A 60948-nucleotide genomic window follows, 5' to 3' on the forward strand; every position below is an offset into this window, starting at 1 on the left:
TGTGTTTCAGTCTGGCGGATTGTTTGTAAAACTGGTTAAGCCTGAAGCTAAACCTAAAAACTACCCTGATGAGGACCTACTTGAACCTGCTTCTGAAACAGAATTTCTTGAAAATAAAAGGAATTATTGAAGTAAGTCTGGTCTAACTAGTAATCTTGCACATTCTTCTGTTGTCTCTGTACCAAAATTTCCGCATTCATTAACGTCACTACAGTGGACAGTTATTCGAAAGCCTATAGCTTGTATATGCATGGATTACAATGGTGTAAAGGAAAAATCATATTTGCTGAATATTATTTGAGGAGATTTTTTTAGCTTCAGGGACATTATCGGGACAGAGCTAAACACTACAATAGAAAGAGCATCCTCAAAATTTGACATACTGTAGTTTTGGTCATTTTTCCATAGACAAGAGCAGTATAGGTTAAAATATGTTAAAAATATTTGTTTTACGCTAATAAAGTGACATTTCATGTTCACAGCTTTCATGTAATGTTTTTTGAGAGAAGTGAGGTTGGGAATGCAAGGTAGCCTGGGAGCCTTGGTGATAACTGATAACTAGGTCAACTACAACATAGATAAAAAAAAGTATGGCTGGATAACTGCTATTAGGCTCAGGGGCATAAACTAGTCCCTCCCACTGTCTGTGCAACGTGTATATATCCAGTCACCTTAAAGTAAAATACAAACTAGTAGGTAGACAGGTTTACTGCCTGCTAACACTTTTGAGTCACGCTACGCTTTAGATTTTTTCTAAAATATAAATACACAGTGATCTTTGAAAAAACAGGTCTTTTAACAACTCTTCCCGCTGTTCTGAAGATATTTCTCGAATCCTAAAACACTCGTCTAACCATGTGGATAAAAAAATATTCTGTCTGCTGCACAATGAAAGATTTTTAACTGATTTCACAAGTTGCGACTGTATTTCCTATCCAGGCAGTCAGAAATTACATGTCCTTTCTCGCACTGCAGCACAAACTTAATGGGGCTCAAGCCCTGAGGCCCAACGACATAAAAGACCCATGAGGCTCGGGGGGGAAAAATTAAATTCACGGGGAAAAAAAAAATCATGCTTGTAGATGCTGCATGTCACTCAATGTCAATCACACGTATGACGTGCCTGTCTTTTTGGTCCAATGAGTTGCTGTTTGAGTGGAATATTACTTCAGCTGCAGGCATGTCAGAAATAAATGTGAAAGTGGAGCTCAAAACTGCAAAAATCAGGCACAGATATTAAGAAAGATCCCAAAGCTGACAGGATATTTCAAAGCTGCAAGCCAGGAGGTTGAGACGACCGAAAACCCTCCATCAGCAGTAGCAGAGCTGACAAGTGAAATGATAACGTCAATGAGGACACCTGCTTCCACAGGTTAGCAGGCTAGATCTTAGGTAGTTAGCTAACTAGCTTGAACGAACAAATAATGAAAGGCCCAAACCAATCAGCATTATCAAGTGCAATTCGAGATAGTTATGACTTTGAACTTTAACATAAGCTAGTGCTAAGCTAACGAATGTTAAGTATAACCATCCCAGGCTCCCAGTCTAGCATTAGATAATGTAGTTAAACTTTATAATAATGGTACAAACTATATACTTAAGTAATGCTACGACTCATGATGATTTAACTTAATGCATGAATTACTGCAGGATGTATCATGGATTCCTGCTGCTCACATTAACAAATGATCAAGTCACTATGGCTTTATGTGATTAGTTCAAACACATTTGCTCAGCCTCTCTGACAAAAAATAGCTTCATGTTTCTATGAGAATATACCCAATGATATTTTTGGCACATTTACAACATAGTGGGTGGAACATGACTTTTTTTTTTTGTTTTGTTTTTTTTGTATTGATGTTGTAAACAGTGTAGTGTAGAGTTTTAATTTAGCCGGTCTAGTGACTGGTCTAATGTGGGCTCTTTTAAATTCAGGAGTGGTACGTGTGTGTGTGTGTGTGTGTGTGTGTGTGTGTGTGTGTGTGTGTGTTGGCGCGCAGGCGGGGGCTTGAAAAAGTTGTAGCCCCAGGGCCCGTGGTACTTTAATGTGGCCTTGCTTGCTCCTTATGTAAAACACATAACAAAATATTGACGAATTTTTGTATAAAACCATAGAATGTTGTTAATTTTTTAGGTGGGCTCATGCGGTAACAATTGAGCAAGGAGGTGCAAGATTGCCTAGATGTGTTCCAGAAAAAACGACAACACCTGAAGGCAACACATGCATCCATGCTCTTTATAAAGCCTTTCCACTCGGTAAAAATGTCCCCGTTCTGTATGTTATGTTCAGGACCCAAAATAATTACAAAGACACCTAAGCCTTAATCTACCTATAATATGCCCACAGCGCCAGATCTGTGGGACTGAAGAGAGTTTCCATCAACCTTATCGAGCTTGGTGATATTTTTCCTCTTTCACATTCTCGGTGTAATGTGACTGTTGGCTTTATTTGTCTGGCGTCCCTCTAATATTCATTACAGCGCCACCGCAGAGCCTTTTCCCCGACGGTACCAACCGTTGCGCAAACATAATATCCCAGACTGACCCGCTCAGAAACGCTGAAATCTTATTCTCGCTCTTTTCAGCAGAGATAACCGTAGATCTGGCAGGTGACAGGCAGACATTAGCAACACACACATACACAATGCGAAGTTGGAGAAAGGACACATACGACGATGAAGCCGGTTTACTTACGTCTCTGCAGAGAAGCCATGGAGACGATGGTGCTGAGGAGGGTCGTCATGACTGGAGTCTGACATCAGCAGTGGATGCTACTGTGTGTGTGTGTACCTCCCCCCTCCTCTCTTGTCATCATTACCGAGAAAGGGAGGGTGAAAGAGATGAGGAAAAGCAGCTGACTTTAGTTCTATTTTCTATTGACTGGTTCTTAAGAAAATTCATAGAGGAACATACTTTCACAAATACTAAGACATCTATTTCAAAATAAATTGCTACATTGTACTGGTGCATTTAGTTTATTATGATTATGATTATAGCCTGTTTGTTGCAGAGCCAGAACCTATTTGCAGACTTACATAAGGGTAAACTGAGTTTGATGGTAAAATAGATCATTACTAACAACTGTTTCATCCAATCAGAAACTGAGATCACTTAGATGTCACTCAGCCTCTTTCTGCGTAGCTGTGTTTCATGCTTGTACACCAAAGAAACCAAAGTCTTTTTTTTTTTTTTTTTTTAAGAAAAACTCAACTTTACTAATTTGAGCAATATATTGTGATGGTTTAAGGATGGGGATGTCAGGCGGTCCACCAGTTTGGTCCATATCTCAACAATTATGGGATGGATTACAATGAAATTTTTGCACACCTATTCATGTTGCCCAGAGGATAAATCCTACTGACTCTGTTGATCCCTGAGTTTTCCTTTAGTTCCACTTAATTAAAAACATAATTATAATTTTAAAACTGTAGATAAAAAATTAGCTCCAACCATCTTGGGGCCCTGGGTAGTTACTGGAGTTCCACGATTCTCTGCATTCAAATGAGTGAGTTTGACTTTTCTGTTACCAGTGATCTATTACTCTACAAATCTCCTGCTGATTCAGATGAAAGAATAAATGATTTATCACGGCCTTTGTCTTTTACAATGATTATGTTTCAGTTGGATTTGTGTTGATTTATAAACAGTACAGCATCACATTGGTTATCACTGAGATACACATACATAGACACACGCACATTTGCTCACTCAAACATGCTCACATGTAATGATGTTAACGTTATAAATTGGTAAATGATGAATGTGGTGAAGTATTTGACTTGCAAAGGGAGCTTAACACACATACACTACAGCACAGACTGAATCTGTGGTGTTGCTGTTAATGAAGATGTGTCTTTTAAGTGGAAGGGTTGTGACAGAGACATATTCTACAGTGAATATTTGTAGTGCATTGAAACCATTTCCAAATTTTTCTTATGAATTATGTTTTTTGATTCTGCATATCATCTGTGAAAGCAAATCATAGTGCTGCTAGTTATACATGCATCAACACATGTAATGTTTCCAGTATGCTTCACATAAGACAGTAGCAATACAACAAGACGTAACTGTATGAAAATAATGCAGTGGAGAAAGTGTCATCGGACAACAGCATGATGTATGAATTCAGTTAGTTAGTTTTAGCACCTGAGGTTTGGTTAAGAACTTTAGATATATTTCTGTGGGGAGGGAGATATTAGATATAATTCTGTGCTGTTTTCATATGTACATACAATATTAATTATTTAAATGAATTTTGTATATGCTTGTGTAAATTTTGTTACAGGAAATTGTGACAAAATATATCTTTGAACAACCTTTTAGTCCATGAGAAAGATGAGATGTTTACGAAAAGCAACTGACTTAATTAAACATTAACTTTGACAAAATCTCCAGACAATATTGTTGATGCAAAAAAGTAAGTAAAATTGAATTTAAAAATTGAACCATAACAAAAAGAGGAAACAAAATTTAATAGACTTTTGTTTTTCAAACAATCATATGATTCAAATCTCTTTCATGTCACACATTTGGCTACACATTTCATCTTCCAGATGAGTCAGCTATAGGAGCTCAGCCAGCGTAGGATGGTGATAGGGAAAGTACACAATGGTGACATTGGAGCTTGGCTGAAAATAAAAAACAAGCCCACATTTGGACCAACTGCAAATATCATGTCAAGGCACGTCAACGCACACTACACAAAACATTAGCGATAAGATGTTTAATAACATTGCGTTACTTTTTAACTTATATTAACTTAAGCCAACTAGGTTCCAAAAGGCAGCACTTTAACCTTATGTAGTACTAGCATCTCACAGCAATGGGACATTGCTTGCAGATGGGGGTTTAGCTGAACTTAAAAGTCAATAGCGTGGCTAGAAAAACTGGATAACCTTTTGCATAAGAGAGGTTTGTTTAAAAATTGTCTTGTCTAAAAGTGTTAGACATGCTCACCATACTAAAACATGCACAATATAATGGCTTCACACATTTGATAGTCAGGTCTTGTTGATTTTGAAGCGTTCCATGCAGCTAAAATGTAGCATTTTATGAGGAATTTCGGTTTTGGACTTGAATAAATATGCTGGGCGGTAGCCAGCTTGCTCGCACTTAGCTTGAGTTGTATGCAAAAATATTACAAATATTTTTTTTTCAAAATGTATGCAAATAGTAGTGTACAAACTATTATAAACCATTATATAAAATAAAAGAGTTTTACTTGACTAAAAGCTGACTAAAAAAAGCTGACTAAAACTAATATGGACTTTTGATTAGGGACTAAGAATGAGACTAAATCTAAAAATAACTGACAAAATGAACACTAGTATGTGCAGACCCATCATTATGTGAAGGCCCCAGAGGGCCAGGCCGCCTGAGCCTGAGTGCTGTCCTGACTTAATAAAGGGTTTAAAAGGCTATCATTTTTGTCAGTTATCTATATTCATTATTTCTTTTCTCTGTGAACAGGGAAGGTGACCGACCGAATGAATTAACTAAAAACCAAGAAAACATGCAGCTCTGCCATATGGAAAAGGAATAAACCTTGGACTTCACTGACATGGAGGATGTTTTAGTGAAGGAGGTGAGGTGTATGGTCATATATGTAGAATATAAATCATGTGTGAAAATAGAGATATGGCTCAGAGGCCATAGGTCAAAGGTCCTCAGAAGGGGTCTTGCAGACCCCAAAGGCAGGTAATGCTTTGTAACTAAAACCATATTTGCCTGACAGTTTTTAGGAAAACAACTGTCCTATTTAAGAGTCGGTGACCAAGGCTGAATTTCAGAGTGGTTCATTGGCTTCACACCCTCTCACAAGCAAATCTGCAGATGCTTGACTTGACGCTGTTCTTCTTTATAATAAACCTTTATATGTAATCAAGACAGTGTCAGCGGAGTCTCCTTCATCCTCTTCACATCATCAACACCATCAAATAAACTACAGAGGAAGAGGAGTGTGATGGAAATCTGTCAGCTGGTCAACACGTGATGAATGAGGTTTCAGGAGACCCAGATGTCTTAAGCAGAATCATATATTGAAGCACGATGCATCACGGAGAATAGAGATAACGCTACAAGTTGAACACTATAATGCCATCCAATTCTGAAGGATTCCTTCCTGGTAAACTGTATTTAAACTGATATACTACTTCATACTTACTACATGCCCACATAAGGCTATTCATCATGGAACCACATCACATCCATACATGTGTGAAGATTCTATTGATTACAAATGGCTAAACATTAAACCACGTTTGACCTAAATCACATTGTATATCCGTCCTACTTAGACAAGACTTGTGTAACTAATTGACCCTTAGAGACAGAGACATAGGCTGCTATTTATTGATGTTTACTCCTTCAACACGTACTCAATCCCAACTTGTCACAAACGTACACTTGATCAGGGCCTTTTGGCATCACTTTTTAACGCATTTGATACCCATTCAGTGTCATTTTTGTACGTGCAGGGTAGTCCGATAGGAAAGCTGTGTCCTAAAAATTACTTTTCTATACAACAAAATGCAACAGTACAATACATTTTGTACGGAGTTTAATTGCAATGGAATTACATTCTTTATTAACATAAGTATATGTTGTTAATTTACATCTTTGGCAAGTCACAAATACGTTGATACTGAACGTTTGTTTTCCACGAAAATATCCTATCTAAAAAGAACAATATCCACTTGTAGTGACTACAGTATTATTAAACTTTTTTGTGGTTACAGCACTTACAGCATTTGGTTAAGGTTAGGGAAAGATTGTAGTCCATTTTAGTACAGAAAAAAGTTCACAGTGACTTCAGAAACAACATGTTTATATTTAACCGAAACCACAATCTTTCCCTAACCTTACCCAAAATGCTATTGTTGCCTAAACCTAACTGCAGACAGGACTGGATGCATACCCCACTCCCTGGTGTGACAATCATGCACTTTGTATGCCTACCATTTAGCCCAACCTCCTGGCGGTTCCACTACAATTAATAAATGTAGTACTTCATTCATGCTGTATTGTGCCCTGAAAATTGAAAAATTATGCTAAAGGGGTACACAGTGTGCTAAAAAGTGATGCCAAAGGGGTTCCAAGCATCCATATGTGACGAGTTGGGAGTGAGAAGGTGTTTCTGGGGCTGTGGTGACTGCATGCTTCAGATCACGAAAGGCTTTGTTCTTATCCTCTGTCCACTGCCCATTGGGAGGAGCAGAGTGCACTCTGGCTGATCACAAGGCGGAGTCCATAGCAGCAAAATCATAAATCCAACATCTGCAGTAATTTGCCATCAACAGAAATGTGAGCATCTCTCTCTTAGGTGGAGGAATGTTGCCCGTGGTGAAAAGAGACACTGTCCACTCTTCAGAACATGTCCCAAGGATGTCACTTCAGGCTGACAAAACTGTAGCTTAGCCAAAGAAGATCTGTGACCACATTCAGCCAGTCTTTGCAGCAGCAAGATAGAGTCAGAATGACAAGATTCCTTTAGTGGAGAAGCTATCAACAAGTCATCAGCATATTGTAGGAGGGTGCTTCCCTTGGCATCTGCAAATCTTCCAGATCACGTTTTACCACTGCTGCATATACTGCAGGACTCTCGATGAATCCCTGCACCAAGTGGGTCCACTGTAGGTACTACAGTGTTATTAATGGCTTGCAAATCTTGAACAAATCGCCATTCATCTAGACAGCCTGGTTTTGGAATAGGTAAAATAAGAGTGTTGCACAGACTGCTAGTTTCAACCAACACACCTTGAATCACACCTTTAAATCCAGGTATTGCTTTCTGAGGCAAGTGGTATTGTTTAATTGTAGTCTGCATAGCATTAGCTTTGAGTATCACTCTGTGAGGCGGAGCAGATTTAACTAATGGTTTTTATGTTTACCCCGCAAAACGGTTGCAACTTCAGAAAGATCAGAAAGGGTCCATACTGTACTGAAAGATGTGGTTGCCGCAGTACAGATGTACTCTGTGGCGGGGAAATTTGTTCACTCAGACGTAACATGTGCAGGTCATCACCAAGGATTGTTATCAATTGCATTTGAGAATTTGATACAGCTTCTCTCAGTGACTGGCTTCTGACCACCATTTCTCCAACATGTTTTGGTCCATAACCAGGTATCACTGCTAAAGTAACTTGTGGACATGAGGTTTGAACAACTGAACAATTTTCTCTGTTTGTCAGACAATTCAATTGGTAAAGCACACCCCTTTGGACCCACAAGCAAAATTTGCTCACACTTGATTCACTCTTGTCTATCCAAAAATGAATCAGCCAATAGCTTGTACTCATCTGAAGGATTAAATGCTGCTGTACAATGACAACACAAGACAAGTCTCATAGCAGACTCATAGCAATGATGCACATGCTGGTGAAGTTTGGCAACATGTTGAATATTTGACACAGTGAAGGTATGTAGCATATCAACATTTGACCATGTCCAGCCAACAAACAGTCAATGGTGGGTTTTAAAAATTGAACTGCCTGTAAAGCCCTTTCATTAGGAATGGTTAGAAAGAATCCATTTGGAGTACAATGAATTTACAATGTAGTTTCCATAACAAATCATGACAAATTGTTTGGGCTTTTCTAAGAGAAGATGAAGGAATGTTGAACCTTTCACTGCTACAGTAGATTTTTACATTGGCTCTGCATTAGGAATGCCTGAGACTCTTACAGTAGTAACAAAATTAGAAATTGGTGTACACTCTTGCTCATTAGCTTTAACTGCTGAAATACTAGCTCCACTATCTACCACAATTTCAGAGTAGTATCATTAACCTCATCTGGCATAGTTGGATCTTCAGAGGGACTTTTGGAAAGCCGAATTGTTGCAGCTTGCAGTTTAGGTTGTTGCTCTGATCCATCTCCTCCATGGCCTCTAAAAAACTGACTGTGAGTCATTTTCCCCTTGAGTGGTGGTGGAGGTGGTGCTGTTGAAGCAGGTGGACAGTCACATGTTGTGCAACCATGATCTGTAGTGCAGAATTTTCAAAAACGTTATGGGTCTCTACTGCCACAGTTGCAGCAGTTTCCTTTACTTTGTTTGTTATTGTTTTTACTGGGGTACTGTCCACCCCCTTTTGAGGCTTGTAGTCAATGTTCACATGCTGCACCATCTGTTTAGGACCTGCAAATCACTGCTTTGGGAGAAAAACCTGGTTTCTCTGTAAAACCATTATTTTATTTATTGTTTTTTCCAAACCAGGGAGTGCCAATCCACCAAATACAATTTGTAAGCATCAGCAATGTGTGACTTTAAAATTTGTAGAAAGGTCAGGCATTGGAGTCCCACACTGGTAAATTTCTGGGTGAAGTAAGGCAAGGATCCTTTACTTCCTTGCACACACTGAATAACCTGTGCGAAATCACTTCGGCTTCGTGCACTGTCTGGGTACACTCTGTATGTTGGTGTTAGAATGTTTCCATCTATCAGATTAGCAAAAACATTTTGGACTCCATTTTCACACAGAAGTCAAATTTCTGATTAAAAAATAAATAAGGTTGAAAGACAAGTAGCTTTTCCTGCAGAAATAAAAACTCTAAATTAATCAGCTCATAGTAAAACAGTAGGTAATTGTGGCTGCAATTATTAAGGGGACGGGGTGAAAAAATATCCACTTATCACTGACCAGGGCAGGTAATGTTAAAATCACCCCATGTCACAGAGAGAAATAAACCTAGTCTGAAATGGGTTTAATAAGTCAGTCACTGGTGTTCATATTGTTGAGCCTGATTTTCCGTTTCCTTGAAACTCCAGTTATGAATTGGCCCATTTTACTGCCATTTTTGGCAGTAAAATGGCCCAAATTTCATTAAGTTGCAGGTATTGATTGCCAGGAGTGTTTTAATGCAGTGTGCTTCTTTGCTTCATGGTATTAAAAAAAATGACTATAATTAAATGAAACACACACAAACACGCTGTGAGAAGCACACCCACAGCATGATGCTGCCATCACCATGCTTCATCGTAGGGATGGTATTACCCAGGTGATGATCAGTGCCTGGTGTTCTTAGGACATATTGTTTGTTTGTAAAGTTTTTGTCTCAGACTAGAGAATCTTTTTCCTCACGTGCTCAGAGTCCCTTAAATGCTGTTTAGCAAACCCCAAGAATGCTGTCATATGCCTTTTACTCAACGTAATACCCGTCTAGCCGCTCTACCTGGCCTGATTAATGGAGTGCTGCTGAGAGGGTTGTCGTACCAGCAGGTTCTCCCATCTCTGCAGAGGACTTTTGAAGTTCTGTTAGAGCGACTATTGGGTTCTTGGTCACCTCCCTGACCAAGGCCCTTCTTGACTCAGTTTGGCCGGACGGCCAACTCTAGGAAGAGTCTTAGTGGTTCCAGATTTCTTCAATTTCAAGATTTATTGAGGTCACTGTGCTCCTAGGAAAAAAAAGCTTTACAAATGGTTTCATACCCTTGCCCTGATCTATGCTTCGACACAGTTCTATCACAAAGGTCTACAGAGCGTTCCCTGCTCTTCATGCCTTGGTTTTTGTCCTGCCATGCAGTGAATTGTGGCACCTTATATATACATGTGTGTGCCTTTCTAAACTATGTCCAATCCATTCACAGATGGCTTCCAATCAAGTTCTAGCCACATCTCAAGGATAATTAAAGCAAACAGGATGCACCTGACCACAATTTGGAGGGCCACAGCACTTTTGTAAACAACAGATTTGAGTTTCTGATTTTTAAGATAGTGAAGATTGATGGGCAATAATGGCAATTTTATCCATTTTCAATTACTGTAGATCTTCAACACAATAAAGTACAAAAGCTTTTCTGAAGCAACATATATATATCATCATCTCTACTGGAGTCAGACTTACATTGTATATGTCTCTCTTTGGCTTCCTAAATATTCTTCTTTTCACACTAGTCACTACAGTATTCTTTTCTTAATCTTCCATTTCACACTGAGCAGACAGCATATACACTAAATGTCTTGTTTCAGCCTTTGACCTGGTAGAGGCTGCCCCAGTTTTATATAATATAGTTGTTGAGAGCTGTGAACCAAAACAAAGAAGCAGATTTGCATCTCAGTGTTATCAGCATTGCTAGCAACCAATCATTTGATTTGTAAGGTGAAATGACTAAAATGCATAATTGATCTATAAAGTTGTTCATTTTAAAGCATGAGTATTGAGACTATGTCTCTGTGATTAGCTGTTTTAAAATGGAAGCATGCCATTTACCTTGTATTGGTGTTCATACAAGGTTTATTGCATCAACAGTTAAATCTGAGCACAGACTCTTTGGTTTGCTGTCTCAATGGTTTTAAGAGAGCTGAATGTCTGCTTGTCAGCGCTGCTGCTAACTGTGTCAACTTCTCAAACATGAGTCACATTGGTTCCACAGGCCTATATTTAGCTGTGATCCCCAAACAGCACTTCTAACTGAAATAAACTGAGCCCAGCATACAGACACAGAGGGGTGTACCCAGGTTGCATTATGTGATGCAACTTGGCTCCTCTGCTTATGTTTTCATCTGCCTGCTTCAAGTGGAAGGAATAATAGACTTTGTTATTCCAAAAACAACAGTCTGCTAAATCAAATCTACCCAACAGCTGCAGAAAGGTAGCTACTTTTTCAAGATGTAAGAATAAAAAAAAACACCTACATGCATTTTTCCTGCAGCCAGCTATGACATTAACAATAACAACAGTCAAGAAGAGCTGCACGACTGTTGAAAGTTAAAAGGACGAAATGCGATATTTTTGCTCACAGAACAACTGGCTCAATATCAAAGCTTGGGTGAAAAATATGTAGCAAAGTCACATTGCTGGCTCCTCAGAAAGAGGAGTGACTGAAGCTGTCAACTGAATGGAGTGAGTGTTTAATTTCTGCCTTTGGTACTGACAAGGCTAGACAACAACATTCATTGCGTAAGAAAATCAAGGAAAACGGAGATTCAAGATGTCACTTAAAAGATGGCATCACATGATAAAATTAACAAGATGGGCCAAAGTCCTACACTTGAGCAAGATGTGCATGGATATTTTTGACCATATTGCAACATATATGAGGAAAAAAGTTGTCGAAGGCATAATCAAAAACAAAAGAAAATTGTACATATTAATTGACAATCCACCACAATCAATGGCAAGTCTGTGTTGGTGGGCTGTTTGATGGCAGCCATTGCCGAAGCACAGCGAGACACAATATTTTTTTAGCTGATCAAGTTGGATGGGATGACAACTAATGGTATTACAGTGACATTACTGGTATGCTTTCACAAACGCGGCTTCAATAATGACTTTTTGGGCGAGTATACTGTGTCCTTTGCCTGTGATGGACTATCAGCAATGCTTGGTAGAAGAGTAGGGGTTGGTACACAGCTTTATGCTAAATACCCAGACTTTTTTGTATGGCGCTGCTCAAATCATCATCTAGAACTGGCAGTTGGGGATGTGCTCAAGTAAATCACTGGACTTAACCATTTCAAGACTTTCTTTGACAAACTGTACACTTTATACCATGCCTCACCCAAAACCCAGAGTGAAATTTGTTCATTGTACATACAGCTCTGCGCAGCCCAACACTGCAGCTGCCGACTCAACAGATTTGTGTCTTCGAGCCAATGGTCTTAACACTTGGCCCCTACACAAAAACTGTTCTTCAAACTGAAACAGAAAAGTATTTCACAGGATAATCAAAGAATTGTGAAAATCACAGCAGGACAGTTTTTTTTTTCTTTTTTATGGCATGGCTGAAAATTTGAAGTACAGGAGGGCTACAACAATTTCCTCTCACACAAGAAAGCTCCTCTGTTAGAGGCAGTAACGAGCTGATGAGGGACAAGGTTCTGCAACCAGACAGTTGCCCTGAGGGACATTTGGACATTCAGCATGCAGAGGCAGAGATGGTATATTGTGTGATACACTAAAAGTAGAGAGCGGAAAAAATCAGAAAGCATCCATGGGTTTTGGGAATTCAAGGAATTAGGGGCATCCTGGATACCAGCTGCCATGAAGCCCTTACTCAAAGCTATCCATAGCATCACTGTCTCTACCATTGAATGTGAGCAAGCCTTCAACAGCATGAACAACATTCTTACAGTCAAAAGGAACTCCCTTGTTGTAAACAGAAAACTGTAAAATTATGTGAGATCATGGCTGGCCGAGGGAAGAAGATCTGCAGATGAAACAGCTTGTGAAGCCCCTGATGATGAAGCAGCTGGGTTCAGGTGTGTGAGTTGGCATGGAAGCACAGGTGATTGAGGATTGAAGACAGGTGAACATACGGACATGGGAAAAAGTCTGGGGACATTTTGTGGACGGATGGAGAATGGCAGGTCTGAAAAGGATGCAGGAAGGAATTGAGGATGGAGACAGTGGGCCAAGGGGAACAGAGGGAGCAGATCATGACACAGTCACCATATATTAGTAACATAAACAGCTGATCCAATGGGGCTTGCCTTTTGAAATTTTAAGCATTAGGATGTTATAGCTCCTGAAAACCTGACTTCCGATCTTTAATATTTCTTACAATATTATAAATTTAAGATTAAAGCAACAATCCCAGTTAAGGTTCGAAAAGCTTGTCTGCTGGAAATGGCTGCCTAAGGTTTAATATGAGGGGCTGATAAGATCTGTGAGACTCAACCATACAGTCCATGTACAGGCAGAGCTACAATAAGAAAATCTAAACAGTAAGCTAAAACAGGCTAAAGTCATTTATTTTCAGTTACTGGCCATATAATTACTGAATAAATGACTCGACAAATGCAGTGTGTTATGAGTACAGCCAAATCAGTCTGATTAGATCCAAGCTTCTCAAAGCTATGGCTCCCAAAAGTAAAGAAATGACTAACTGGCTAAAATAAGGAAAAATGTAGTAGGTGACCATGTAATTTGTATAATACATATATATATAATACAAAGTGTGAGTATTATTTTTTTTATTCTTATTATTATTATTATTTTGAGTGCCCTCCAGGACCCTTCACACAACAGTTATCACACATGTATCGTCTGAGACGATAAAATAACTCATCTAAACATCTAAAAAGTTGCTCAGCTCAGCTGCTAATTGAAAATTAACTGTGCAGTGTGTATATTTTAAAAAATTTAATATGTCAGTGGTTTTAACTCCAACTGTTGTGATAATAAACCATCTCAGACATAGAGGCTTTCCTCAACACTAATCTCTGATATAAAGATTTGGCAGACAGCAAACGTTCCTGTCAGTGTGTGTACTCATATGTGTGTGTGTGTGTGTGTGTGTGTGTGTGTGTGTGTGTGGTCTGCAACATGTGCTTTCAATAGGTGTGCACCTGCATGTCTATGACTTTTCTCTGAATGATTACATCTGTATGTGTATAAGGTGTGCCTGTCGTTCATGTGCAGATCTTATCTGTGTAAAAGGTACTGTTTTAATGTTGTGGCTGAATGGTGTATATATACAGCATATAGATATAAATATAAATAGATATATACACAGCACATATCTACATATATATGCATCTATATCTACCTTTCTATCTATCTATCTATCTATCTATCTATCTATATATGTATCTATCTATATATATATATATGTATGTGAGCATATGTATTATCTAAACAAAGATTTTATAGACTGTAAGAGCAACGCCCAGCAGCACAGTGCTCATCCTGACACTCCATGGTGCTCCACATTTGATCCTGGGGTTATCACCAAGCAGATTTTTTAAAGCAGCAAGTGTGCTGCAGAGGTTTCTGGATATACAGCCAAGCTGCAACACATCTCTGGAGTTTGATGTAGCTGCAAAGGAAGGACAGGAGAAATGAAGGAAAGGATATAACACATATTAGAAATAGAATGACAAGTGCTTGTGTTCAAACTGAGTATGTTACTGTATCGTGATGATAACTAGCATGTTAACTGATATTTAGCTGCAAGGTGCATTTGACTTGCATTGAATTACAGTAACTGCTGGCGTAATATGGAAGCAAATAGTCTGCATAATAAGTTGAATCCTTTTTTTTTAAAGACAATTTTATCTGCATTTCTGCCTTATTGGGAGTCACCAGTGTAGAGAGAGTGACAGGAAACACGGAGCGAAAAGCGGGGTATGACAAGCTGCAAAAGTCCCCGTTTGGGATCAGGGAGTTATGTGGTATGCAATTAGGCTACAAGGCTAGCCCAATGATTTACACATAAAAGCAAGTGAATATCTAACCGTGAAATTGAACAACTACTGAGTACTTACCGATTTCATTAAAATACAGCTGAAATTTCAGCATTGCAGTATTTTACTTTGAAAACCATCAGTCTGAATTTATGTGGTTTGGATTTTCCTCTCGGAAATTTGCAGATGGTTATTTCAAGTAGTTCAATTTCAAAAACGTGACTCTAAGATTTTTTTTAGACTCTTTGTATTTATTTATTCATTTCTGGCTGGATTTATTTTTGTTACAGCTTCAGACAACAAAATTGAAACATGAACACCCGGGCGACTAAGGATTAAGGTCAGGTTACACTGTGACAATCATGTGATCCAAGAAAGAACGGCTCAGATGAGCAACTGGAAACCTCAGACACTCACACTCCAAAAAATTAGTTTTTGAATTTGCACCACTTTAAATGACCTTATGGAAATTGCATAAAGGGAAATTTAGAATTTATGTGGTCTCCTTTGACAAATATTTTAAAGAAGTAAAATGTTTCAGTGCTATAGAGAAAACCTAATTGATGTAACTATGCTAATAACTGATCCAGCCTTAGAACAGAGCCTTTTTCAATAGTATGTTGTGTGGCTCACTTCTTATGATAGGACATAATTTTTTTTCTCTTAAAAATGAACTAAATTTGTTGTTTGTCTTATATCTATATTTCTGGCAGCCTTTAACGAACATCATTTCCCATCAGCCCTCGATGTGTCGGTAAAAGCTCAACATAAGAGGTGAATCTGTGAGTTTCTAGAGAGTAGATATTACAACTATGAAGCAGAAACAATTACTCTAAAAGAGAACGTTTGTGAGTTTTATGGAAATGGGTAAAAACCAAGTTACGTTGACATAAGTACCTAGGCAACGAGCTTGTAAATTTTCGTGGGAGCTGTAGCTTCTTCTGTGCTCACAAAGTAATCCTTGTTTAACTTTGTTAAAATCACAAGTGTTTCCATTTCTAATAGAAACTACTGTAGTGGAGCTGATTTGTCTTAGAATATGGAAAGAAAACCAGAGGAACACGCTTCATTTTTTCAGAACTACTAATGAAATAAATTCTTAATGAAAGACTGCATTGAGTTATCGAAGCTGGTGGAACAGAGGCTAACCCAGACGTGACTTTGGCTCTCAGTGGCATTCAAATTTCAAGTATTCAGTGGTGGTTCCATTTCACAATTGGGTATTTAGGTGCTATAAAATTGTAATCATTATGGATTTTCTTTTCTTACAAACTTTTTCTGTCGTTACAGAACACATCAGAAAAAGTTTGTTAATCCCACACAGATACAGTGTAAATGAATATTCTAAGTTTGTGCATCTGCACTGCATTGCATCAGTTTTACATGATCTATGTAACTGTGACTTTATTGAATAACTGATTAACTAATAAATGAATTTGGGACATTTTCATACATTGTAACGTTAAGGTCCATTTAGACTTTGTATGGTTGATAATCACTGTATAAAACAATAAAAGGCGTGTACAGATTTATTTATTCCATCAATGCACTATTTATAAATTATGGCCAGTCATAAAATTTAAATTTGAATTGGTAATTATTTATATCACTTAGTGTGAAGCACACCAAGTTGCTTGTGTATGAATTGTGTTTCAGCAGTAAAGTTTTCTGTACAAGCATGAACATCAGTAGCCACTGTACACAGGACCAACTTAATCACTGCACAGTCATTTTACTGCAGGAACTCACTGTTGCCACTGAAGCAACTGTCCTCAACTCCCGCACAGGGCAAAGTGGCATTGCAGGTCCCCGCTAAGCTGTCAGCTGAGCTTGCACACGCAGGACAAAACTTCCCATTCGTTAAACGATTGGGAACTGGAAACATATAAGAGAAGGAAACAGAAATTGTGACAGGCTTGTTTGAACTGCCGGTGTTGCTACTGCTGAATGACTCTTGAATACCAGGCCTCAAGCTGAACTAACTTTACTGAAATGTCATTGTCCCAGTAGCTTTTAGCATTGGCGCTCCCCTCACTGGTGACTGAAACCTCCATTGTCATTTCAGCTATAACTGTATGTTACTGGCTAAAAGAATAGATCGACATTTTGGGAAATATGCTTATTTGATTTCTTTTGAAGAGTTAGATGAGAAGGTGGAAGCCACTCACATATCGTAATGGATGAGCATAAAGACTGGAAGCAGGGGGAAATAGGCTCTGTCCAAAGTTAAAAAATACCCCTACCAACAAGGTAGACAAGATACATTTTGTAAATAAGACGGCTTTAGACTGGTTGGTAGGTGTATTTTTGAGCTTTTGAGGGGCAGGATAGCTATTTCCCCCTCCTTACAGTCTTTATGCTAAGCTAGGCTAACCATATCCTGGAAACTCCAGTCAACACACAAGCATAAGATTGGTATCAATCTTCTCTCAGTGTCAGAAAAAAGAAAAAGTGTAATTCTCAACATGCTGAACTCCAGTGAAAATTAGGATTAGGATCAAATGTGACACGTTTAAACTTGCCCTGGGCTTGGAGATGCAAGAACAAAAGGTTTTACAGAAGGTTGCTGACTGCTTAATGTCCCTTGATAAAAGTAGCAGAGAACTTACTGGCCAGTGTCTGAAGGTTGCAGTTGTTGGTAACACAGCAAAGCTGAGTGTGGGATTCCTGTGTGAAACCTCGGTTCACAGACCATTCAGTCTCAATGCTGATAGGAGTGGTGCAGGACAGCAGTGATGAACAGGTTTTATTCACTGTCACACTAACGTGTGTAGTTGTCTGAATCACTGGCAGGAGGGAAAGAAAAAATATGTGAATGACAAAAGAAAGAAGAGATTGATTTACAAATTATTCACTCACTCTTGTTATCTTATGACAAAAACCCACTTTATCCCATCACAAAAGTATGGAATTGTTGATATAGTGTACCTGATATGTCATTAACATGGCTGATGGCATTGAAAAAGCATTGGGTTTACATTATTATAAATTACTGGCAGCCACCTGAAGTGACAGTTCTGCATGCGGTACTCGTGGCAGGACACTGGACTGAGGTTGCGTTGGAACATGTTTCGTTGGCACACGTATAGCAGCATAGCGAATCAGCTGAAAAGGGAACAAAACCATTTACAGCATTCAATTCATTTCTGTTTTATTTCAAGACAGATGGACCACAGCTAAAATAAGATACAGCTCATACCCCAACTTACACACAATGCACAACAGGTAGGTCAGAGTACCAAGATAACATTTGGAACATTTTTCTCCACGACTGGAGGCTACAAATGATGCAGAATGCCAAAATTTAAAAAAAAAGTTCAAAAATAATGGCACTATATCAAAGTCAGTCTCATCAAATAAATATTTATATCTATTCTATTATTTATCTTCTCTGCACATAGTCCTATGACTGTACATTTACACAGTATACATACACTGTCCCCACACAGGTAATATTATAAATATTTATTTTATTTTTTCACCAAGATAACATTTGCATTACATGTACAAACATAGAGTTTGAGTTATCTTTCTTCCCTATGTAACTACTATACAGTATATGTAACAACACACACTGTCCAATGTAAATTGTATATTGTTTTATTGTATGATTTTTTACTGCATGTAATATGTCATTGTATTGATCTTCTGCCCAGGGAATATAACTGACCCTCCTGTTGCATTACAATTCACACCATGCAATGGACAACTTGTGCAGCAGAACAATCACTAAAGTCCACATTTGCAAAAGGCCTGTGTCAAAAAGTTCGATTTTTCATCCTTACTTTACACTCCTCAGAGAAATGCTATGACCAGATAATTTAAGTGGTGCTGTTAATGATTTCACTGCTGATTAATCTATAATCTAGCATCTCAAAAAAATCAGAAAAATTATTGAGTACATTATTACAAACAGCCTAAGGTTACATCATCTATTGGCTTGTTTTGGCTGATCAACTAAACCACCCTAAACCCAACAATATTCAATTTACTATTATATAACACAGAGAAAATCAACAAAATCTCACAATGAAGAAGCTACAATTACTAATTATTTGCATTTTTCCTTAAAAGTTAATGATTCATTTCTGATTAAAAGGTTGTTGATTAATTTTCTTTGGATCAATTAATTGATTAATAGTTCCTGAACTGCAGATCGGGCCTTTAATCATACACATATCAGAATTGCATGTTGTAAAAGTCAAAAGTGCTTTCACTTGCAGCACTGTAGCGTAGTAATATATGTATTTTGATACTTTCTAACATTTAGACACATTTTCATAAATGCTCTCACTTTCTGCATGTTACTGAGTTTAACATAATCTCTAGACATTTGCAATTGGTATGTATTTTTTAAACAGAAAGCAGTGAACTTCACTTTCTAATACAGGATGCAGATTAAAAAAGATGCAGGACTGTGAGCTGCACAAGGCTTCTGCTTTGTGTAAAAAAGAATTCCAGAAACGTAAAATACATTGAATAAATACAGAAAAAGATATGCAGTACTTTTCTATGCTGATACAGAAGTAAGTATCAGACAAATCTATATCCAGAGAAAGGTATTTACCTGTGTACAGCAGAGCCCAGCTCATACAGATAGTCAGCAGCAGGTTCATGTTGGATGGAGGTTGGTAGGTGCAGAAACACCACAACTTTTATACAGTTGTGCAATGCTGTATAACTTCAGCAGGTGGACAAGCCACTTCCTGGTGGGTCGGAAGAAACTGAGGTCCTTATCATTTCTTATAATCCAACAGGCAGTAGGGGTGGACAAAAATGTCACTGTGCAGAACCTGAACACAATTTGATGTCAACTCAGCTGTGGAACCAGTTTAACCACTGTTGGTCTGATCTTTTAGTTTTCTAGTTGTCTTATTTCTCAGGTCCATGAGCTACAGCTATTCCACGTGCCAGTACAGAGGCAGCCAAAATTCCAGTAGTCAGTATGAGGTTGCTATAAAAGAAAGTCAGTGGACAAGCAAGGTGTTTCTGGACAATCTATTAATTTCTTCAGATATTCTTGGTCTTCTTACTGTTGCATTGTGGCCTTTGAGATTGAAGATTGAGATTGATGAAGTTGATGTGATTTAGAGATATTTAGGTAGACTTGTCTGAGGCAGATCTCTCAACAAGGATGCCATGTCTGTTCCCTGCACATACCCATCATGCCTTTGACTGTCATCCCCTGATGCAGGTGAATAATCTCCTAATGAATCTGAGTTTCAGACAGGATTCCTCAGTAAGCTCTCTTTTAACACAATCTTCAAACATGTTGGTGTTCTTCAAACACAGGACACTCATAGAACTGTTTTGATGCAAATTCATATCCATTCCAGATGGCCAAGGCAACTTGGCACAAACGTGTATTTGAGGTTGGTCTAAACATGTCAGCACACAACTGTTTTCTGCTGTTTATGTTGGACAGGGTTGCGGTGGAAGAAGGCTAGGAAAGGGAGCACAAATGTTGCTCTCCCTAACCACATCCTCTCAGTCTTCCTGGATGGTCCCAAGGTGTTCTGAGGCCAAATGGTATATATATATATATATATAATAACTGCTGTTTGTTCTGGCTCTATTCTGGGCTCTCCTCCAAGTGGGACAAGGCTGGAATAACTCCACGGGCATCCTAATCAGATGCCTGAATCAACTGGGTCATTTCAGTGCAATAGAGCAGTTGCTATACTCCACGCTCCTTACCTGGTCCTGAAGGTTGAGCCCAGCCATCCTGCAAAGGTAACTCACTTCTGTTGATTATATCCGTAATCTCTTTCTGTCACTACCCAAAGCTTGTGAACATTGGTGAGGACTGGAAGGCTCAGCTCCTCCCTTGCTACACGCTGGTATGACGGCTTATTTGCTGATGCTTCAGTCAGTCTGTCAATTTTATGCTCCATCTTACCTAACCAGTGACCAAGACCACCTCAGAGATGGCTGCAAAGTGTCCAAGGTCGGGATCTGATGAAAACAATAGATCTACATCATTTGCAAAAAGTGGCGATTGCATCCTGAGATTATTAAACCTGACACCCTCCATCCCTCTACTGCACCCATTATATTCATGACAAAAACAATTGGTGACAAGGTACAAAAAATGAGCCCTGGGTGTGGCAAATGCTTTTTTTTAACCTCATGTACTGTGACACATTTTGAAGCCTTCCAACATCCTTATAAATCCTTTTTTCCTTCTCTTGCTAGATTGACAACTTCTACAACGTGTTTACTGGTGTTGACCCATTGGAGGACACAATGCTCTTCAGTCCACTGTTTAACTAGGGGAGGAAACACTGGAGAGTCCAGATGATCATCTTGTAGAAATGAAAGGACAAGAGACATGCACACTAAGTGCCGAGATAGGACAAGCATATGTAGACACACACACTGAAGATGACTGACAGTATCAGTTATCATTGAATGAGGTGAAGACGAAAAATGATAAAGCAGCGACAGATATGATGCAGCCGGGGGTGAAACTGCATTCCACTGTGGCAATCTCCCTACAGACACGTGTTGCACAGTAACCTTTCAGAGGAGAGTTCATGAATATTTTCAGTGCTTTAAAAAGTAAAAGGACAGTTGGGTGTTGGAGAATTTTACGTTAATTTCTGCTCAGCCAGATCAAGATATACACTGCCTTTCTTATGCCTACTACTTCTCACAATTCATAGATGTTTATTGGATCATGTCTAAGGTTGTCTATTTAGTTAAAGCTTACTCTCTAAGAAATGGGAATGTAACAGAGTCAGACAATGCCACAGAGGTAGGACCAAACAATTAGAAAATGTAGAAAATTGGGGAATATACAAATAACTAGCTGCTTAGAAAGGCCTAAAACCACAATTGCTGTGTTGAGAGAAATATCTTCAAGACAATGGTGAAAACAGATGAATTTCAGCATTTAATATCAGACCCATTTCACCCTTTTTCTGCAAATGTTTTTTTGAAAAATGTATATACTACTTCATGCAATTTAGTGACTATACAGCTAAACTGTGAAGAAAGACTATATTTGACACATGATGCAAATTTAACAGAGCAACGTTTCAATCTAACAGAGATCTTCCTCAAGCACTTCCCCACTTTGCTTTTTGATCCAGCACCTGTTTTTTGGATGTGCATGACTCACAACCTGTTTTTAAGACTTGACTGAAAATTTTGTGCATGTATTGTAACAGTATGTGGGGAACATGACAGGCTGCGTGTCCAGGAGTTACAAAAGGTGATATTTATACAAAGTGGCACCACACTACACGTGAAACCAAAAATACGTACAAAACAAATAAAACAAACAAACAAACAAACTAACTAACTAACACACATTAAAAAAAAATCTAAACAAAACTCATCCCATATTGATGTAACTTAACATTACGTGCACATAGCGACACTCTGATGTAAATAACTGCTTCCATCAGCAAGAACCAATCTAGGTTGTACCATACATGCTATACTATACCTCTCCTGAAAACAAGTAAGTGATAAAGTGACTGACCTCCACGTTTAAACATTTCACTTTACCATATAACATACTTTTACAACTATACATAAACAAATCACAACCAACATACAGTACATAACACTCACTTAACCCTCCTCGCCCAATCTTGGTTTATTCTAGTGACATCGCTGATGATGTCACCCACTGTAAAAAATACAGCAAGTGTTTGGGCACGTCTTCCTTTTCTCCCTGGAACACATGGTGGATATGGTAATTAACAAAGACAGAAAATCGTTAACAGAGAACTGAACCAATAAATAATAACTGGAGATAACAATACTTGCGTTTTACTTTAACCAGCAATGATGATAATATGTGGATTGTAACCAAACATAATGCTAAACACAAATAAACCCAGGATAGTATGTGTCTGCAAGCTACTGATCAATGATTAAACTATGTCTAAACAAAAATTTAACAGACATGGTTAAATTAATAAGTAATGCTGGTGAAAACAGGGACAAATGGCATGTTCTCACCCACTTTGTCACACCACCCTTGCCCTTCAGACCGTTACTCCTCAAGAGTCACGGGAAAGGAAATTAGCATTGACATTCTTGTGTCCTGGTCTGTACTGGTATCAGGATACCTTGTGGCATAATCGCAGACTACCAGTATGTACTTGTGGCCTGCACTACTTCTGTCTAGTGGGCCTACAATGTCCATGGCAATGCAGGAAAAGAGTGTATCAGTGATAGGCATGTTAATGATGGGAGCCCTATCTCCCTTCCTACAAAGAGATAACTCATACTGTGGAAAAGACTGATAATATATTAATGTGTCAGCATACTTCTGGAGCCAATGAAAACGGGGAACCATTCTAGAAAATGTTTTGACCTGTCCTAAGTATCCTGCCCAAGGGTTCGAATGGTAGCTTTGGGGTATCCTACCTTGGCACCCTGAATACAGAAAACATCAGCTGTCTCACCACACAACATGACATCCCTGGCGAGTCTGACTAGGGTGAGATAACTTCCTAAGTCAAGAAGAGCTACACGGGATCTGTCTTCAATTATCGCACCTATTGTAAGCTCCTCACGTGGACATTCAAAGCCATCATCCCTCAAACGTATAGTATTTACTAACATCCTTCTTTTCCTCTTCTTCCTTGCACTCCTACTCTGCTCTGACATTGCAGTCAGCTTGATGTTGCATTATTCATAGCAGAAGACTCTACAGTGCAGCCATGTTTTTCCACTCCTGGGGTTGACCACTTGCTGCCCCCTGCTGGTTATAGACATCTTGGGATGCTTCAGGTACACACTCAGTTGTTTGAAGTTTTTTCTGTCTGGCTGGCTTTTTCTTTCACTGCCTCCTACTGTCCTGGATCCCACTACTGCCACCAAACGTGGGGAACATGACTGGAGTGGCCAGAAGGTTATAGGAGGCAGAATCGAGAAACTGTGTCCAGGTATTACAAATATGATTTATTTACAAAAAGTAAATAAGCACCATGCTACATGTGGAACCAAAAATATGTGCAAAACAAATTAAAAAAAATGCAAACATAATGCAAAACACAGACAAACCCGTGAATCCCTGTTGTTCATTAGCATGTGTAATACTATGCACCATAGACATAAGAAAGTTGGGGAGAAATACATTTTCACCACATCAGAAATAATATAACCAAAGAGCTGGCTACCCACCTAACAAAATCACAAAGCCCCTTAATCTTTTGCCAACACAAGAACAAAAGCGTGACTCTAGAAAGGAAACTGGAAGAACACTAACACAACAAGGTGAAAGTAACAAGAGCATTATTAATACAAACGTCACATTGCCCTGTCCTCCCTAACCATTTCATCTTTTTTGTTTGGATCTTTCACATTCTCATAGGAGGTCAAGACTATAACTCTGTGTGGTATTTACATTCATTGTTTGCCATTTGAACAAGAAAACACTGCAAGGAAATAAGTGAAAATCAAACAGAAAAAAAAGAGGAAAAACTAGGGTAATCAAAAATTTTAGATTGTTGATGTGAATGAAACATTTACCATGTTTGGATTGAGTTTCGTTTGTGAGAAATAGAGAATACAGGAGCAATTACATAACATTCCTTAACACTGTTGATAAACACAATTTCGTACTGGCCTAAATGGGCTGATTTCTTTCCACCTGCATCACCAATCTTAAGCCTAATAGCTACAACAAATGTGGATTTTAATTTTGTTTCAATGGGAAAATAACTAGCAACCAACATATTCTTGTAATGCACAGGATATTCCAGTTACGAAGGAATATTATTTATCCGTCTTTCTCACCATCAGCAACAGCAATGTTTTTTCTCACTAAAAGAAGTTCAACAAATACTCCTCTGGTATTTGGTGCGGCCCGCTGAACTCTCAGGCCCTGGTCATACCTTGCATTAACATACGTCTTGGGTGATCCGAAAAACAAGTGGACAGCTCTAAGTATGTCAATTCACACCATATGTCTCCATATGCATCTTAAGTGAGTACTTGTGATCAGATCTCTTCTCCCCAGTCTATGTGGGGAAATAACACGTACATCAATTCCATTTGCAAAGACCAAATGTATTGTTGTTTTTAACCGGGGGGAGGCAGCAATGCACTTCCTGGCCTATTCTGCCAAAAATTAAGAGAAGCAGAAGAAATCAAAACATAAAGACCTACACTGTTCCTTGGGGTATTCCAGGCCAACCAAATCGCCCAAGATGTTTGACGCACTGGTACTATAACTCTATGGGCTTTTCAAAATTTTCACGCATCATGGACAAAGTCAGCTTACACGATTTGTACAACTTGTATTTGTTTGAAATGTTTGCAATGAAATGAAGCACATAAGGAAAAGAACATCCTACTTATAGTAAAACATGGTGGAGGTTCTATCATCCTTTGGGGCTGCTTTGCTGCATCTGGGACTGGAAGCATTGCATGTATCAAAGGAATGATGAAATCATAAGATTACTCAGGCATTTTAGAGTGAAATGTGTTACCCAGTGTCAGAAAAATAGGTTTGAGGTGAAGGTCTTGGGTCTTCCAGCAGCACAATGACCCAAAAGACTGCTTTAAACTGGCTAGCAATGATTCAGGACATAAATACCATTGAAAACCTTTCTAGAGAACTGAAATCTGTTTTTATTATTTCACTTTTATGCAAGTTTTGTTTTTTTAATTTTCTTTTGTTCAGTAACCTTGGACATTTTATTTAATATTTTGATTATACTAAATTGGTTAATTTGCATTTATTTCTGCGCCCCCTATTATCATAGCTGAAAATTGGTGCCCTGAGCTACGAAAATAAAACCCTACAAATACAAACCCTTGAAGTTGTAATAAACACTAGTGTCTCCTTAAGTGCTTAAGCAAACATCTGTAAATGTAGCAAAAAGTGAGGTAGTTTGAGTCCAAGTTGAGTGTTAAGTTGCTTGCCCATTTCATGTTGCTGCAGTGTGACAAAAACAGAATCACCATGGCCCCTGCTCCACCAGCCGAACTGCAATGTCCTAACCCAAAGGACTCTTAGCATGATCCAACCTACTGTTCGCAATAAATACAATTTAAAACTGCTCCTGCCTTAGTGTCTGTGTTCTGTATTTCGGTCCAAAGTTAAGTCATAACAGTAATCTATAGGTAACTACTTCAGACTTGTTAGTTTCAACATTTTCTTCATTTTCTTCAGTGTTTCTCACTTATTCATACATTGTTATTGGTTAGGCCCCTTTCAATATCAATGGATCCAATTTATGATCACTGTCCTGGATGGCCTGTTGATATTAGTTGTACAGAGCACACTTCATAATTACATAAGTTTTGTATACATTTATGGTGCTCTGGTTCTGATTTTTTTTTCCTATTATTTCAGTAAATTTATTTTGTTCTTGTAACATTTTCTTAAATATATATACACATATATTCACTTCAATGAGAAAGTGGTCTCAGACTTTTGAATCCCACTGTATATATATACTGTATAAATATATATGCATTTACAGTCCTGGTTGAAATTATTGGCACCCCTGAATTTTAAGTTCTTCTAACCGTTTTTTAATACCAAAATAAAAAAATAAAAAAAACAATTCCAAAGGCTTCGAGGCAATTGTCAAAGATCATGAAATCCCTGTTTCAACAGTTCATAGTGTTATCAAGAAGTTTCACAGTCATAAAACTGTTAAGATGCTTCCAGGACGTGGAACTAAGAAGAGACTCAGTGTGACAAGTCTGCAAAGGTTGATGTGGATTGTGGAAAAAACACCAACCGAGACATGTAAAGAGCTTCATGCTGACCTGGAATAATCTGGAGTGGTGGTTTCGGCCTGTACAGTACACTACACGCGTATGGTACGGGCTAAGTTACCATTAAAAAAAGAATCTCAGAATCAAGAATGCTGACTGAGAGAAGTTTCGGGAGGAAGCATAAGGACATGTGCTTGCTTCAGAATATAATGGTGTATGTAACCAAGTGGTACGGGAGTCAGCTACTGAGGAATATATACGCCATTAATTCTCAAAGAGCAACTAATCATAGCGGGAAGCGCCTAGAGAGATGAAATAATGATGGCTTGATGAACAGGCCAAACTTAGGAGGTGTAACAATGGGTGTGTACTTACTGCTAGGCCCACAATAGAAGGAGTATGGGTTGTTATAAAATTAAATGCTCAAAGGAACCTAGGCAGTTGCTCCTGGGACCAGCTCGGTTTATTGTACTCTGTAATTTTAATCTACAATAAAATAACTTCATATTGAATTCTAAGGATTACAGAATGTATTACTGAAGACTACAAATCGTGTGGTTGAGAATATGAACCCATCTGGCCCTGATGAAGGTTTTCTCCCACATAGCTATACTTTGCTAAAGACAAGTGTGCTTGTCAAGCAGCCCTTGACGCCACTCCCACCACTGTGAGATCAGTTATGATATTGCACGCATTCTTATACACATGCGCAGAAGGGTGTGGAAACTGTACTTACCCATTAGAAAATAACTTCAACAGTCTTCAAACAAGCAAATTACACTGTGATTTATCATCTCAGATCCGTACAAGTTCTTACTAATCACCTTGGTCAACAACAAAGAGGAGGGTTGGGTGGGGGGTGTAGTTGGTTCTGATCTAGCTGCTTGCGTATCTGTAAAAGTCACTGCACGCCACTGATATACAGTGTATATGTATATGTACACTATCTACTACTACTACTATCTACACAACTGAATATTTTAAAAAACAAGGAATCATGGAATTGTTTTGTTGAACTAAATTTTATCTAAATTTTTGACTCATCCAGCAGCTGAAAACACGTGATGTTCATTGTTCAGAAAGTTTGTCCCAACACTTTTGCTGAAGTTCCCACAATGTGTTGCACTTGTAGGCTGCTTTGTTTCCACCTTCTGTCCAGTTCATCCCAAACCAGCTCTGTGGGGTTTAAGTCTGGAGACTCTGCTGGTCTTCCATCCTGCTAAGCCACCATCTAGTTCTGTTCTTCCAATGTTTTGAGTCTTTGTAGGATGAAGGCCTGACCAACCAGTCTGTCTTCCTCTGTTACTTGTCTTTTTCCCACCATTCTGACAGCAATATACAGCTCTACTTCCTGCAGTACAGTGTTGTGCTAATATTGCAACAGAGGGTGTAGTAACAGTTTGTTCCAACACTGCCTTTGTACAGACAGAGGGTTTGTAAATAATCAACAAAAGTTGGGGCACCTGTAGGTGTATTGTTTGCATTAAATTTCAAGGCTTCATTTACTTCAGTTACTAAAGGAAAAAGCTGTAAGTTAACCAATTTCTCAATCCCTGAAAAGGCCTGTTTTCTGTAAACTTTATGTGATAAATATATACATAGCATAAATCTATGAGCAACTTTTCCATCAGCCATATGATAGTCATCTACTTGTCAGTAAAACACATTTAAATTCTCTGTTTATTGACATTACAAGTTAACAATATGTAGACATCAGTGTCAGATGTATGAGCCTGGTGTCAATAGATGTAACAATTGTTCCAAGAAATGCTTCTTTCTAATACTGAGAGGGAGTAGAGATGACAGCAGACATAAGGGTTTTTCTTTAAAAACCAAAAAAAACAACAACAAAACAGTTAACAAGCTTCTGATAAAGTTACTAACTGATAAATGAGCACAGGTTTTTATCAGATGTTGAAAACACTTGATATATATGTGTAACATCTCAGTCAAATATACATATTTATAGGATACTTTCTGTTGCAGTGCAGGAAGACACCTAAAGCTCATGTGTACTCCTGACATTATTTACAGATTTTTTTTTCTGTAGTTCATTGACTGTATTTCAAGTCAGAATCAGTGTTAGTGACCAACTAAGTTTGCACCTTTACCAAATATGTCTTAGTCATTTGATCCATTCTGAATATATGCATAAGTGGTGAAATTAGAAAATATATAGAAATCAAGAAATTGGTCTTTTTTTGAGGAAGTGACTCAGTTAATATTGCACATACTGTATATTAATGGCATAATAAAGTATAGATACAGTATAGGAATAATACAGTAACTGAGCATGACAGGATCTGTGGGCACCAGTTGAACTGGGAGGCTGGCAGTCAACAGCACATGAAAAGTGATAAGTACATGGATAACAAGAATCTTTTTTTAAAATGCCAGCAGCTGTAACATTCCAGCATTTAAGTGTTAAAAATCAGCCACGGTATGTATCAATCTATCAATACCGTCGCTTAATTACATACCAGACACTACTCTGCCATAAATTTGACAGAAACTTAAAGTTGCACATAAAACAAGACAGGACACAATGTGTTAAAATATGAATCTAATTGATATGGATTCATAATTGCCATATGGAGGAAAGAGTATTAGAATGTTCAGTGTTTAGCTCTCTTTCTCCATCTAGTGTTCTTTATATGAACTGCCTCTTAAGGAAACATGGAAAAGAACTGCAGGGTTGTTTCTTCCATCAGGTCCAGTGAATGCATAGAGAGTAGTGACACCTTCATGAACACTAGTATAATTATAAACAATTCATTACAGCAGCAGGCTGCAATAACATTTTACCTTTAGAAGCCAACAATGATCACTTTTGGTTTGCCACACTAGCAGCATGGCTCCAGAGATGGCACTGCCAGTCCCCCACATTGGTCGAGACTGAAATATCTCAATAATTTAGACCAAAACCAGGACTTTTGTCACTGAAGTCACTCATTTTCTGTATTGAACCAGACCACAATCTTTCCCTAACCTTAACCAAGTGCTGTGAGTGCCTAAACATAAGCAGAAAACATGACTAAAAAAAAGTTGAATAATGCTGTAGCCACTACAAATGGATATTGTACTGCAAGATCAGAAATTTTGTAAACATTTCACTGATCCATTCAGTATCAACATATTTGTGATTTGCGGAATCGTAAATGAACAAAATATCCTCATTATGTTAATAGACAAGGAAAGCTGGTCGGAATTAACACACAACAAATACATTTTACAAAAACAAAGTGTATTTGCTGTTGTAAATTAATTATATATAAACATCATTTCTGGGAGACAGAGTTGCTTTGGTGATCCCCTCACCCTTCATCAAGCACTACCATCATCTCAAATTTTCACTTTGTCCAACACTTTGGTTTCTGACCAGATAACTGAAAAACTAATAACATTCCCATCAGCCTCACATGTACTCTGTTTAGTGCTAATTAGCAAACGTTACTATGCTAACATGCTACATGCTCGTTATATATAATGAATTTCCTGAATCTTCATCTCTGCACGAGTTATGTCTTGGAAGTCCAGGTTGGGAAAAACAAATGTAACCTATATCCCTTTCACTCTCAAAAATGGTTTTCATGGCTGACTAATAATCAAATATAGCTAAATGGATCTGGGAAAAGAATACTTTACCGTGCTAGATACCAGTCCTGCTGCTGTTGCAGTAGCTGTGAGAGTCTACAGACACTGGGTATTTCTTAGGGGCACAGCAAGTTTATTGCAGCCATCTATTATTTAACAAATGATCTGACCATTCCATACAGAGCAATACTGCTTGTTGAGCAAAAACACTGTACTTACTCTGACCCGTATTATTAGGCTTTATGATAAAACATTTTGTATAAAAACATTAAAGGATAAGGCTGACAATATTCTATATTCTTCAAATTTCTTCAAACACCCAAACCAGCAACACGTGTATCAGTACTGGCTCTCAGCCTCAAATCCATTGGTTTATACTGAAGGCCTAAATCTCTGAAAATGGGTCATGGATATACACTGACCGAGCACTCTAGTAGGAACACCTGTACCCCTGTGCAATTATCTGATCAGCCAGTCATATGGCAGCAGAGCAATGCTTAAAGTTCAGCAGATACAGGTCAGGAGCTTCAGTTAATGTTCTCACTATCATCAGAATGGGGACAATGTGATCTCAGTGACTTTGACCGTGGCATGATTGTTGGTGCCAGATGGGCTGGGTTGAGTATTTCTGAAACTATATGTAGATATATATGCATATACATATACACTGATATGGCATCAACGCTCGTTACTAACTTGACCTCTTCTCTCTCCCATAGTTTTGTGCTTTCTCGTCTCTCTCCTCTCTCCTATTATCACTTTCTGAAGGTATTCTGCCCCTGGTGCTAGAGAGTCTGGAGCTGTGACTGCAAACCACCTATTGCCCCCGTGATCCTACTCAACACCCACTGCTTCAATGATTATGATTATCATTACTATTATTATATTTAGTTTTATTGGTATTATTATTCACCCTATTATTATAATTATTAGTTTTATTATTAATCTCATCATTGTCATACATCTTTATGTTATACCTGTACTGTGCTATGTTGCTTTTTTTTTCTTTTGTATTTCCAGTATTAACTCTTACATCAGCAGCTACCTGTTGGAGGTTCATTAAAACACAGAGCACACAGGACAAAGAGTGGTAAGGAGCTACACCACAAACAGTGCACGCTCCGATGCACAGAGTTGCCATCAGCGGACGTGTGTGGTTTAACCAACAACACAACGTCGACCTGGTTGGACAGCAACACTGTTAAGTGGCAAATAAATTACAGACCCAGTTTTTTCAAGTGACAGAGTGAAACTCAGATAATCCTACCGTCTGTTACACTGAAAAAACAGATAAAGTGATCAACATCAGCACACATTTGTATTTAAAATGTGAATGAGTGATGCTGCGATTTAAACCGCCTGTGTTTTGCCTGTGTAGTAAACCCACTGATCATCAAGTGTGGATGGTACACGGAGGATGCACAGCTGTTGTGTTCACTGTTGCTGGCTGAAATGAAAACCAGCATGAAGCAGAAGGAGTTCAATGAACATCCATGTTTTGGAGTCCATTTATCACTGAGTATTGAGGGGATGAAATTCGTTTCCTTTTACCTTTTGATGGCATTTGATGACTGGTTGTGACAATTACCTGGGGGGGGGGTATTGTTTCATAACACTTATTGCTGTTCTGAAGGTATTTCCAGATTCTGTTAGGACACTTCTAACCACCTGGCTGAAAAAATATTCTGCCTGGTGCATGATAAAAGATTTTAAAGCCATTTCTCAAGTTGTGTGCAAAGATTGTAGCTACCATTACAAAAATATTTGCTCCGTTTCTCAGAAACTGTTCTACATTTTAAAAGATCCTTTTCACCTTTTATGATGTATATCATGTTATATCACAAATCTTTCTCATTATTTTTCAAAACCAGCATATCTCATTAAAACAAACTTTTCTCATTGTAAGATGATAGGTTGGTTTTTTTCTCTGACAGGGAACTTCCATATGGTCTAAAAACAAGAAGATTAAGAATTTGTAGCCTACATTGGCTAGAAAAAAAACATACAGAGGGTGGTTTAAACATGGTAAAAATTTAAATGATTCTTGGGACACAGCCAATTGAACTACCATCCATCCATTACAGTATCTAATTCATTTATCCTGTGCAGGGTCACAGGGGGCTGGAGCTTGTCCCAGGGCGACATGATTGGAACATCTTGACAGGTCACCAGTCTATCACAGGGTGAGACAGACAGACAGTCATACTTGCATACATATCTAAAGGCAACTTTTTGAGGACTCGTTGATTAAATATGTTTGGACTCTGTTCCCGGCGGAGATGGAGAGGTGATGGTGGTGGTGGATAGGTGGTTCTCAGCACTCAATATTTGAATAAATTTAGCTACATAGAATGCAACATAGGCATATAGCCTCATGAGATACAGTATATGCTCAGGAAGGGTAGGCGGGTCTCAGACAAAGGTCGGGATCCTGCGCTCTGGTGCTGAGACAAATGCACATTTAAGTGCCCCATCATCCCTGATGTCATCTACTTTATCTGGCCTTGAACATATTACTCGTGGAGTCAGAAGGTGGTGTTGGGAAAGTAGGAAGTTTGTGGTGTGGTATGGTACACAGCATGGGCGATCACTGAAGTTGGACCACCACCAAAGCAAAAATATCTTTTTTATATTTTGCTTTTGTATTACAAAAAGAGCAGGGACATCTCTTATTAACCCTAACCCAACTTGAGAAATGGGAAAATCTAATGTATTATGCAAGAGATGGACTATGTTTCTATGTATATCATTTAGGGTAGGTTAAATAACAGAGACACTCCTCTGTATAATGCAATACAGTTCAACAGCAGCACAAACTACATCCGCCAAAATGATCATAAAGATGAACCAGCACCTCTCTAAAGCACTTTCAACAAAAACTGAACTTTATAATCGTCATGAGGGGAGGATTTTTTTTAGTTTTAGATAGGTGTACCTGTGATCAACTGCCAACTGAGTGTCTCTGATAGGACTTGAGTTCTCATTGTCACTTGAGTAATGCACATGTACTGGCAATGGCGTTTCTGTTTTTACAGTTTGTGTTAGTATGATAACAGCAGACATATCGAAACGATGTAAGAAAAGAAAAAAATACACACACACACACACACACGCACGCACGCACGCACACACACACACACACACACACACACACACACAAACCACAGGCCTCCTTGTTCACTGTCTTCCAAGAGTGGAAGTAAATGGGATTCCTGGAATTCAACTCGCCGGCTGTCGCCCACCCCGCTCTGCCATTGGCTGACGTCGTCTGTTAAATAGGAGTCTCGTGCGTAGCGCTGCAGACTGTAAAGCATCTCATGGACTACTCAACCGCACAATCATTATGAACTTTCAGTGAACTCTTTGTACGACAGGGGTTTTATATCCCGTTACCTGTGCTTTTTTTTTTTTTTAATTCTGCAGTTTGACTTTGAGGATGACGAGTAAGATGAAATTTGTTCGGTCTCTGATGAAGGGTACGGCGCTGGCCAACGTGCCCAAACACATAGATCATTTCTCCAAATTCTCCCCTTCTCCTCTTTCAGTGAAGCAGTTCTTGGACTTTGGTGAGTGCGATGTATCTATTATCATTGTGTTTACGATTTCATTATTTCCTAATTGAACTATTATTTTTTTGATTATATTTGTTTCAAATTTAAGTATATAGGAACTATAGTAAATATTCTTTTTGGACAGAAATAAGATTGAGGTAAGAAGTATTTAATCTATAAAGCCTCAGAAGTCGGACTGTGTCTTTTTGCTACAATCAGTACACTGCTGCATTGTGCAGTAAATCGTTGCTAGAGGGCAGAAGGTTATCAGCAGGATGGGCTCTGTGACCAGAAAGAACAGTTCTGTTTAAGGTTTCCTAACTCGTCTCATTGGCTTTATTTCATCATCTGATCACACAACTGAAGGAAAACAAGGTGTCAGTTACATGCTGTCAGCCTGCTGTGACCTTTCGGATCTCAGTGATGATGTTTGTGGTAGTAACACTGCTGCTGCTCATGTTAACGCAAATGATAGCGATGACAATAATGACAATGAGAGCAACAGATGAAGACGTATGTTAGAGATTGTAGTGTACTCTGACTTTTTTTTCTCATCATACGTTCATATTTTTATTTTTTGTTTCCCAGTTACTTTGCAGTATAATTAATAGTTACCTAAATAGCTTAATCAAAAAATTTTCATCAACTTTCACTTATGAAAAATCTACAGCTCAGCTTTACAGAGCTTCATAGTAGGTTTTAGCTCACTGCTTAGCTGCCTGGCACTTAAATTTACTGTTTCACTCTCACCACTATAATTTTTCAACCACAGCAGGCAACTGTTTTCTGTGAAAAAGCTCTAAAAACCCACTGTAAACTCCCTGCTGCGCATCAAACAGCAGACATGCTGGTGAACGCTGAGCATTTAGCAGCTGAAGAGCCAGATATTTCCCTCAGGAGTTGGTAGAGACCAAAAACAGAGCTAAAAGAGTGAACGCTGGACTTACATTCATCTTATGGCCAGAAACATGAGTCCAGATGAAGGTTGAGTTTTACCATTTTAACTTAAAAAGTGATGATGTGTCAATGTTGCTTTCACGACTTGCTTCAGCTGCCCCTAAGGGGATAAATAATAAAAAAATTAAAAAAAATTAAATGTTTAATGTTTACATTGGGGCAAACAAGTTCTGGCAGTTTAAACAAAAACATTAATTCCCCTAAGAAGGCCTCGCTTTATAAAAAAAATTGAAGCCTAAGACTCATTCTTCCTCACCAACCCAATAATTTTTGTACAGTTACTTAGTTTTGTGCTAATTATCCAAATTTTTTCTCATGGTTCAATCAGGAATTGCAGTATTTAATCAGTTAATTCTTATAAATATTGGAAAAAACAAGTACGTTTACCTTGAATTCGGAGTACGTAAACCAGTAATAAATTATTTGTAACCTTGTACTCTGATTTATAATCTACTGTTCTGTCCTCCAGGTTCGACCAATGCCTGTGAGCGCACGTCCTTTGTCTTCCTTCGTCAGGAACTTCCTGTCCGTTTGTCCAACATCATGAAGGAGATCAACCTGCTGCCAGACCGACTGCTGGCCATGCCCTACATCCAGCTGGTCCAGACCTGGTGAGAAACAGCAGTGGAGTGCTGAATACTCACTGAATGATTGGCTGAATGACTAGGAGAATACCTGATTGACTGGTGAATGACTTACCGACTTGTTTACTGACTGACCTTACATATCAATCCTGTCCAGCACAGAACTCTAAGCCATAGAACATCCTACTCAAGTAGAAATACTGTTACATGGTGTTTCTTTTTTTTTTTCAAAGGAGTACAAAGCATCCTCAAAACACGTAAGTGGCATTCGAATTACTGATTTTAAAATGTACAAGTGACAAGATTACATGTAACTTTGCACCCTCGGAGATTTTCATGTTTTTACTTCAGGTACAGCCTCATACTCTCCTGTTTGAGCAGAGGCAGTACGCTGACCCTTCACACTTTTGAAAACTCTTTCAAATGCTTCATTTGAGTGGAGTAGTTCCTCATTTTTAAGCATTGCAAGGTTTTTAATCCAACTGCTATGAATAGCAGGCCAACAGTGGACTGTGGGCTCAGATGTAACCCGATGTTATATTAAAGAGCAAGGGAGGAGAGAGGGAGGGTAGCTGAACTTTGTCCCAGTCCCTCCTCTAACCCCCACCTTTCTTCTTCTTCATTGTCCTAGTCCTTCCTGCTTGTTGTTGCAGCTGAAGGGAACAGCATGTTCAGAACAGCAGCCGCACTGCTGAGTTACAAAATGATACAAAATGAAAAGTCGGACTTAAGCGTCATTCATCAGTAAACAGTTTAATTATGGATGCTGACCAAATGTTTCTCAACACACTCCTAGATCTTTTGGTGGAGAAAAAATGGGGGAACAGGGCTAGCAGTGAATGATAGGACAAATTTCAGACGGTCTTCAGTGCAGGGGTTATTAGTGTCATGGAATTTACCAGGCACAGAGGCTTAGTTTTCCAAAATAGAATTAGTTACTAATAGTTAGTTAGTAGCTAGTTTAGCGATCTATTTTGCTAAGGAGATTGCTGAAATGTTGCTAATTAACAGTGCACTTTTCCCTCAGAGGATGTTTGTTCAGCAGCTTATCCAGCAAGCTGAGGCGCAATACGAGACATGATTTCATGCTAGTAGATAAAAAGGCATGCTAGCAAGCTTACATGTGTGGTGGTTCAAAGTCTGTGGCTCTTTTTGTTTCTGTCTGTTTAGAAAGAAAACCAACAGCATTCTTGCTGACTATTACACAGTTGTTGAGCATTATCATGAAACCGAAAAATATTAAATACAAAGTTCTCCCTTTTGAACTCAGATTTCGTTTTTAAAGGAGATAACCCATGATTTACAGAGCAGATTTGTTTGCTCTAACAGGAGAAGCACGATACTGACTGTTAATTAGTCTCTAATAACAAACAGCAAGCAGGACTAATTGATTAGCAGACTGCTGGCTGTTTGTGATCTGCTGGGAAGTGGGTCGTTTCAGGGAACAGGAGTCACGTTGGAGTTATGCTCTTTGAATTGCATCAAACACACTTGCCTACCACATATCAGGACTAGTGATGGATGGCAGTGTCATCTACTCCACTCTGTTTTAATGTCTTGCTCTACCACTGGAATGTACTGATGATACCAACAGTAGTGAGGTTAATATGTGTACTTGCACTTGTGTGTTTACCATGCTGTAGCTGCCACTATACCCTGTGACTGCGAGGGTGCTAGTTAGTCATAGACTCTCCCGTGTTTGTGTTCTTTCAGGTACATCCAGAGCCTGATGGAGATCCTTGAGTTTCTGGACAAGAACCCTGATGACCAGAGAGTCCTCGAGACGTGAGTACAACACAGGGCAGAACAGAACTGGACAGGATAGCATTGCTTTTGCTTTCTTTTTCTCTAACCTAACTTGCTTTTGTCCTTTCCCTCCCTTCTTCTTTCTTTTGCCCTCCTCCACCCCTCCAATCCCAGCTTTTTGGAGGTCTTGGAGGCCATCAGGAACCGGCACAATGAAGTGGTCCCCACCATGGCTCAGGGAGTCATCGAGTACAAAGATGCATTTGGTCAGCAGGACGCCGTTACTGACCACAACATCCAGTACTTCCTGGATCGCTTCTACACCAGCCTCATTTCCATCCGCATGCTCATCAACCAGCACAGTGAGCTGCCACACACACACACACACACACACACACACACACACACACACACACACACACACACACACACACACACACACACACTCAAAATACCAGCCTCTGCCTCCAACCTAACACATAGGGATAGTGTAGTTGCAGCCAGATGCACTTCAGCTCAGATTGTTATAACTACACCTTACTACATAACCAGAAATCAATGATCAAATGGTCAGATTATGTAAATATAGAGCTGATAAACTACTAATAATCTACTAAGGCTCATAAACTACAGCAACTAGTGGTAGCAATAACTGATTTCCTCTTACTCTACTCTCTTGCAGCTTTGGTCTTCAACGGCAACACAAACCCCGCCCACCCCAACACCATTGGCTGCATTGACTCCATGTGTGATGTAACAGAGGTTGCACGAGGTGAGGAGAAAGAGGAGAGTGAGAGAGGGAGAGAGAAAGAGAAAGGCTGATTTGAGCTGTGGTAATGAAGTTTAGACACGTACAACAAATCAGCTGATTCTTGCTCTTAATTGCATTATGTTGTCCTAAAATCACTGACTTTTCATCCATGATTTTTACCAGCCACAACAATGTGGCTGTTGTGTGTGTGTGTGTGTGTGTGTGTGTGTGTGTGTGTGTGTGTGTGTGTGTGTGTGTGTGTCTGTCTACCACAAAGGCAGTTTTGAGTACTTTAGCAGATGTTCATATGTCTGTCTGTCTGTCTGTTTGTGGACGGATTTAAGCAGTGTCAGAACCGTATAAAATACAGTCACAAAACCTTACGGGTGTGTAGGGTGCAGGAATTAAGGGATGTTGGAAGGAGGGAAAAGGAGATTGGCCCCCCCACTTTATATTCCTGGCCCACATTTGTTTTAAGTTGTGTATCACTGTATTCCAGTTTCAATCATTCCTGTCCACTCTAAGACATTAGGTAAAACTGCAGGCCATCTTGCAAAAGGTCCACACCAGCCACAACGCCTGTCAATAATGTATTGATGACTACTGAGTACTCGTATAATAATGTTGTAATGACTACTGCGTAATCATGGTCAACATGTTGATGGGCATCGCGTTCGATGTGATCCCATCAGGGTCTCTAGTTATTTATTTAGAAACTTTGTAAGCATGGCATGTGACTCCAATAAATACAGATAATGTATGCAGTGTACAGAGTGGTATACAGTATCTGACACAGGAGTACGATTGAAAAAAATGTCACAAAATAGAAAAGATGTTGTTAATATACTTTATTTGGTAGATCTGAAGTTGCAGCTTAATATGGCACAAGGCTGAACTACCAACTAGGCAAAGTGCCCTAGACCCCCCCAGATTCATAGGAGCCCCGGCCCCTTGGAAGCCCCAAAGTAAACTGCATGTTAGTTTTTAATTTAATTATTTGCAAATCTGTTGAATTTTAATGATATTGTCATTGCTAGAGAAATTTAATAGGGGGCCTATCAGGGGTTCATCCTATGGCAAGACAAGGACCCAAATATACCTCCAGTCTGTGTCACAACTACCTTAGAAGAAAAGAACATGATGGTAGGCTTCAAATGATGGAAGACCAGCATAGTCTCCAGACTCTCAAGACGAGCTGGTTTGGGATGAACCGGACAGAAGCGACCTGCACATGTAACACTGTTGTGTGAACTTCTGCAACGGTGTTGGGAAGAACTTTTTTGAAAAATATTTAATTTCTATTATAAAAAGAATGCCAGGAGTGTGTTTTGCTGCTGAATGTTTCAATTTAGTTCAACAAAAAGATTCCACGATTCCTTTTTTTTTTTAATCACCAGTTGTTTATTTGTTCTATGCTTCAATTTCAGAAAAACTGAGACATTAAACCACATGAGTCTCAATAACAACTGGAAAAATTGAGCTGTTCTAAAACTTTTGATCGGTGGTGTATATAAATCCCTGTGATAATATCCAAGACCACAAGCTAAAAACATTAAATGTGAGGTTGTCTCCAACAATACTTAATTTACTGCAGTGTAAGAACAAGAAAAGCAGTGAATTTTCACATTTTAGAACATAGCTCATCACGACATTAAATGACGCTGGGACAGAGCTGGCAGGCTGCTAGTTTGGGCCTGTTTCAGTCAGTTGGCAGAGTCAGAGCTGCTGGTTGTGATCGAACACACTTATCCTGTTTACACTGATGATAACCTTGCATTTATCACATCTGCTTATCTGTACTGTATCTGTATCTGTTTTATCATGTCCATACAGGGAAAGGAATAGAGTTTTTTTTTCTTTCTCTCTCTCTCCAGATGCCTATGAAAGTGCTAAGTTGCTGTGTGAGCAGTATTACCTGGGAGCACCAGAGCTGGAGTTAAGGCAGATGAACGGTGAGACACACAGACACACAACACTGTCACAAAACACACAAACACACAGTTTTTATCAGATGTTGAGGTTTGTGTCTAAAGAACACTGACAGTACTTTTTTTCCCCTCCCCTAGCCAACAGCATCAGAGAGCCCATCCAGATTTCATACATCCCATCTCACCTTTACCACATGCTCTTTGAACTCTTCAAGGTAATCAATAATATCACATCTGCATACAAAAAAAACCTTCACAGTAGTGCTAAAAGTAACGATTATTTTCATTATTGATTAATCTGCCGATTAATTTCTCAATTAATCGAATATTAATTTTGTGTAGTGAAAACTGAAAAATGTCTTGTTTTGTCTGGCCAACAAATAAACCAAAATATATTCAGTTTACTACCATGTACCACAAAGAAAGCATCAAACCCTTCATATTTGAGATGCCGGAAACAGCATATCTTTTGCATTTCTGCTTTGAAAATGAGTAAAGAAATTATTAAATTTTCAAGATATTTTCTGTTGATCAATTAATTGATTAATTGACTGATCCTTGAAATACGTTATACTATATACAATAGTAGAGGCACCTCCTCGATAACTTAAAGAATAACTGCACCTTCAAATTCAGCTGGAAGACTCTTCTCGCAGCATATTTAAAAAAGCAAACAGAGGAGTCAGGGAGCAGAGAGCGTGGAGGATCAGGGGACACGAGTGAGACTGACTGACCACCTCTCAGTGTTGCATGGACGGAGATATAGAGCTGGTGGTCAGAACTATCCAGCCCTGAGACGCTACCGTCAGACTCAGAGGAGCTGTGTCTGAAATCACTCCCTATTTACCATATAGCACACTACATTTATTGGCAGCCATTTTATTTGAGTGTGTAAATGTATTCACTATGCAGTGCCCTCAAAAATTCCACAATAGAATGTAAAATTTGAGTCTATGATGTGTACACTACTTTCTGTTAACATTCCCACACTGCAACACTTTTATATATATAATATATGTGCTTTTTATCGATTTAATAGTTGCGAAAATTACTATTGAGCGGCTCTACACCTGACAGTGATGACACAAAATGGTGATGATTAGTAAAGTGTAAGCCTCAACTTACAGCTCACCATTGAGCGAAGCTTCGACTGCTTTTTGTAAAGTCAGTAGTGAATGAGTGAACAAGAAAGTGATTTAAGACACATCCAGGGAGTTTGGCGTCACGAGAAAAACATGTCCCTTTTAGAGAGTCACTGTGTAGGTACCTGTGTCGTAGCTGAGCTAGCGTCTCTCGTAGGAGGTGTGTCTGTTTTTCACGAGAAAAACATGTCCCTTTGAGAGAGTCACTGTGTAGGTACCTGTGTCGTAGCTGAGTTAGCGTCTCTCGTAGGAGGTGTGTCTGTGTGGGAGTGCCAGTAGGCCTGGATAAAAAAATCAATTCTCTGAATAATATTTATTTTAATGATCCAATGTTGAGTCTTAAAATCCCAAAAACTGATCTTTGCATTTGCTACTTTGTGTGACGAGAATAATAATTACAGTCCTTGTAGAGCCGCCACAGTTTACAAAACTGTCATCGCTCAAGATGGTTAGTTGACTCTGGGTATCTCGTTGCCTATCTAGAGATCACATCTATGAGAGGGATAGACTGAAGAAAAGACTCACACTGATCTGATCTCTGTTTGTGTGTGCTGAAGAGATATTATCTCTGGCTACAACATTTGAAGCAGTGGAAGACGAATATACAGTGTGTGGATTTGGCTTTATTCAGTCTGTTCCTGGTAACTATCACTAGCTAACAGCTGTTTGCAGATGTCAGCCTGCTATCTTGTCAACACAAACAGTGTAGATGAATCAGTGAGTAGACTTTATGTTTCTGTCCTGTCTGCACTCACAGTAATCATTAAAGTTGATGTCTGTACTTAGTTGAAGCATCTACTACTGACGGTCCATATGTAGGGATGGGATAGTATTTATCCTTTAAAATATGATGATAATGCCCTTGTAAGTGATGCAATGTTTTTATTATTCTTGCTCCACTGTTTTGCACATGTAGGTCTAAAAAAATATAGATGTACCTGTATGTGTAGATGTTTTTGAAGAAACAACAGTATTGCTCACTTGTTGAATGTAGAAGAAATTTAAGTGGCAGAGAATTTCGTTGAACCAAACATTCAAACGCAAGCAGACAAAAACTAGAGCAGAAAAAGACTTTTTACAAACAATATGAATTTTGTTGCAAAAATCTCCTTTATCAAAATCATATGAAAACCAACGAAAAATAATAATTATTATAATAATGACAATTTAGTGTGTAGTTACCCTTTCAAGGGCCACTCTATTGATTTAGTAGTGCAGTTCCCTAAAGATGTGGGACTTGGAAGAAGCAGACTAAAAAAACACTGGTTAGAGGAGTTAAAATTGAAGCAGCAGAGACTGAGATATCCTGACTGTTGTGAGAGAAGCTTCAGAAATTCTGCCTCTTACATTTTCCCAACTCAATAACAACTCTATGTTACCTCTCAAACAATACTCAATTACCCATCCACTGAAATACTATCTTATGTATGAGCCTCAACCCCTGTTGTTATGGAGAAGCAACCAACCCAGTGCTCAGGTATATTCAAAAACACTTTATTTTTGTGTGTAGGATCTAAAAGTTTCTAGTTTCTCAAATGATCCAAAATTAATTAAAATTCCAAAAGAGAATTTACCGACATAAGCAGTTCAGTATGGTTTTTATAACACATTGAACTTCCCTAATCATCTGTTACCTACCTTTAATAACATGTCAATATTGGCCTGAATGTGCAGTTTGGTTCCCACAGCAGCTAATAAACCTCCCTGTGTCCTCTCTGTAGAATTCCATGAGAGCAACCATTGAGAACTCTGAGGCCAGCATGACCCTCCCACCTATCAAAGTTATGGTCTCCCTTGGTGGAGAGGACCTGTCAATCAAGGTGAGTAACTCCTCTAACTAACATGAAAAATGTTAACTTAGCAGCTAAACTGCAGTTTCAGAACTGACTAAAAATTATATAAATGTTAGAGAGTTTTACTTGTGGGCCACTTAATAGAATTGCATTTGCATGAACTTCAGCCCTACTGCATTGGAAATCAGAGTGGAAATCACTTCAGTAAACCAGAAAAGAAGGAATAAGGGAGGGTTGTTGCATTGGAAGTAGGGTTGCAATGGTGTGAGATTTTCATGGTATGATAACCATCCCAGAAATTATCATGGTATCACAGTATATGATATTTCCCAATTATTATTATTGTTATTAGTTACATTGACCCATAAGAAATGAAAAAAGAAGGTTTTTTTTTTTTTTTTAGCTGAAGCATGTTAGTTTGCATGTTAGCACCAGTGATGGAGGAACTATTCATATCCTTTACTTAAGTAAAAGTACTAATATCACACAGTAAAAGTACTCAGTTACAAGTATAAGTCCTGCATTAAAAATGTCAAAGTGTGTAAGTATTATCATGTATTATCAAGTATTAAAAGTAAAAGTACTCAATAATCAAAGATGTCCCCTGTGATTTTTATACTATTATATATTATTTCATTACATTATTATTATTCATACATTAATGTAAAAGTAGGATTTTACATTACATACAGCTGGATGGTGGAGCTCTTTTGAACTATTTTGTATCCAATTAATGATTATTTTCATTATGGATTAATCTCCTAAATATTTTCTCCATTCATCGATTGATTGTTTGATAAAAGTTCTGAAAGTAGTGAGAAATACCATCACAAGTGCTCTAAACGATTATCAAAAGAGTTGCCAATTTACTGTAGGTGTACGACAGTGCAGCCAGACTGATCCTGTCTGTACCTCACACACATACTCACTTACGTGAGCCCCCTGAGTCAGGAAAATTTGTTTGTGTGTTTTTTTCTGGGGTCAGTGTGTGTCTGTTTTTACAGTCCTGGTTGAAATGACTGTCACCCTGAATTTTAAGTGCAGAATTTAGAATATCTCTAGAAATAAATGCAATTTAGCCAATTTTGTATATTCAGAATATTTAATAAAATGCCCAAAAAATGCTTTCATATGATGAAATAAAAAATACAGACCTAAAATGTATGCTGGACACAATTATTGACACCCTTTTGATGAATTTAAACTAGTTCCTCACACGAAATTAGTGTGTAGGTTTGAGGCGAAGGTCTTGGGTCTTTCAGCAAGACAACGACCCAAAGAACACATCCAGCAGCACAAAAGAATGTTTGAAAAAGAAAAGATGGACTGTTTTAAACTGGCCAGCAGTGAGTCCTGACCTAAATCCCATTGAAAACCTTGGAGAGAGCTGAAATCTGCCATTACAAAAAGGACTCCTTCAAACTTAAAAGAGCTTGAACGCATAGCAATGGCAGAGTGGCAGAAACTACCAACAGACAGGTGCAAGAAGCTTCTAGATGGTTACAAGAAACTTTTAGAGGCTGTCAATGTTAACAAAGGTTCTAAAACCAAATATAATTGCACCAATAATTTTGTCTGGATTACACTTTGTGTTTGTATTATTTCACTATTATGCAAGTTTTGTGGGTTTTTATTTTTATTTTCTTTTGTCCAGTAACCTGGGACATTTTATTAAAACATTTAGATTTTACAAAATTGGATAATTTGCATTTATTTCTGAAGATATTCTAAATTCTGTACTGTAATTCTGTAATTGAATAATTTCATCCAGGACTGTAAATCCTGGTTGAAAGAGGTCACCGAACAGATAGACTATGCAGATGTAGCTGGGAGCCGGGATAAGGAAAGTTATTTCGTTAAGCATTTTATGATCAACGTTTACATGTTCACAAGTTTTTTCATTGGGGATTAAAGTAATAAACATGACACATAGATCTGCATGGAGGGATGGTGTTCTCAAAGATGGGCAAACATGTTTGATGTGTATCGTCCTTTGGCAGCCACTTTGTGTCCAAGTTTTTTGCATGTCCTCGAGGACAACCCCCCATCGGTTTTTGGGATATCCAAAAAATCCCATGCTGCAGATTTTAATTTTTTTTTGTGGGCAATGGAGACTGGTGATATTAGTTTTGTTTCTCTCTGCCATATTTTCAGCTGTATGCATATATATATTTACATATAATTATATTATATATTTAAATATGTTTCAATTAACAACAACAGAAGCAACAAAAATAAAAAGCTCAGATCCCCTGTAGAACAGCTCCCACCTCTCCAGGAAAGGGCTTTTTAACTGGGTCTAAGGAACACCTTAATAAAACATATAATTATATTAAGTTATTGAAAAAAAGATTTGTTGAGTCCACCAGATTCCTCTACGATGTTTCACAAACCTGTTGTGCTTGTCTGGCAAAGAAATGCAAGGCAAGCACATATACTATTCTTTGTCATGATGATAGAAGTGGCTGTAAAATCATACAGTGCATCAGCAAACATATGCAACACAACATTAAGTAGGTCGTTTAGCTTGTCACTACTTGAAAGAAGAATAAACAAACCAAGAAAAGAACCAGAGTCGGCACAACTAAAACTTGTTTACTTTAAAAAAGACCAGTGATCCGTCCTGTACTAAAGCCATACTGTAATGTTACACATACATCATGTACACACTAAGGTGATAACTGTATGTAAGGATTTTTAAAGAAGCTATGAAAAGAAAGGTCTTTTTCTTGTCCCAATTTGTCCCCCCTAGTGTTTTCACCCTTTGCCCCATTGTTATTGTTAACCACAATCACCTCTCATCAGCTTCTCAGTTAGGTTATATTAAGTTAACCTCATAAACCCTCGTTATCATTCAGTGACTCATAATCTGCCCTTATACAGAGCCCATTCATTGACATCATTGGTTCCTGGAATACCATACAGCCATATTTAGACAGGATCAACTCAGCACACTATTAGGTGATTTTGATCACGTTTGTTTTATGCTAGCATAGTAACAAAACTGAAGGTTTTCTCTCCACCATTTCATAATCATTAAAGACTAGTTTTTTGTTAATTTTGCTTCGATCTGCTGTCGTGCTGCTGAGTCCTCACTGCTGTGTTAACCACACCATAATCTCCCTCTCTCTCCAGATGAGTGACAGTGGAGGTGGCGTTCCCTTCAGGAAGACAGAGCATCTGTTCAGCTACATGTACTCCACAGCGCCCAGACCCTCTATAGGAGACAAACACAGAGCCCCACTGGTGAACAAATCACACACAAAAACACACAATCAAACACAATATTAATACATGAGAAGAGCTAATATGCGTATTTGTGTGTGTGTAGGCTGGGTTTGGCTATGGTCTGCCCATCTCTCGGCTCTATGCTCGCTACTTCCAGGGAGACTTACAGCTCTACTCCATGGAGGGTTATGGCACTGACACTGTCATTCATCTGAGGGTAATATATACAGATACAAGCACGTTTGCACCAGCATATTGCCTGATATATAGTATGAAGGATGGCCTGCTTAGCTGCTAAGATCAGGGCCCCTTTCTCTAATATGTCTTAAGTCCTAATAAATGTATCCAGTTATTTTTTTAGCCAACTAACTTAATTCTTCAAATGTAAGTGCAGGATTGATTTGTTCATCTTTGGCCAAGTTACATTAAATAACAAGGTTATACTTAGAGTTCAGGGGTGCCAATGGTTTCAACCAGGACTGTATTTTTTCTTAAGCTACTGTCGTATATCACGACCTTGAACCTCTTGAGTGGAGAAGAATGATTCACAGCATGTCGATGCTCCTTTTGAGTTTTCTTTATTTATAAAAATCAGGTATACTTAGTTTGCAGGGAGAGAATCATTGAGGTCAAATTAAAAAGCCTGCAAGGGTCCACTCGAGTCCGATTCTCCAATTCTGATTCTCCAATTCTGATTCTCCAACAATATCAAGGGGTTGTCCCAAATATATAGGCTTATGCAAATTAACTCTTTAATATTCAGGGTATCCCACTCCCAACTTTGGTTCGTTACCAATTATGGTCAGATTCAGTGTTCTCACTCTCCAATTGCTCATCCCACATATATTACTTTATCTCTGTTCTGACATTAGGCCTTAATAAGGCGAGATGGAGCTTAGGCTACACGTTGACTTAAACATCCTGTGTGTCTTTGGACCAGGCAACACAGAATTTGACAGAGGCAGGAATTCATCAAAGCACTTCCTGTGTCAATTCTGTGTCAAATTTGGGTAAAACCCTCTTAACCGGTTATGAAATACACAATACTACTCAGTAGGATTTCTTTTAAAACCGATTGACTAATCTTACTTGATGCACATTTTATTTATGAAATGACACTTCAACAAAATTCTCAGGGTCACATTAAAGGCCCTCTAAAAAAATCAGACATTAAATGTCGTTCAGAGTTCAGTAATCAGTTTCAAAACATCTATGATTTATAAAAATCTAATTTAAAAAATAGTTCATCATTTTTGGAAATACACTGTATTTGTTTTGTTGCTGAGAGTTATATGAGTGGACTGATTCCCCTCTCACTTCTGTACCGGCTGCTGGAGCCAGCAGCCGGTTACCTTAGCTTAAGAGGAGTCTCTGCTGGTTGTCTAGCAAACATTTTGTGAAGACAAGACTCCAGAAAGGAAGTAAGCATCACTGTGGTTCCCTCAAAAAAAAGCCAATAATAATTGCAATAATGCAATAATCCGAAAGCCAATGGAAAAATCCATTGGCTTTCAGATTATTGCAGAAAATTAGCTCTGTGACAAACAAAATTTATGATACTTACATGTTTTGTTCAACAAGATAATCTTCATAAATGAAAAACATTTTTATGATTCTTGAAGCCTAAATACAATTGGCAGAAGTAAAAAGCTAATGTTAGGCTATAAACTAGCTACACCACGTTCACATGACGGTTTACAAATGCATGCACTGAGACTGTAAAGGCGATCTACTAAAGACTGGTTAGTATATTGGTTTTTTTTGTGTTCGGCATGATGACGTTAAATGTCCCCAACAACCTTGGTAGGCTCATTTAAACACTTGGTAGCAACTGCCTTTTTTCAGACACTTAAACAGGTGGGGTATTTACTGACGTAATTTATGTCGTAGTAAGTCCAAATAAACATACAAGCAGAAAAAAACACATTTGGTAGAAAAAAACCCTACTTTAATATCTGTTCTCTATGTCTGTCTCTAGGCGTTGTCTACGGACTCTGTGGAGAGGCTGCCAGTTTTTAACAAGACTGCTCTGCGTCACTACAAGCTGAGTTTGGAGGCAGATGATTGGTGCATTCCCTCAAAGGAGCCATTGGACCTGGCTGTCTACCGTGCTGCCAAGTGATTCAGTAATGACCCGATATGACTTTTGACAAGTATTTACAAGCTGACCATAAAAATCCCCTTTAAAGGCAGGGCATTGTTGGACCAAAATTATTAGCCTGGCAGTGAATGCGGGCTGAAGTAATCAAAAGTTAATCTTTCAGATGAAGGAGAATGCTCAGCATTGACGTCCTAATTGTCTAGGAATTCTGTAGATTTGAGCGAGCACCTTCTCACCATCTCCTCCTGTTTTCTTCACGTGTGCTGTAGATAAAGAAAGAGAAAAAGGAGGTTGACATTCTGAGTCAAAATGGTGGACAGTCAAAGATGCAGTGGTTGAATCCTGAAAGAGAGAGAGAAAAGAGATGGCGAAATGAAGTTATGGCAAGGCTGAACAATTTGTAGAAAATATCTAATTGTGGACATTTTCTGACCAATATTGGGATTGTGATAAAACCCCAGCATAATCAGTCAAATCACAAGTGGGCTATTTGTTATTAGGAGCTACACAGCTTTCCATCTACTTTGAATAACAGACTAACAGAGCATGTCTTCACAGCCTAAAACTGGACATCCAGATTTAAAACTCAAGCGCTAGCGGCTAGCTAGTAACGCTCTGTCTGAAAATTCTCAGCTATTTAGATAATTTATGTCCATGAAGACACAAGACACATGAAGCCATAATAAGTTGTAGTGAGTTAGCTAGCATACTATAATGTTAATTCTTTTTTTTTTTTTTTGCATCAGTTTACTTTGACCCTCCATGTTTTTGGATGTATCTGAGTAAATCCTCTCTTGAATTCATGCTTTGTGGCAAAACAGTTTAGCAGGTTGTGTAACACTGTGAAAGAATTATGTAAGCATGTTTTCACTTTGACAGTTATGGTTATCCATTAAGTACAGTGGGGTCCAAAAGTCTGAGACAACTTTCCCAAAATGGTCTCAGACTTTTGGATCCCACTGTAGCTGAACTTAAGTGTAGAAAACGCTTCAGTCAGTGTGTTGTTGAAGACCTGCAACAAGTCCAAACTGAAATGTGTGTATCTGACTATGTATGAAAATAATAACTCCCTGTTATACTGTATTCACAGATATAGTATGTGTGACCCAGACACTGTGTTATTGTGTCCTTTGAAGTGCCTGTATTCTATTGTAAATTTAAAGTGAACTGTTCATATTTATTTTTTATAAAGAAAAATAGATTAATTTAACTTTTGTCTTCATCATTGTTGTTATTGGATTCTATATTGTGTGATGAACATGTGTGTTTATGTTTGCTCTTCAGAAGTTGGATGGACTCAGTTATGCTGTGTCAGGGTTTGTAGCACCAGGTGGATGTTTTTTTTTTCTGCGTCTTTGAAAAAACGTTCAATACTGTGTGTTTTTGTGTGTGTGTTTTTGTGTGTGTTTCTACCAGGGTCAGTGCAGGGACTTTGGCCACCACGCAGGGTGTGTTTGCTGGGACATCAATTAACGCTTAATGAGCAGAAAGTCTCGGTCTTGCTGAAGAGTGAGAAAGAGGTCATAAATTATTGAGTGAACTGATAGACTGACAGTTGGGCTATAGCTATGGTCCTGTTGAACAGCAAGAAAGCTGTAAAGATTAAAGGTCAACATCTACCATAATAATAAACTGGTCTCCACCCAGGCAGTGTTAGCGTAAGGATAATTCTGGTATTATTCTCAAGTTTTTCTCTCTCTCACCAAATCCCATGAAAAGCCCAAAACCAACAATGTGTTATTTAGCCCCAGTGCCTACAGATTTGCCAAGTGTAAGGAGCCGCAGTATTTTGGGCACCCCTGGTTCCTGAAGTAAAAATGTTCGTAATCTGTCAGTTTTGATAACTTCTCAACTCCAGCACCATGTTTTGTCCTCAACAAGTGTTTTGAATTTGATACCTCGCTGGTTTGCACTTCTGACTGGAACAAACTAGTCAGCCTCAGTTGCCATTGCAGCCGAGGCTCATGGATATTGTAGTATTTTGACCTGTTCACCATGCCACATTACAGACAAAACATGATTTCTTAGAAACTTTGTTGAAATAATTAAAACTGGCAGTCATAATATCGCCAAGATTGCCATGAAATTTGGCAGACATTCGTGTTCCTACGGAGCCTCCCCTAAGGTCAGCTGAGACAAAAAAAGAGCCTTGTGTAAATCTGTACTCTTGGTTTACAAATCCATGCACACAGATTTATAATCTGTACCCACAGATTTGCAATCCATGCGCACGGTTCATAAACCGCGTACGTATTTGCAAAACTGTAGGCATGGATTGCAAATTACGATTCTGAGAGTATGGTTTAGAAACTGTGTGCATGGTTCTGTAAACCGAGAGTACAGATTTACTAATGGATCTTTTTTTCTGAGCTAACCCCCTCTGTCTATTCCCCTTAAGATGAATTGTAAAAACTGTGGTCCTCTCATTCTTCATCTGGCGGCTTTGTCAGTTCAAATTTGAATTTATTCTGCACTTTGGGTTATTAACAATTACCCGCAAAATTGGTGACAATCTCATCAGCGTCAGCTTTACTTTTTGTTTAGCAAATGTTAGCATGATAACATGCTAAACTAAGATGTTGAACATGGTAAACATTATACCTGCTATACAACAATATGTCATTGTTGGCATGTTAGCGTGATGCTGCATTTAGCTCAAAGCACCACTGTGCCTATAGGTGCAACCTCACAGAGCTACTAGCTTGATTTGGAGACTGTAAGTCTTGAAAAACAGCTCAGTAATTTCTGTAAAACTGTAGTTTTTAGGAAATGTTACTCAAACACATGAGTAAAGAGTGAATTTGTTGGGGACTATTTTCAGCTGCAGATCAATACACAATTGGTGCTCTAGATCTGGGAGACCCGACAAAGTAATGGTGAGGTGCTTGGGTGGAGCATAGGATGGATTAAGTGCGCAGTCTGTAAGTGGAAGATAGATTTAGACTTTTCCTTTGACAAAAGACGCAATTTGGTACCAGTTTTTAATATGGCATGAAGAGTTTTGTACACTGTAATGATCAATAAGTAATTTATTAGTGTTATGTAGATAAGTAATTGGACTTCAGTTTGCAGTTGTTGCAGATGCATGTTTATAGGTTGTTAAATGTATTTGGTCTGGCTGCTGTGGTCAAATTGTCCATCTGCCTAAATAGATATTTATAACCAGCAACACAAAATTATTCTTAGAAATGGCATATTATTGATTTATCAGCCATTTATGAATTCGTTATATGGAACTTCACTGAGGTTCTTTACCCAAATAATATCAATTTATTCCCAAACTTCTTAGACCTGTTTAGTATAAAGTTCACAAAGTTGAAAAAGGGGTAGAAAAAGTTTTATAAAGTTGAAATTTCAAATTTCCTTTTGTAAAAGTCAAAATGTCCAAATGTCCTGTGGCATCAGGCTGCATATTGACATCGAACAAGATTCAAACCCCAAACAAGCAAAGCACATGATACATGATATGTATGAGTCAGCAGGAAAGTGATTTTTGACCTCAGTCTGATATAAGTATTAACTGTACACACACACGCAACACAAACACACAAATGTACCAAGTATATTTGACCAAGGCAAGTTAATGGCAGAAAGCTTGAAGACTAGCTTGAACCAGCTATGTTGTGAGCGGACTAGCCAGAAAGGGTCCGAACCACCTCCACCTCCATTTTAGTGGTGAAAAGGGCCCAGCAAGTTGACTGCAGGCAGAGCGGCCATAGACGTCACATTACTGCAAGTTTGTGTTCTGCTTGTTCAACAGGTGCTGGCTCATACAGTCTCCATTTCTGGCGAATTTTGTTGCACGTATGGTTATGTCATCCACTCAAGTAAAATATAACCTCTTCTCTGCTCTGTTATCCACTCTGTGTGTGTGAGCGGCTCAGCCTTGTCCTCCTGTAAACAGTGACTGACACAGCGAGCAGAGGAGAGGTGAGAGGAAAAAATCACTATTCACAACCGGTTTTTAAGTGACATTATTAGTTGGCAGCATGCACCGCATGATTTCATTTAATATTAACTTATTTTAGTCCCCTTCTCATGGCTATTTGTGTGTTTTGTCCAGTTTGTGGCGATGAGAATGGTTACCACTTCAGTACGTAGTAGGTGGTTCTACTGTGGTTCTACTAAGGTCAGAACAAAGAAAAAAATGTGGTTGCTTTTGCAGGCAATGTTATTATGATTTACATATACAGTAGTATGGTCCGTGGGACCCCAAACAACGAAGCACTAAAGCCAATGAAACACAATGGTTAATTGGCACTCTTGACCCCTTTACTTCTTCTGCTGTTAGCAAAAAGTGACCGTTGAATCAATCAGTTAACAGTGGGGAGATGATTCACTTGCATACCTGTGCAAATTTTAAGCCACTACTAGATTGTACAACTACTAAAGTGGATAGGTGGTCCCATCTCACCATTTCTTTGGCGGGTAGAATATATGTCATTGAAATGAATATATCAACATTTTTGTTTCTGTTCTAAACTATTCCTATCCTCATTGGGAAATTCTTTTTATGACTCTTGATAAATTATATCCAGTTTTATCTGGAAAAAGAATAAACCAAGAATTATGAGAGAATATGTACAGCAGCCAGAACTTATCGGGGGAATAGGACTACCTAAATTTCAGCATTACTACTAGGCTTGCAATATTTGGTCTCTCTCCTTCTTGGTTCAGTCTGAGAATGATCCAGTCTGGGTACAGATGGAACACACATCATCCCATTTCACCTCCTTAGTTGACTCTATATGATCTTCCCTATCCCTGAACTATGTAGAAGATAAGCCTATTGCAACACAGTGTTAGATATGGAAAATATGGAAAATATATTGGATGGAAAAATAGCTCTGGACTTGTTCCTCTGTTTCCCAGCCACTGTTTCCCTCCATCTATAACAGACTCCTCTTTCCAACTATGGAGGTTCAGTGGCACTGGAAATATTAAGTCTCTTTATAGACAGAACCTTCCCAACATTTGAGCAGTTGCATATTAAATTCAGTTTACCCCAGTCTCACTTCTTCAGATTTCTTCAGGTCCCCGGTTCAGTTTTGTTAAATCTAAATTTTCTACCTTCCCTTAGCTTCCTAAAAGAAACAGATTTTGGATTAACTTTAAGAGAAAAGGAATAGGAAGAGGCTATAGAAAGTGTTCATACAGCCTCAAATTTGTACAATACATGGTCTTAAGTCATGTCTAGAACATGGCTTAAGGCCTTCATCAATTGCATTTTTCTAAATTTAAACTTGATGTAGGATGTATCCTAACGTGGGTACTATATGTGATTGGTGCAAAGCATTTTCCGCCCCATATGTTTTGGCATTGTCTTAACCGACCCAGTTTTTAGAGCCGAATTTTCAAAACTCTGTCAGATTTTTTTGGAAAGCAGATACAACCAGATCCCCTGATTGTGGTATTTAGTATTTCAACTGAGAACATTACTGGAGCCCAAAACATGGATACAGCCTTTGCAACACTATTTGTACGTAGGTCAACTTTACTGAAGTGGAGAAGCCCATAGCCCCCCACTGACACCCTGTTATGCAGCGACTCAAACAGAAGAAGCTTAGGTATGTGCTTCGGGGTTCTCTCTTCGTCAAAATATGGCGGACCTATGTTAATACTCAGTTTGAAACTCTGTAACTCTGTCCTACGTACTAAAATTAATTTGGCGGTGAATTTTGTTTTTTCAGTGGCAGTCTGTTGTTGGTCTGTTTTTCAGTGGTGTGATTATAGATTGAGCAGTGACCCCATGTGGTAAAGCCTACAAATTACCATTATTACACAATTATATCTGTACTGTTTGTTTACAAAATAATTTAGTAAAAATTTTCTTAACATTCAAATCATATCAGTTATACAAAAAAAATTAAAATGTAAGTCCCCCCTCCACTCAGAAATCTATCTTGTTTGTTGCTACCTTGCTCGGATGTTTGAACTTCACTGTGCTCACCTTAAATCTCACTTTGACACCTGGATATACCAGCATGGATGAGGAGACTATTATTTTATTTATTATTTTATGTATTAATATTTTCATATTCATATATTATGGATTTTTCAATGAGGGAGAAGGACAAGATGTTATTTTTAGGAATTAAAAGGTTTGTTAAAAAAAACATGTCAGACACAAATTGTTATTCCAAGCACAGACTTCATTTATGTCCTAAAACATGTCTGGAGGGCGTCTTTGATCAAACGACCCAAACTGATGACAAGCAGTTTTCCTGGGTAATTAGGGTCCCTCAGGGTCCTGGGCCCTGGAGCAGTTCCCTGATTTGCCTGGTTAGTATTACAGCCTTGTGTGATGTCCATCTCCACTGGTTCAAATGAGCTGTGGCAGTCTAGCTCAAAGGAAAACTGACTGAGTGAAGGGTTGCCAGCAGATCTAGAGCACCTGAGCTCTGGGGTTGAAACGCTTGGCCATTAACTATCTTCCTATCTCTTCCTTCAGCTGACATCCATCCTGTAACATCTTCTTTTCCATTTGCAGCTTTCAAAAGTTCCACAACACATACCCAACACTTAAATGGATTGCTTTCATTGCTGGTGTTTCTGATTGACATATCACATTATTTGACTCAGTTAATGATCGTTTAAATAAAGTGTATATCTTGCGTGGACTGCCTCCTTGTCACATTCCTTGAGCCAGTTTGTGACAGTTGGATGATTCAAATGGTGTTTCTGTTTGTGTCCACTAGAAGGTATTGTAGTGAAGCCTTAAATGTGATGTGAGAGTGTGTATATGAATAAGTTAACATACGGCTCAAAAAAACCAAGAGGAAAAAAAAGGCACAGGACACAAATGGAAATATTTGGCATAAGCTTTTAATGTTTTTATTAAATTTTTTAGGTTTTCTCTTTAAATTTAATTTTGTTTGCTTTTTCCCAGTGTTTCTTTTTTGTTTGTTTTTTAAATTATTATTATTCATCTGGTTTTTATTTATCCTATCAGTAAAGGAGGAGACTTGCTCAGGTAATTCAGCATTCACAGTCAAACCTTCATACATTTTAACAGATCTGTTTTTTTTTAGAAGTCTCTATTTCACAAATGCTGTTGAATTATTACAGTTTCACTTTTTTTTTCTTTACATTTTTCAAAAATAGAAAAGGTAAATAATAAACATTCCATTGAAATATATTTTATACAGTTCTTTATTCTCTTTATTATTATTTTTTTAAATTTTTCTCTCTCCAGTGTAGTGACAATAAAATTATATCCAGCATCAGTTTAATAGCATAATCCCCATTCCATAATGGAGGGAAGCCTCTCGTGTTTTTGCCTGTCATCCTTCTTGTTTTCTGTGCCTCTTTCCAGTGGACACAGACCAACAATTTATACCTGTTATGGGACCATCAACTAATCAACTGATCAACCAACTAATCAGTCAATCAGTCAACAGTGATGTGAACCCCAGAGTGTCAAAATCCAACTCGGTAATTAGCTGCATCTGGACCTATGGCATGATGTATTTTTCTGATTATGAAAATCTGCAGCATTAGGAAAATGAGTAAGAGAAGGCACAGCAAAATGAACAGACCTGAACAGACAGGTAGAGAGGCAGGTAATGACTAGGCAGCTTGCCTGACAGTGAATAAGACAAGTTTTCCATGGTGTTAGCATCAATGTCTCAGTGGAAAGTTGTGAAAGCAGTGTCAAAATTAGTGAGAAAAATTACCCAAGAATATATCTGTAGGACATATTCTGAAATGGTTGCATGAAAAAATGAACAATAACTCCACTTGATTTCCCAAACACCAAAGCCTCGACACTGGTGTTGGGAAGCTTGGGAACCAATGCCTCTATTGCAGTATGAAAAGAAGCACAGGAATTCTAAAAGTGAATTAAGTATGGAAATAAGGTATGTCCCACAATGTATTTTCTAACCTGACAAAGAAAGGAAGCAGGTAAGGCAAGAAACGTTGCTCTTTTTCAACAGAGGAGAGGCTTCCCTTCACATGGCCATTTGTAATTAAGTTAAAGTCATCATTTTAACGTTTCCCATGCATGCATTTAGAATTCATCTTGAAAAAATAGGATAGAAAAACACAAGAACAAGGGATGCAAAAAGAAGCTTCTTCCTCAAAATAACTGAAGGAGGAGGTGAGAAAAGAGGAAGAGGGGGAAAGGATGAAGAGAGAGGGGAAATGTAAGGATATGGGATGGGTTGGAGAGCAGAAGAGGTTGCTGCAAGAAATGCAGACTGGAGTTTTAGAGCTTAACTTGCTAGCTACAAACTGATACAAAACATTATCTAGACTGAACATGTAAGTTCACTCTTCACTTTGCCAATAGTGTTTCGAGAAATTACTCTTAACTCAAGGTCTGCTTACTGACTTTACTAGTGAGATTTCATTCATGATTTTAGGCCAGCTAACTTGTTTATCCAGACAATGTAGGCTAATAGAGCTAGGTTAAAAGTAAATACTAACTAGTTAACTAAATTTAACTGAAGGTCCACCTTTTCGCTACATGGAGGACTTTAACATATTATTCATGATTTCAGGCCAGCTAACCAGTTTATTCAGAGTGTGTACTTAAGTAGAACTAGACAGACTCCAGCTTGCCAAAATAATTCTAACATAAGGTCCACTTATTAGCTTTTAAGAGGACCATAACATTGGGCTGAAGGTAAGGGGACCTTAAATTAAGGTTATTTTTGTCAAAGTTCCAGCCTACCTAGTTTTGGCCCAACTTCACTAGCCTACACTGTCTGGATAAACTATTTAGCTTGCCTAAAATGGTAAAATGCAAATGTCCATTCAAGTGTAAATGGTAAATCAAAGGGCAGTAAACTGCTGCTCTGCATGGATTCAAACTTTTGCATGTTGGACTTCTGACCACGCCCTAATCAGTGATGTCACACCAGGTGTTTTTCTTCTGTTCCTAAAACAAAAACATCTGCCGTGATATCGCTGACTGGTGTCCGGCTAGATGTACAACACGCAATGAAGTTTTAACCCACAGAGAGCTGCACAGCAACCACTTCTGCCTGCTTGATTCATCAGTCACCAATTAGTTTGCTCCTGGCGTCTTGAATACTTGTATATAGACTTTTAAAACTCCAATCAACATTACAGAAAGGTGGGGAGTTTGAGAGTTGGCAGAGCCGCTCCTCTGCATCTTGTCCTGATATGTTTGGTCGTCAATTGGGTTTCAAGTAAAAATGCACTATCGGTTAGCTCAGATGTTCGTCTACTCACATGGGTGTGGCTTAGCTCAGACTGAACAGCATGCTTCTTCACTTACATGTAAGTCATTTATACAGACAAACACACACATTCTTACACTCACTCTTACACACATAACCAAAACCAGAGACCATAAAAAAGAGCTTATTTCATTATTGCTCTATCCCCACTACACTGCAGTGGAATAATCAAGGTTTCTATGTCTTTCTAGAACTAGGCAACAATCACTTCTTCTTCTTTTCCTCCTGCCCGACAAATCTTTATTATATCTTAACTAGGCTGGTTTCTGAAACAACATGACTTACGAAATGTATGTGTGTTGGGGGTGGGTGCCACTGTGATGAAGGGCTGTACCCATATCCCATGAATTTCTTTTTCATACATTCAAGTACCAAACAAGAAAGTGGAGACACTGACTACCTTGCTCTGACAGCTTAGTTTTCTCAAACTGAGGATGTTACAAAAATCATTCCTGTAGGACGCTAGAGGTCTGAAGATGAAAAACATTTTTTCAACCTTTAAAGTCAATAATCCATTTTGCAATTTTTGCACCTGTGTGCTTTTTTTGTTGTGAAATACTACGTTTATTAAAGGTAAACACAGTCTAGTTGCATTATGGAAATTGCAGGATCAACCACTTTTGGAGCTTGGCCTGTGCTAGTGACTACAAGTCAGGATATCTGGCTATGAGCTTCTTCTGCTTTGATTTTGACCACCTTTTAAAAGCTCTGACTTACACAGGTCTCCCAACTTTATGGATGACCAAAAGCCTACTTTACCTACCCCTTTAATGTTTTTTTTAAACCCCTCACCTGCATGGACTTTAGCTAGCAATATACAGAACAGCTTTACGGACAATTCTGACACTGACAATATTGTCGACCATTGTTGATGATCACCAGCCGTGATATCATAGTGTCCTTGTTTTAATTGTGCTAGAAAACTTTTCTGTTTTACATCTACAGTGAGTGGTGAGGGCCTTTGTAGAGATCCTCTTGTATGCATTCAGTCTGCAGTGGCGGGTGTAAAACAAGGTGTAACCCCTGTAAACCCCGCTAACCCCATCTGAGATGTACAACAAATTGTCTCCACAGCACAGTGACACAAAGCCTGTGGCCCAACCGGTGCATCCATTGGCTCTCTGTTTGCTGCATGATTGTATACAGAAGCATTTATGGATGCATTGTTATAATCTTCAGGATCATAATTCATCATAATTGCATGTGTTAAAAAGTACAAAATATATATGTAAAACAATAATACAGTTTTAGCAAATAAATAAAATGCTGAAAGCAATATAACTAGCAAAATTAATGACACTGAAGAAGTTGTGCTCACCTTGGTGTAGGTACAATACAGTACATGGTAAGCTATTATTTTTGAAATTTCTGATGCTGTAGAGTATACTTTTAGGAAGACAAGCAATATGAAAAAAAATACCTGGAAGCAATAGAACCTATTGCAGAATGGAAGGACAGTTGAATGTAGTTTAGACCAAAAGGACAGAAAAATCTACTTCCAGGCAGTAGCATTGTAGAGATCCATGTTTACTCATTGAAATGATCAGAATTTTCTCTCGAAACTGTTATTTGAAACTTGCAACTTTCCTGAAAATACATAATGCAACATCATAACATCTTGATGTTCAACCTCTCAAAATTTTGATACAGTCTATTCCTGAGATGGGCCCAGTTTTTTATTCGATTTGTGGCTTTTTGTGATTTGTTAAGATTCCCCCAGAATGATACAGAAAATAGTGAAAAATTCACAATGAAAAAACAAAAGAAAAACACAGAAGTAACCCTTCTTTTTTGTGACAACATATGGTAATTTGAAATGGGGTACGGGTACCGATTAGTAAACTTTTTGATCCCCACAATGTAGTGCAAAGCAAACTTCACGTGTGTGAAGTAGGGGGATTTATTCTTTGTTTCTGCCATGGCCCTTCAAGTTATCGGATTCTGTTAGCATGGCTGCATACACTGTAAACGCTATGATTTACAATCTTCATTAATCATAAAATATGATTATTTCTGATTTTCAAACAATGCTTGGCCTTAGACACAATGAAATAATAAATACCGAATGGACTGCGTGACCTTGAAATATGAAGAAAAAGGACAAGTGAGTTGAAATCATTTTGTCTCGCTCTGTAGGAAACAGGTGGACTTTCCAGTGAGCTACCAAACTTTGGCTGAACTTAAATTTCCAAACTTGGATTCAGCCAGGGTCTGATAGCTTGGCTGCCACACATGCAAACTTAAGGGGGTATGTTCTCAAGAAGTCTGTGAGTGCCTAGGACTGTGCAAATCTGCAATTCATCAAGTTCACAAAGGGTCTCAAGCACTTTTTCTGTGGACTTCTAGATTGCTTAATCACAATGCAAAGACAATCAAATTTAAGTGATTACTTTGTATATCAATCAAAATCTATCTTAGTTTAACTATGTAAGGCAGCAGCCCCAGCACATCTTGCATAAATTGCCAATGCCATTAAGAAAAATTTAGAAACATACTTTGAGATATGTTACAGGTTCAAGAATTTATATCAATACAAAGGATGTAGGTTTTAAGATCCATCTAATAGCAATTCTTGCCCCTCGCAGCCCAGCAATGTGACAATTGTTGAAAATGTAAAACTTCATACCACCAAATTTTGGGGGTTCCAGTTCACAAGTCCCAAGGGTAGACATTTGGATTTAGACCTTTTGAACAAGCATGTCTGTCTGTATATCTGGGAGCACCATTGTGATATAGCAATGGTTTGCCAGAAACAGCTCTTTCAGCTCGATAGCCCTTTTTGAAGACCGTGCAGTGAGTTTGGCAAAAGCAGTGTCAACAGGAGAGTACAGATTCGTCTCCAAATAGCTGGACAATTGTAAGAATCTTTGTTTTCTTTCGTTTGTGCGCATTTTATAAGACATTTTCTAATAGGGAACAAGCTATCAGCAGAAATATTTTGGATTGATGTTTGTCATAGCCCTACCATGTGTCAGCTACAAATTAAAAAAACCTACACACATTGATGGATTATGAGACAATGGGCCCCTGGGCACAGACATGTCAAGGACACCCCAACACGCCTACAAATGAGCAAGACACCCAGAATGAAAATGAAACTAAATCATGCAGATGTGGCTGTTTTTTTCTTTCTGTAGTCGTTGTCATTTTGAGTCTCTTTGTGGTCATTTTGAATCTCTTTGTAATCATTTAATGGATTTTCCAACGAGAAATGTCAATAGTCACTTCAATCCGAGTCTGGGCCCCCTGTGCCTGTGCCCGTAGGACTGCTCGTTCATCCACTCATGCCCAAAGAGTTTCAAACAATTTTGCCCAGGTGATGGGTCTACATGGTCTCATAAACCAAGTACCAATGAATACAGAAAAATTAACATAAATAAAACAGCATCAAAAATGCCCATTAATGCTCACATGAGATGCACAAAAAAAGACATGAGAAGATAAAAAAATGAGAATTACCAGCGCAATCCAAATCCAGGTATTCTAATAATCCGCATGTTTTTTTGGCAATAACACCTGTCCAGTAACTGCCAGCTTTCAATCAAA

The 60948-nt window shown here is 38.4% G+C and overlaps 2 protein-coding genes across 3 annotated transcripts in view; one reads left to right on the top strand and one right to left on the bottom strand.

Moving 5' to 3' along the window:
* Positions 1–2741, bottom strand: part of LOC120788114 (TANK-binding kinase 1-binding protein 1-like) — a 36324-nt gene extending 33583 nt beyond the window's left edge. Inside the window, exon 1 of the mRNA XM_040123646.1 lies at positions 2695–2741. The gene's annotated coding sequence lies outside the window, so the exon portion shown is untranslated. The remainder of the gene's footprint in view (positions 1–2694) is intronic.
* Positions 2742–33848: 31107 nt separating this feature from the next.
* LOC120786116 (pyruvate dehydrogenase (acetyl-transferring) kinase isozyme 2, mitochondrial-like) lies at positions 33849–48929 on the top strand. Of its 2 annotated transcripts, XM_040121267.1 has the most exons (12): positions 33869–33978; positions 35390–35531; positions 35738–35761; positions 37218–37289; positions 37425–37612; positions 37933–38022; positions 39876–39953; positions 40068–40144; positions 42793–42891; positions 46000–46110; positions 46196–46309; positions 48071–48929. In XM_040121267.1, the coding sequence occupies exons 1-12, from the start codon at positions 33882–33884 to the stop codon at positions 48212–48214; spliced, it is 1236 nt and encodes a 411-aa protein (XP_039977201.1). In that variant the 5' UTR covers positions 33869–33881; the 3' UTR covers positions 48215–48929. The 2 variants fall into 2 exon arrangements, with proteins under 2 accessions (XP_039977192.1, XP_039977201.1); XM_040121258.1 differs by lacking the exon at positions 35738–35761 and having other exon boundaries at positions 33849–33978.
* The last annotated feature ends 12019 nt before the right edge of the window (positions 48930–60948 follow it).

Source organism: Xiphias gladius, chromosome 3 (assembly GCF_016859285.1).
Source record: "Xiphias gladius isolate SHS-SW01 ecotype Sanya breed wild chromosome 3, ASM1685928v1, whole genome shotgun sequence".
NCBI classification, from domain to species: Eukaryota; Metazoa; Chordata; class Actinopteri; order Istiophoriformes; family Xiphiidae; genus Xiphias; species Xiphias gladius.

Bases quoted from the DNA above. Each gene is read 5' to 3' on its own strand.
- LOC120786116 (XM_040121258.1), top strand. From the start codon at position 33,849: ATGACGAGTAAGATGAAATTTGTTCGGTCTCTGATGAAGGGTACGGCG. The intron at 38,023-39,875 runs GTGAGGAGAAAG...CTCTCTCTCCAG, and splicing joins TGTAACAGAGGTTGCACGAG to ATGCCTATGAAAGTGCTAAG. The intron at 46,310-48,070 runs GTAATATATACA...GTCTGTCTCTAG, and splicing joins ACACTGTCATTCATCTGAGG to GCGTTGTCTACGGACTCTGT.